At 39.3% G+C, this 66251-nt stretch overlaps 1 protein-coding gene across 2 annotated transcripts; it reads right to left on the bottom strand.

Moving 5' to 3' along the window:
- Positions 1–16815: 16815 nt before the first annotated feature.
- Positions 16816–57843, bottom strand: GAN (gigaxonin). Of its 2 annotated transcripts, none has more exons than XM_084645053.1 (11): positions 57549–57843; positions 39520–39634; positions 37758–38108; positions 37027–37244; positions 35039–35160; positions 34448–34560; positions 33079–33228; positions 31808–31944; positions 30795–30923; positions 20678–20787; positions 16816–18670 (listed from the first exon to the last, which is right to left on the bottom strand). In XM_084645053.1, the coding sequence occupies exons 1-11, from the start codon at positions 57713–57715 to the stop codon at positions 18489–18491; spliced, it is 1794 nt and encodes a 597-aa protein (XP_084501179.1). In that variant the 5' UTR covers positions 57716–57843; the 3' UTR covers positions 16816–18488. The 2 variants fall into 2 exon arrangements, with proteins under 2 accessions (XP_084501179.1, XP_084501180.1); XM_084645054.1 differs by having other exon boundaries at positions 34448–34557.
- Positions 57844–66251: the final 8408 nt, after the last annotated feature.

The following is a 66251-nucleotide window of genomic DNA, read 5'->3' as shown; positions in this document are numbered from 1 at the left end:
AGCACTGAAGGAAGGGTCTTTCAGTCATGCATGCAGAACTCTTTCTAACCTATAGAAGAACTTGTGACTCTGATACTAGTTAGGTTTTTGTTACCTAGTACTTCAAATTGCATCCTCTTGCTTCTCCCAAGATCCATCTTTCTGAATTTCATTTATTACCCAAATCTAGTTTTTATGAAAGATGTGTAAGCCCCAATAGTCCAAGAAAGTGCAAAATGTATCTCTATCATATTTTATATTAAGGTACCATTTATACAATGTTAATAATTAATATATGTTGTTATACCCATGTTTCAGAGATGAATATTGAGTGTTATAAATGATTATAACTACATCGATAAGTGGTGTTATATTGACCTGGACTAATAGTTATCTATCAATCATATACTTACCCCTAATAAATGGAACATTAATATAAAGTATGCCTGATAAGGACAGAATGCATATATACCTTTTTGTACTTTATGTGACCTATTTACCCATCTATTTTTCTAAGTTTGTTACTTTGGTTAAAAGTTTCAAAAGTGCCTATGTGACCTATGTGCTTTTGAAAACTTTTATCTATTGTATATTTGACAGCACTTTGTGCATAGTTAAGTTTTCACTGTGTGTGTGTGTGTGTGTATTTTAAAAAGGTTTCCCTCCTTTTCTGCTGCTGCTTGAGACAGGAAAATGTGAGTGTAAAATCATAAAAATTGGCAAAGGGACCCAGGGTAAGGGGGAGCACCTGAAAATACTAATCATTCATTTAAAAAAAGAGACTAGATTTCAAGTTGTGTCCTCTTTTTAACCTTCCATTTAAAGAAGAAAAGGGGAACACTGAAAATTCCACTTGAAATAATCAATTTTGGTGGTTCAGTAATCATGTTTAAAAGAGATCAAAATTCACTTTCAAAGTTATAGGGAACTACATTTCACCATTTAAAAAAAAATCAGAAAAATAAAAAAAAGATGCATTAGGTATAACATGGAGTAATTCATAAGTCTTCAAGCCATTAATGTTTTATTTTGTTAGTTTATTAAACACCTTTAAGACAATTACTTTTGGTCTGCACCCTTCTAAAAATATTTCAAGTTTTGAACGGACCTCCAATACGTAAAGCAAAGGTTACTTTACCATACACAAATTTCAGATCAAAATACAACACACTGTTTTCTGACATTTATAAAACCCGGTCAATACAAACTACATTAAAAAAGATAAAACACTTTCACTGATCCTTGGTACAATATTACAGCACAATTTGCACATTGGCAACTAACTCCCCAGAGCACAATTCATGTGCTTTTAAAAGGGAACCTCCCCTTAGTTACCCACCATTATACTGAACATGTAAACAAAGTAAGTGCTACTTAATCCAGGAAAAAGTTTTTATTATCCCTTTTTGCATCATTAAAACATGTAAACCTTAAAGCAATTCTGCAAGAAAGGTTACTGATAAGACTCAATTAATTGTTCCACAGTGTAACTAAAGTTATGCAGGATTACTCCATGAAAATAAACTGATGGAGGTGGACCAGAGTTTGTTGGGAGATTTTAGACAAAGTACATTCAGCAACATATTATTCCTAATAATGTATTATAAAGCTCTCAAATCACATCCCTACCAAATTATTTGAGGGTACATCTTGAAAAATTACCAATTTCAACACTTGAAAGACATTCAAGTACACACAGTCTTCTTTTAACTGTTTATACAATTTGTTCCATTGCAAACCCCATTTTTTCAGCAGTAGGTCACAAAGTGCCGTTTAAAATTGCACATTTAAAAAAAAATATGAGAATACATGTTTGTTCATAACTATTCCTAAGAGCTTGGACTTTTGCTAACCTATGAAAGATGTGGAATCTCTTATTAAGCAAAACACACCAACAAATCAGAAAATATATACAACTATGATGAAAATTGAAGTGTGGGTTGACAAACATTCACTTGGAAGTCCCTAAGTAGCAAACATAACCAAAATGTTTTGGAGAAGAGAAACTAAATCAGAGTAATGACAAAATATAAGCGATCTGATTTTTGCAAACTGTATACCTTATGTTGCATAGGCAGTCGAGGCAATTGCTCATGCAAATTAGTTGTGCGATTCATATTTTCTGCCTGCAGTTTTCAAAATCAGTCTTTTTATTTTTCCCTGTAGTAGTTCTCCAGTAGCCTAATTTTGTTTACAATTTAATTGAAAGTTCACTTACTTTATTGTTTCCACTAATGCTAAAAGAATCTTGTGGATCAGTTAAGGGAAAATATATAAACCAATCCAATTACATGTATATTTAATTTTTTTCAACACATCTCATCTGGTTCTGATTCAGAGCCCATTAACTGGGATACCATAAGAACTCTGGAACTTTTCAGGTTGGTGACCATTAATGTCACAATGATATAATGAAGGAAAGTTGCATACTGCACAAGTAGTACATATTCTGTAATTAGCACTCAAATGTAAAAACTATAGGATGGAAAGAAATTACAATAACTATAAATTTGGTAACTTAATTGGTCAAGTACGACTGAATTACTGCACACTGCTCTTCTCAAAAGATAAAATGTTCCAGCATTCTGCCCACACTGCTAGGATTATTCCCTTAAAGCTACAAGTCCATTCTATAACTCACTATACTGATACTACGAAAAAACTTGGGGGGGGGGGGGGATTAATGTACAGGGTTAGCTAACAGCTTTGTAGTAACTGAATGGAATGGAAGGAGGAACCATGGGAAAATTTCATGATGTAGTTTAAAAAATATTACAAATAATTTCTAACACAAAACAGTAAGTATATTTGAAAAATGCATAAAAACCCTGTCAATACAAAAATCCCCACTAAAATTACATAGCTAATGAATTTTAATCTAAATATTGTATGTGCTTTTCCTATAAAGGCCACTTTGACATCAAAGTACAAAAATTGTACATTTCCCAAAATAATGTTTCTCAATTAAAAATATTGAATATGGAAGCATAAGAAACTTCTAATCTGCTAACAATGTGGACTGGCTACTTCTAAGGAAGAAAAACATTTCCTAGAATCTAACATTTTCAGTAAACAAAAACAAAACACTTTCAGACTTTGTTCTGATTGCATTGTTCTATAGAAGAATTGGGGTCTAGGACTGAAGTGAAACCAACAAGACATTTAATTTCAGCCAAGCAGAGTTGATTTCAGACACTTCACAGTGCGATATGTCAGGTCGGAGGGATATGTACAAGTAAACAAAGGCTAACCTGAATTACAAAGGGCAAAAAATAGTAATGGGGATTAAGAAAGAGGCATGGGGTAAGGTAAAAATATGTCCAGTAAACCAAAAAGTCCACCTAGAGGTTAATATAGAGGCGGCAAGTGAATGCAGGCAAGAGGTGGTAATTGAAAATTATTCCACTGATAATTTACCAGTAGAATGTACAATTAGAGGCAAACGTTTTCCATTTTTAATCGTGTTAACAAGGGGATGAGTCAAAGGGGATAGAAACACCATAAGACAAAACAAACTTTACTGGAAGACAAAATAGTGAGAGAACTCAGGATCTCTAGCAAGACTCCGGAGCACACAGGATCCATCTCTGAATTCTAATGTAAGTGGCAAAACCAAAAGAGTGGCAGAAATTAAACAGATTTAGGCTGGGTTTTTGGTATCTAACTTCTTTAGGCTCTTTTGAAAAGTCCAAGCTACAAGTATTTCTGAAAATATCAGCGGCACCAGTGGATGACATAGGGACACATGCAAGATCTACATTTACCTGGAAGGATCCAGTAAGCTACAATGACCCAATAAACCACTGGCATAAAGGAGTACAAATGCTATGAAGTTAATGGGATGATACTCACTCCAACTGCTGGTTGATCTGGCTCCATGTCTAGAAGCTCTGCTTCAACAGGAAGAGGTTATTGGCAATAGTAATAAGAGACTGCCTAGTGGGAGACACCGGGAAGTATATTATTTAGAGAGAGTCAGAATGCTTAACAAATCAGAGAAAAATCTGGCAGGAAATGGTGGATGTAGTTTATTTGGATGTAAGATTCTTGGGCATCAGTCCATCCAAAGCTTTCCGAAGCTAAGATCAGCATAGTATAAAGTGACAAGTATTTGAGTGGATAAGTAATTGGTTTTATTTTAAAGAAAAAATATCATAGCCAAAACATGCTGATATTAAAAACTAAGCACTTCAATAAGTTTCATCTTCAAAAAGCTTTAACCATTAACACCCCCATTTTGCAGAGGGAGTCAGAATAACCTGGGGAGACATTAAGGTGAGAAATCCAACCTCACCTCCATGACCATGGCAGGCCTCTCATGCAATAGAGCTATTGTGGTAGGGCTGATGGGGGAGGGGAAAGAGGACTGCATTTGGAAAAGCCACACAACACATGCACCCCTGTGTTGCAAAAGGATTGGCTCCATGGTGATCCTTGTGTGACTGCACAGGGTCCCCAGTTGCACAGATCCTCCAGTCCTTCCCCTATGGAAGAGGCAGGGTGAGGCTAAAGAGGATTCCTACGATCATGAGTCAAGGCTCTTCCAGACCCCCATCTCTCAAGCAGATACACTCAACCTCAGCCTGATTCCCCGATTTGGCCCCGAGTGACTTATACTATTCAGTTTTAAGTCAATTAATGAAGATCCAGAGTGGGGAATAAGATGGAAATAAAAGATCAGTTTCCATAAATTACAAAAAAAAAAAAAATCCAAGTTAAAACCTTCAACAACCAGCAAGTTTACAGAATGACAGTCTATGAACAATTCAGCGATGTATTAACCTTGTTCCTAAACTGCGTATATGGGACCGACCAGATAAGCACGTCTCCAGAAAAACCTATACTTGGAGGCTTTCTTATGGAAAAGTGACAATATATTTTCCTTGACCCAGTCAGACAGGGTTTTACAGGAAAGTCCTCATAAGATAGTGCTGTCATAGAAGATATTGATGTAGGATACCGCAGGCGTAGCACTATGCAAAGGCTAGACATTATGGGGATGTCAGCATTCTGACTTTTCTAACACTAGTTTCACTGAATGACTAATGCAATTACAAATGCTCTATTGGGATTGTTATTGCATTGTCTAGTGCTAAAACATAGGAAGGAAACAAGGTGTGTGAGGTAGTATCTTTTACTGGACCAACATCTGTTGCTGAAAGAGACAAGCTTTTGAGCTACAGAGAGCTCTTCTTCAGGACACCTGAAGAAGAGTTATGTGCACCTCAAAAGCTTGTCTCTTTCAACAATGGAAGTTTGTCCAGTAACTTCACCCACTTTCTGTGTCTCATACCCTGGGACCAACATGGCTACAACTACATTGCAAAAAAACATTAAGGGCCCAGTAGGGATTGCATATGATTCAGCAGCAAGACTGGACCTAATAAAAAGCATGAGTGTTTTATTATTCTTTAGCCCAACTCAACAGGATCCACGATATTGTATATACCTGGTTTAAAGAACGCAAATCCTGAAGTCAGCGTAAGAAGGAAAACGGTGACTTTTCTTTTGAAGGAAAGATTAGAAGAATCTCAAATAGGCAGACTCCAAAAGAAAAAATCGTGAAAAGTGTTCAAACAATTAATCTAAGTGTACACATCCCTATAGTTCTTTTCTATATGCTTGTAAAGAATTTAACTGTCAAATTCTTCCTAATATTTATTACAATACTTGCTATACTGCCTTGTAGTAAGACTTCCACATTCTTCACTCCCAAATTTCCATGATCTTCCACCAACATGGCAATACTGCGTAAGAGGACAATTAGTTCCTCTGCCACAGGTATTAGCAGGGCTGAATTAATCACAGAACCACTGCTTGCAGGCCCACAAACCAAAGGGAGCCCTATTCTAGCCTTGTTCAGAACAAAAATGTTTTACGTTGTTGAGATTTGCATTTTGTTGCAATGTCACAAAAAACATTCCATTTTCATAAAAGGTCTGTGAAATTTTACTATTTCTCATTTTCACTCAAAACATCCTTTTTTGAGCAAAAATTCTAGCCTTTTTTAATGTCACTATTTTGAGTTTAAACTGTCTGATTTGGAACATTATCAACCTTCCCAATGAAGAACATGAAAAAATTGACTTTTTATAGCCATGCAAAAATCACGTTTTACAAGATTTCAGAGGATGGACATTGGACAAGCATGGAGTTAATTGCAATGAAATTGGGAGAACTGAAACAAAACACTTTCAGTTTCCTAAAGCCCTACCAGTATCACAGCAAAGTAGAATCACAAACTTCAACCATGATGTAGTGACATGTAATGCCACCTACATCTCTCATCCCAGGGCTTGTATAACCCATTTTTTCTTGCCCTGCTACATAGGAAATGATGTGGACCCATCCTTACCAAAACTCTCAGAGAGCTGCAGAGGCCACGTCTACACTGCAGCAGGGAAACGTTATTCCCAGTTTGGGCAGATATATACATACTAACTCTGCCATTTTTAGCATGCTCGCTCAAGCAATGTGGCCACACAGGCAGTAGTTCAGGCTAGCCACCGAAGCACAACCCTGTCTGAGATCTTGGGTATCTACTGGGGCAGCAAACCAGAGCCACCAGGGCCACATTGCTCTTTACAGCATGACACCTTGAGCAGAGCTAGCTTGTGTATGTCCACCTGAGCTAGGAATTACACCTCCCAGTTGTAGCGCAGACGTATCCAGAGACGATCTGTCAGTGGGTTTGGCTCTGGTGCCCCCTCCTTCAGCTTTCCTAAAAAAGGGGGAAGAGTCTATAATGAAGTATGGGGATGCTTTAGGTTCCATTACTTTTTGGTGAATTCCCCAACAGGCAAGTGGACAATGCATATAACTCCCATCCCCCCTTCACTTATGGATTCCCTGCATGGAGGATTCTTAGTAAGTTTGTAATGCTTGCCATGGGGGTAGCTGACCCCATTTTATGTTTGGAGGAGTGACATAGGCTCATAAATGGCTATAATCCCATGATTCTTCCCCCTCCCCCAACTGGTGCAGGAGCAAGAGCTTCTATGTTCTCCATGGCATCAAAAATGTTTTATAATTGTCAGTTACCAATTCCCCAAACTAAGCTGATGATCTTGATTAAAAGAAAACAGGATTAAAACACAGCTTTTTATCCCTTAGCCGGCGTTTAAGGAACTTGATCATCAGACCCACTAAGACTGTTTTGTGCTGCTCTGCAAAGCAAATAAAGCTATACCACTTCAAGCTGGCACACCACGTAAGTGGCAAGGCTGAGGGAAAAAAAGTGGGGGTAGAGGGAGGCCATATCCAGAGCTCCACTGTGGTGCAGTGGTCCCTAGCTGCGATAGTGGCCCTTTGTAGGCCACTGCACCAAATGCAACTTGGATCAGCCCTGAAGACTGTGCCTCAGGACTGGCCCAACAACCAGAAAAATCAGGGAGCCACATGGGTGGGAATGCTCCCCACAGGCAGGATGCATGGGGCAACCTTGAGCCAGATCCTCAGAACTGGCTGAAGAACTATGAATAAAAAGAATGTAATGGGTATCCCCTATGTTCCCAATGAAACGTTCCCCAATTCATAACTTATCAGTATACTCCACTGGCAGTGTACAGAGCTCCTTGTTTCGTACTCATTAAGGGTATATCTACGCTGCAATCAGTAGATACAATCTAGCTAGATCAAAGCTTGCCCACCTAACAATAGCAGTGAAGCCGGGGCAGCTGATCAAGTATGTACCAGGGGGGTCCTGGGTGGATGAGGCTAAATCATTCGGCCAGGGCTTCGCTGCTATCATTAATCTACCTAAATCGAAGCTAGCTGCAGTCACACCTCCCAAGTGCAAAGTAGATGACTATGCATGTTCCAGCAAATGGTACATTACAATTTTAGTTTAACTGGGTTAAATTTATCTGAACTGCAATTTAATATGAATATTCTGAGGAAAGCTTTCGTTGTGAAATGTTTCATATTTTGATTTTACAGAAAGATCTGACGGGTATTTCTTAAAATTTTCATTTGTATCTTTAAGGCCCTTACAAGTTAAGGAGCTGTACAAAACTAAAGGTAATTGCATATAAGCACTGAATATTCAAGAAAAAGAGCACTAACAGTTATCAATTTACTAGTGTCATTTTAACAAGTCAAACACAGTGTTTAAGAAATCAGAAGTGTGTCAAAACAGTACATTTAGGAAAGAAAGAATGAATTGGTCCCTTTTTATTCAACTGAACAGAAGCTGGATACCTGAAGGTTCCAAGGTAGGTGGAAAAATCATGCTCTCAAATCTGGAAGATGGAAATCATCGTAGATATTCTGCTCTCCCTAGATGGGCAGGTTGGGAATTCCACACAAAAAGGGCCTGATCCAACATCAATCAAGTCAATAGGAGTTTTTCCATTTACTTCAAAGGAGATGTAATCAAGTCCACACAAAGAGCAGAATATACAGTAGGAATAGAGAGAAGCTTGTCCAACTGGTCTAGTTCACAAGTACAAAAAATTTTAATATATTAAAATACTTTCCTATTTAAAGCCATAAGAACATATGCCTTTGACTGCTTCTTACATTTACGGTTTTTACCCACGAAAGCTTATGCTCAAATAAACCAGTTAGTCTTTAAGGTGCCACTGGACTTCTTGTTTTTGTGGATACAGACTAACACGGCTACCTCATGATACTTATAAAAGTTTAGTTACTTTCAAGCAATTGTCTTGCAGCAGCTGCAGGAGAACCCCTATACCTGCTAGTGAAGACAAACATTGTTAAAGGAAACTAGGGAAAACCATCCTTGGACAATGGCAATATTCCACCCTGCTTCCCATTTGCTTCTAGCCTTTCGTTAAAGGCTAGAATGCAATCTAAAAAAAAAAATCCCACAATTTGGCAAAGTGCAAAAAATAAAATAAACCACTGAGGTAGCTGGGTATAAGGGTTTATCCCCAATCAAAAAAAAATCAAAGGACAAATTATTAAAAAGAAATACTTCCTGCTACAAATACAACAGATACGTGGAAGCGTGCTACACATGGTCTATCCATAGACCAATCATAGGTATTCAGGTGAATTATAACCCATACATATTGTAATTCTAGATGTTTGATGGAAAGCAAGTCTTAACTGAAAATGCACAACTGAATTATTAAAGATAAATAATGCAATGCGTAGCATAGAAGAGAGTACAAAGCCAACATAACATAAGAATGGCCATTGCCATTGGTTCTTATGTTCTTAACACAAGAATGGCCATACTGGGTCAGACCAAAGGTCCATCCAGCCCAGTATCCTGTCTACCGACAGTGGCCAATGCCAGGTGTCCCAGAGGGAGTGAACCTAACAGGTAATGATCAGGTGATCTTTCTCCTGCCATCCATCTCCACCCTCTGACAAACAGAGGCTAGGGACACCATTCCTTACCCATCCTGGCTCATAGCCATTAATGGACTGAAACTCCATGAATTTATCTAGTTCTCTTTTAAACCCTGTTATAGTCCTAGCCTTCACAACCTCCTCAGGCAAGGAGTTCCACAGGTTGACTGAGCTGAGTGAAGAAGAACTTCCTTTTATTTGTTTTAAACCTGCTGACCATTAATTTCATTTAGTGGCCCCTAGTTCTTATATTATGGGAACAAGTAAATAACTTTTCCTTATTCACTTTCTCCACACCACTCATGATTTTATATACCTCTATCATATTCCCTCTTAGTCTCCTCTTTTCCAAGCTGAAAAGTCCTAGCCTCTTTAATCTCCCCTCATATGGGGCCCGTTCCAAACCCCTAATCATTTTAGTTGCCCTTTTCTGAACCTTTTCTAATGCCAGTATATCATTTTTGAGATGAGGGGACCACATCTGTACACAGTATTCAAGATGTGGGCGTACCATGGATTTATATAAAGGCAATAAGATATTCTCCGTCTTATTTTCTATCCCTTTTTAAATGATCCCTAACATCCTGTTTGCTTTTCTGACTGCCGCTGCACACTGCGTGGATGTCTCCAGAGAACTCTTCACGATGACTCCAAGATCTTTCTCCTGATTCATTGTAGCTAAATTAGCCCCCATCATATTGTATGTATATTTGGGGTTATTTTTTCCAATGTGCATTACTTTACATTTATCCACATTAAATTTGCCATTTTGTTGCCCAATCACTTAGTTTTGTGAGATCTTTTTGAAGTTCTTCACAGTCTGCTTTGGTCTTAACTATCTTGAGCAGTTTAGTAGCATCTGCAAACTTTGCCACCTCACTGTTTACCCCTTTCTCCAGATAATTTATGAATAAGTTGAATAAGATTTGTCCTAGGACTGACCCTGGGGGAACACCACTAGTTACCCCTCTCCATTCTGAAAATTTACCATTTATTCCTACCCTTTTTCCTTGTCTTTTAACCAGTTCTCAATCCATGAAAGGATCTTCCCTCTTATCCCATAACAACTTAATTTACATAAGAGCCTTTGGTGAGGGACCTTGTCAAAGGCTTTCTGGAAATCTAAGTATACTATGTCCGCTGGATCCCCTTGCCCACATGTTTGTTGACCCCTTCAAAGAACTCTAATGGATCAGTAAGACATGATTTCCCTTTACAGAAACCATGTTGACTTTTGCCCAACAATTTATGTTCTTCTATGTGTCTGACAATTTTATTCTTTACTATTGTTTCAACTAAGTTGCCTGGTACTGATGCTAGCCAGTAGCAAAATGCCAGTGTATACAAAAGTAGAGTTGTTTGTGACATATTCCGTGCAGTTCCATGCAAATTTAGGGATCAAAACTGGGCTGGAGCAGTAACAGAGCCATGGTGCTAGCAAGGAAGAAAATGGAGAGGGCAGGAAGTAGTTAAACAGCAGGCCCTCCACAAGAATGGCGGGAGACCTGTGACCCTCTGATTCCATAAGGATTTGAAAGCTGCCCCTCTGGATTTCCAACAGAGGTCTGCAAATCCTCTGCCCCTTGATTAGGCAATTGGTCGTTAACACTGCAGAGTGAGCTCTAGGCCCAAATTACTAGCTGTGTCAAATACGTGATGGATGCAGTTGAGGAGAGGGTCAGAAAAGAAGCCAGTTGCAGCCAGATTTCTACAAGGTCAGGCCCCTAGAGGCCATTCTGGCAGTTTAGGATTACTGGGGCACTGGATCATTCTAGCCATGGTTTCAATGCCAGGAGCTGCAAAGGAGGCAGCACGTGTGCCAGAATTTATGGGCCCTTTGCCTGGCATGCCACAAGACTCTAAGCGTGCGTGTCTGTCTCTTGGAGCTTGATATTTCCCTCCTCACTCTCATGTTTAATATTAATGACATTTTAAAAGCCCGCTATTAGTACTATGTAAGGTCTGAATCAAATGCACTTAAGTATCAATACAATATTGCACTACTCAGTATAATACTATCCAGTCTCAATGAGAAATATATTTCTCTAGTGTTAAAAAAAACAAAAAACAAAAAAACAAAAAACTCCAGGTCTGAGGAGAAAAACTACTAGGTTTTGGAACCTCAGGAAAAAAATTAAACTCAAATGGGGCTGAAGATTAGCCCTTTTTTTGCCCCAAAATAAGGATAAACTGTATTTTAGCAGATCATCCACAAATTATTCTGTGTGTGTGTTAGAGCCACCAACTAAAAAGTTTAACACTAATTCTTAAAACATTTGTTCATGTGACTGCATCTCTTGATTTCTACTGAAAATGATCTGAAACCGTAACAAGTGCTTTAATGAATGCTACCTTAGTACAGTACAACTTGATTACTGTACCAGACATCCTTCTTTGTACTCCTGCTGGCTCTTAGTCAATATACAACCTTAACGGAAGTTAGTAAATTTCTTGTTCCAAGTTTTGGGGAACAAAGTCTTATATGTCTGTAAAGCATTTATCATTTACCAGCTCTTATTCTAACCACAAAAGGTTGAAAAGGTATTTTTCTGCTACTCTAGTGCTACATTTTTTTAAACTCAAACCATTAATACAAGCAATAAGTGACACAGCTTACTTCTTACCTTTAAGCTAGAATCTATGTTTTCCTATTGTGCTCCATGAATAAATTAATCAAAACAAACAGATGCTGCCTAGCCGGAGCTCTCAAACATGAATTCACTAAAGAGAGAGAAACTCAGGAACAGCGAATGATAAATATGTTGTAGCCTACTTCCTATTGCACATTAAGACCCAGATTTTCAGCAATGGTCTTTGATTTTAAAGGTGCAATTTTGTGCAAAAAAATTGTTTTTAGCGTGCCATTAAACAAACACAGGTATTCATGTGCATGCACAAGATTACATCAATAAAAACAGTGACAGAGCTGGGACCTGGTTGAAAAATCAGGCCCCCAAACTGGATTTAAATTAAATACAGCTTTAAAAAAATACATTAACATTAGCACTGATTTGGAGAGGGAAGGGAAATCAGATTTAGAAGTACTTACTATGTATAATTAAAACCCCCTCCTCACATATTTACATTTTCATAACTGATCATTGAAGAAATAATTTAGGTAAGAATTTCTTCTAGAGATAAGAAGAAAGCTTCCCTTCACCAAAAAGGTCTCAATATGATCTCATTTAATTATTAAATGAGAAGGCCATACCTAGCTGATGGCATAATTCATCTACAGTCTGAGCAACTCTGTGACAGACGTATTTGGTATTCACATGCTCGTCCTGGTTGGAATTGAATATAAAAGATACCATGCAACAAGATATAAGCTATTATGCTGAAAAGTTCCAGCCTTCCAGTTGTTTTAAGGCATTACAACATGGTCTTTCAGCTGATCTCCAAATATTATTGGGTACAATTTCCCCTTAGTTTTAAACATGTATGGTAATTTAATTTTTATAAGTAGCATGCAAGCTACCTATTTTAGGTTTGCCAAGAAAATTTAAGGGATTCAAATCACAGAGAAAGTTAAAGTACCTCACCTGTTGGTAATGCCTTATGGTTTAATGCATTTATTACCATAGTCCCTATTTTACATAACAGAGAAAGCTTTGTGTCGGTTTAATTAGGCACTTGGAAAGGTCTTAAAGCATATATTAATCTAGATTTTATTTAAAAACTGGTAACTAGTCCAACTATTAAGTTACAGAAATGTCATCTGCCATTTTGCCAAACTCAGTAGGGCTGCCATGTTATTATAGCATTTAGTAAGTACTGTCTGTAAACAAGTGGTTCTTCCTAGAGTGATGAAATTTAACATCACACCCTACAGAGGTTTTGGAGATAGGTTGTGTATTCAAAAGGCCCAACCTACCAACAGACCTTAGAACATTTGCTTGTGCATTCTGAAGTAAAGCATATTTATATTTATACACCCCCTGGACTAAATCCTACAGGGAGCCAAGTGCTATCTTCAAGTCAATGGACACTGAAAGCAATCAGGTCCCAAATCTTATTAGATGAATGATGTAAGTGTGGTTGCCAACCCTCCAGAATTGTCCTGGAGTCTCCAGGAATTAAAGATTAATCTGTAATGTGATGAAACCTCCAGGAATATGTCCTACCAAAATTGGCAACCCCAGATGCAAGGCTTACAAAAGTAAACACTGTGCCTCAAAATATATGTATATTTTCCTTTATGATGTAGCATGCTCCTGAAACATGGACCCTACCTGGTAAAGAAAGCTTTTAATCACACTAATAAAGCAAGAGGATGGCAAACATTAAAAAAGTTACAGTACTAATGTCTGTCTAGAGCTGAACACTTGCCACCAGTTTAACATCAACAGCACCAAAAATCCTGCAAATTAACCAAGAATCAGTACATTCTAATTGAAAATAAATTTATATCTAATGAACCCTGGAGTCAGAATTTATACACGCAGCTCAGGAACAAAATAAAGTTAAGAGAAATCCAGACAGAATGCTTAATATGTCAAGAACAGAAAATATCCTGATCCTAAATTCAATTAAACAACACAAAACTCCTTGAAAAGTGTCATTGAGAGTGGCACAAAAATACACATTGGTTACAATATAAGGAACTGTAGCCTATGAGTACTTCTGTGTCCCTGTTAAAACTCACATTTGCTGTGACTTAACCTGAGACACAACCTTCTTTCTGCGGGCGAGATTAGTTAAAATGAATTGCACTTTATCTAAATATTATTATTGTCAGCTGCCATTTTTTATTTACATGCATGTAACTAGTGCCCTAATAAAGAGCAGAGTGACCATACGCATCACGTGGAGTGATGTTTCAAGGCAGCAACGTACAGTAACAAAAACCTGCAGAACAGTATTAAAAATAATAAAGAGATTTACAGTGTTTAAAAGAAGCATTATTTTACAAAAAAAATCACTTTTTTTTAACACAGTGAATTTTAAATATCCCTGTACCGCAACAGAAGAGTAGTGTATTATCTGTATATACAGAGAAAACCAAAAGTTTGGCACTTATAACAGCTTTCCTTTTGTTATTGCATACCACACCGTGTATGGCAAATACATAATACCATGAACAATCATCCTGTACAGACTGTATATTTATGGAACTACCAAATCAAGAAACTGCACTTAAAACGTAAAAATTCACTTTTGTACCATTGTGCAATTACCAAGACATGCAAGCACAAGAAATATTGCAAAAAAATTAAATACTACTACTACTGAACTCTTTTGAAAAAATTACTGTACTAACATCTCTACTGGAAATGAAACTGTCTGGGATTTTTTGGAAGGGGAACCCAATGCATAAAGGTAAAAGTCAAGTGCTGCTGTAGCTTTGATGAATATCCACCTTTTATATTTTCAGTGGTAACTCCAACTCATAAGACAGTGTATGAACACACTTTTGAGTATTAGGATTCCACAGGCACACAGGACAAAGTTTGTCTGCAGTGATTAATAAATAAGCCTTTAAAAATTGGGATTAATTTCCAGATTCATCTTTTCTTGTTAGTTTTAAAGAGAGCTTCAGGGCTACTGCAAGTCACTTGATTGAGGACAGCAAAGTTGACATGGCATTGTCAGGATAAATCATGTGCTGTTGCTGGTAAAATATTAAAAGGAAAAATGACCTGTTTTGCTATAGTTAAGCAGAGGACTCTTAACTAGAGCTGTACAAAGGGTAAACAAGCAAAGAGGTGGTGAATTTGAAATCCAATCTAGCATTGGATGTTCAGCAGCACAAATTTCCCATATGATTATCCAATGTGTAGAAATAGACTTGGATTCCCAGGCTTAAAAGACCAGAGACTGGTTACTATACTGAAGCCACATTGGTTGGCTGGGGAGGAAAAGGTGCCAGGTGGATCTTTCCTTAGCCTTTGCCAGAGTCCTCAAAGCAAAACTTTACCAGAAACCATGCACTATACTAGTTATTTCTGTTTTTGAACATGCCCTCTACCCCTCTGGCAAAGAAGCCACAGGCTTACACTCTTAAAACAGGAATAGGACAGTGCCCACTATGGTTAAGGTTGCAGAACCATTAACCCCTATTTATTTTATTTATTTATTTTAATAACTTTCCAAAACATTCACATTTTATTCTGAAGTTCTCAACTCTAGCCTCCACCTTAAGGTGCATTTTTTTGGTAAAGTGAACAAAATTCTCTTTTCATTTATTTATTGTAAAGTTCAACCTAAGGGAAAGCAACGCAAACCACCACTATTACCATTTTCAATTTTTTTTTTAAAGATAGGGCTAATACAAAAATGGCTGAAGTTTGAAACTTGACCCAAACAATTCTCACTGAGGCCTTTGAGTTTACAATAAATACTTTTCATTAAGACACGACCATTTAAAAACTGCATACTAAGCATGCGTGATGAATGTTTTCCTTAACGCATGCACTGTGTACACAGGAAGTTAGTTAGCTGTACACTTAAATGTACACTTATTGGTTCAAAAAATTTAGGCCCCAGTCCTGCAGTAGTTAATAGAACTATTCACATGCTTAAAGTGTGTAGGTGTTTCAGAATAAGTTGCTTACACTCCTCTGTCAAATCCAACAGAGTATTTTAGCTACACAAGACAATTATTTTAATTTTCCTTTTTTAGAAAATCCAAAAATAACCCTAATGTTAATCCTACTTTACCTTGTTAAATGTAAACTAACTTTTACTTATTAACTTTTACCATAAAACATGGCCAGAGCACACAGAATTTGTGATTTATTTAAATTTATTTTGTGTATTTACTACCCAGTCTTGCTGGGTGATGAATACCATTTGCTCTCACTAACTTCAGTTCTCAGGAGGTATTTCTTGCAAGATATTAGCTAAAGTTTTCAAAAGCATCTAAATTATTTAGGAGCCAAAGTTCATTTTCAAAGTGACTTGGGTACTTAGGCTCTTTAGACTTAGAGCATGTCTATACACAGCCGCTATAGTGCCATAGTATGGATGCTTCCCATATCAACAAAAGGGATTTTTCAGTCAATGTAGCTAATCTACCTCTTTGAGAAGCACGAGGCAAGTCACCAGAAAGCTCTTCTGTTGACCTAGCTGCATCTACACCTGGGGTTAGGTCAACCTCTAACTATGTTGTACCATGTATACAATTTTTCACAGCACTATGCAATATAGCGAGGTTGATCTAATTTTAAATGTAGACCAGGCCTTAGGCTCCTAAATGCCTAAATCATTTTTGAAAACAGAACTTATGTGATTTTGAACATTTTACCATAAGCCTTTAATTTATAAAAAGTGGAAATCTTTACAAAACTTTTTCAACAAAAAAATCTGAAGATGGAAACAGAGGTTTATATTTTTGTAATAAAGAATATAACAAATTTAAAGACAAATACTAAGTCAAGTAAATTTCTACCGCAATGTGTACAAAACCATTAAAAATATAGTGATTAAAAATAGGTTACTACATACTGTTCAGATTCTGCAGCACTTCAGCATTACAAAAAAAAAAAAAATCAATGGACTAAATTCTGCCTGCAGTTATTGATTTAATTGGATTATTCTGTTAACATTACAGAATGATGATGAAAATTAGTAAGCCTTGGAATGTTTCATTAAGGAAAATTTAGATAGTTGAACACTAGCTATTTTGTTCTATTTGTGGCCTGTATTTGAGAAGATTATTTTGGATGGATCAAAGGAGTTAATCTGGATTTGTGTGTGTGAATAACTGAGGGCAAAACCTGGCCCACTGATTTTTGATTGAGGTCCTTCAAAGTTTCCGAGTGGAAAGAACAGTGTCTTGTAATAGAACCGGCAACACTACAAAGTATTAGAAGAGTCTTTTTAGGGTGGAGATAGGGATAAGTTTCAACTGCATTTCCAGCTCAATTTCTTCCCCTCCCCCCTTTTCTTCTTTCTTTCTTTTGTTTTTCAGTAGTGTTGTGTGTCACCCATCACAAGTAACAAAAATGAAATTAAGTAATGAGGTAAAGTGTGTTCTACCAGCAGATCTTTCGTACTAACATAACTCAATTAAATATTACTCGCAGTGGTAACAAGACTTAAAAGGAAAAAGCCATAAGACAAATTCTTCACTACAACTGAATTCTAAAACAAGCTTTCAAAGCCAAAAACCTTAGCACAGAAATGATAAGTAAACCAGCTTCTGATCCCAATATAAGTTGCCTGTACAATTTCCTTTAAAACAGGAACCTGAAATCAAGTTTTCCACAATACATATATATCCCTTTTAATGCCCCACCTTTCCTTCTCCCCTTTTGCACAAATACACATCCTCAACACTGCAAACGTGCAGTGATTTTTAAGTGATCTGAAGGGAAAAGGAGTCCTATTTGTCTCAGAAAAGCGACTCGTGCTGCATTCCTTTACCAGCCACAGTAAAGGTGTGACATATTCTACGCCTCAGTCCTTCCCTTTACTTCACTCATTGCAGCTTCCAAAATCCACACAAAGAATGCATGCTGGCCCACCCCCAATACACGGAATCTTCAGAGCATTTGAATGACACAGTGTAGAAAAACAGTTTACACATCTACAATATATTGTAACTCTTAGTTCAATTTTAAATATATTTAAAAGATCCTTAGGAATGAAAACATCGGAAATGAATGAAAAACATATGTACACCTCCACCCTTGTAGGCACAGACCTTGACTAGTGAGGAAGGGCTAGAAATAAAGGTGCAATGACCAACATCTCCCTTGAACCGATTCAGATGAAGAACAGTCTTGCAGTATACCAGAGAGGTTGATTTTCATACAGCATATCTGTATTAAAGCTATCCAGTCGAAGACAGCATGCTAATTCTTATCAATTCCCCTCAGGGGAAATGCACCTTAAATTTTTTTTTTTACTTTTCGATACAATTTGTTATATTACCCATTCCTTCCTGCTTCAGACGCAAGGAACTCCCTCATTAGTGTAGTTTACTTTTTTAGATAGTTAGGACTGAAGGTGTTCCCTTTGTCATGGTATTTTTTTTGTTTAATATAGAGCTATTTATCCCCCAAACAAGAGCTGAGACTCAAGTTTTTAAGCATTTTAAAACAAAAACAAAAACAGATACCATACCAAAGCACAGCATATAATGTAAGTTTCAGTTGCAATAGCTTTGTTTTTCCTTATATAAAGCTATGTTACGGTGGACTGTGTTAGGTTTCTTCCCATCTCCTCCATTTTTGCAGGACTAATCATGGGGAAGGAACACGAATACGGAACAATCCTTGCTGAAGCTGCAGTCGGAAAAGCTTGCAGTTTGCAATCCGCAAGGCTGCGCAGCCAGTGCGGCGAAGGTCTGATGGAAATAATGGTTTAGTATGGTGCCATGTTCCTGTGCTCCTTTTAAACTCTCTAACGTAGTCATAATTGGTACCTAAAGTTAAATAAAAAACAGAAATTCATTGTACACTCAGTTACAAAGTATCAAGCAATTTAAATCTAATGATGCCAATATATTTCCAGACCAAATGGAAGAACAAAAACTGTTCTGATCAATTTCTGAATATGTTGGCAGACAAGTTTTCAAAAGAAAAGCTGAGAAAAACTTGTTTTAGAAGAACAAAACAAAGGAAAGAGCAACAACAAATTTGGGACCCATTTTACCTAATTTTCACAGTTACACATAGGTAGCTATGAAAGTAAATTAAAAATCTTTCAAGAGCCAGTAGAGAGGTAGGTGACATCGAGAGTAATTAGTTCCAAACATTGGTACAGGCAATGCCAATTTTAGAAGCTACAATGTTTGAGGATTTCAAAACACCAGTGGGATGGGTTCTTTGCTGGAAGATGGAGCACTCCATGTGAAAGAGAACATCTGGGAAAAAGAGGTTTAGCAATTATGAATAAAATATGTATGTCGTGTTCATATGACACCTAGTTTCTGTTGTGACAGATCATCATTTTGGGCAAGTTCCAAAGCAAAGAATTATAATACAGGCCTTTGAAAAAACATGTAGAAAACAAAGTCAGACATTCACCACAAGTAAGGAATAGGTCCATATATTTCAGAAGCTAAAGAGATGTTCTGTGGATGTACAAATCAATATCCTATATGGATGTAATGAACTAATTCTTTAATGTTTCAAAGACCAGTATCCCACTCTAATCATTACTGGAAGTGCCATGGGTACCTGCTCTTCTTTCTTTAAACTACTATAAAGATTTCTTAGTATTTGCTTGGCAACTATGCCAGCTCTGTGTGTCAGAGCCATTTCCAGCACAAATCCAGGGTTTAACAAGAACGTCGGGGGGGGGCGGGGAGCGGTAGGAAAACAAAGGGAAATAGGCTACCTTGCATAATGACTTAGCCACTCCCAGTCTCTATTCAAGCCTAAGTTAATGCTATCCAGTTTGCAAATTAATTCCAATTCAGCAGTCTCTCACTGGAGTCTGGGTAGGGAGAAAACCTGGATTTGTGCTGGAAATGGCCCACCTTGATCATCATACACATTGTAAGGAGAGTGATCACTTTACATAAGCTATTACCAGCAGGAGAGTGGGGTGGGGGGAGAGAAAACCTTTTGTAGTGATAAACACCCATTTTTTCATGATTTGTGTGTATAAAAACATCTTCTGTATTTTCCACAGTATGCATCCAATGAAGTGAGCTGTAGCTCACAAAAGCTTATGCTCAAATAAATGTGTTAGTCTCTAAGGTGCCACAAGTACTCCTTTTCTTTTTGCGAATACAGACTAACACGGCTGTTACTCTGAAACCTATCTTGAAGAGGTAAACTTGTAACACTAGTTTCTAAAATGTTTCCTACATAACTTCATTGCTCTCCTTTCTTTCAAATGTGCGGTGATTGTCCTTGGTATATATTCTCTTAGCAACATTTACTAGTGCAAAGAAGCAATGACATCGTTGCAGAAATCTCCACAGCATAATCTTGCTATGAGTTATTATTGTTACTCAATTTGTAGGCTAAGCAGATGCACCAAATTGCTGACATACCAATGACAATGATTTTGAGGAACAGTTATGAGGTTCCTTCTCTATTGTACACACAAATCCAAGAACTTGCTGTTAGCCTTGGTCTATTTTCCTAACCTTAGCAGCAGTAATCAACCAAAATATCCTAAAAGAATTCTGAAATCTTCTGGGGCATTTTAAATCGTGTTGGTGCTCAGAAACACAAACATAGGATTCCCAGTCAAAAGGCTAAATTCTGCTGTTCGTTATCTGTCAATTTAATATAACAACTCCCCCACCCCCAAGGTCAATGGCAACTAAGAGCACAATGTGACTCAAAATCTTGAAACTTGGACCAAAATACAAAAATCTTACTCTTTTATTCTAAGAAGTCAATTTAAATAATTTTAAAACGTAAGAAAATTAGAAGAAAACAAGCAACCTGAAGTTACTAGTTCTGATTCTAACCTGTATCAAGATCTCCAATGACATAAATACTGGCCCCAATAGGTACAGCTCCATACACAAAGGAAGAACTGGCTGGGATGCATAAATTCTGATCATTTAGATAAATCCATCTGTAAGAAAAAGCAAAAATTTTGTACATGATTATTGACAAGATCTGTGCGCTAAAAACTCAGACGCTTTTCGACAAAACAGTTTTGCCAATTATAAACGAAAGCAAAATCATGCAAACTGACATTTTAGAAAGAGGCTCTCACTGGGAACTGGGCATCCAAGTTCCTTAGTCCTTGTCGATCAGCAAAGATATTGTGGAATAAGCTATTTAGTTATTCCACAATAGCTCCCTGTGTGGACGTTATTCCAGAATTCCACATGGAGAGTTATTCTGAAATAGCTTATTCCACAACAGCTATGCCGGTCAATTTCCCTGGGTAGACAAGACTTTAGCAAGCTTTGAAAAGTCTCAGTCTTTAATACTTGCTTTTACATCTATGCTGATTTTAGGACACAGTACAGGAAATAGTAAGCTCTTATACTATGTTTTTGTTACCAGTATCTCCCCCCCTAAAATTCTCATGCCAAACTTGTAGTCCTACTCAGTCATCGTCAGAGGTAAATTATTACTTAAGAAGTATGCAGCAGTTGATGAGTTTTATTTTCAAACCAGGAACAGGAGAGTAGACACTCAGAGTGCTTGAGGATTTTTGGTAAGTGAATGAAATGTCTAGCCTTTTCGGAGAGGAAGACAGTTTTTCCAATTTTATATCATGCTCTGTTTGGTTTCCACCCCTGTTGAAATACTAGGAATCACAGCTGTTTTCTCATTAAAAGGATCCTCCATCTTCAACACCATGGCAGTCTGACTTTCTTACTGACTGAAGAAGACCAATTGTTCCTACAAATACCCTTGCAAGCCAGAAAACTAATGTGCATTCACAACAAATATGCTGACAAGACTGGTTTATACAGTTGTCTGATTGTAAATACTTGAAGTACAGAGCTGCCAATTTAATTGCCTCTTCCATGGTTTTGAAGCAAATATCTACAGATTCCTGCCACATTTCTACAGATGCTGATATACTTTTATTTACAGTTCAGTGCAGAATAATCAAGACTACTTAAAAGTAACCTTACAAGGGCCATAAAGGACAATATGGGTAAGGACAAGAACTTTTGGGGAAAAAAATTTACAGGAGTCCTGAAGATTTTGGATAAAATGCCTGGAGATTTAAGGAAAAATATCCCCACAGATGTTGCCGACTTTTTTGTATTCCTGTTCCATCCCCATTCATTACTCAAAAGTAAATTCTTTCTTGATTCAACTCAGTCAATTTGATGGGAAGCTGATATACAAATAAGTTATTTTAGAAAGAAACCGAAAGATTTGTAAGGGCTGATTAAAACTAAGAATTAGACGCCTACATTTCTACTTTGCTCTGAGCTTTCTGTATTGTATGACAGAAGCTCACTCCAGTCTCACGGTTCAGTACATTCAGATTTATATCTTTAAAACAAGCAAATAGCATCATACTTTGTTTAAAACAAGGAGAAAGGATGGTCTTGTGCTCAGGTACAAGACTAAAAGTCAGGAGACTTGGGCTGTATTCTTTTGGACAAGTCACTTAATCTCTCCAAAATATCTTTTCTAAATCACCACTGGTCTGCAACACCTTGGTAAACATACCAGTGCATTACCAGGGTCAGTGCTAATGCTGTAAATAATTTGTTTTAAAATCCATCCTTTTATAGAAGCCCAACCTTCAAACCGGGGTGGGGGGGGAGAAGGAGGGGGAAAGTAAACAAGTTAGTTTGCTAAAAAACTGTAGTATCTTTCTCTGTGTTGAGACTGTTCAATGGGCTCAAACTACTTTGGAAATATCTTTAGAAAAGTGCTTCTGGGACACTACGCTGCATTCCAAGTTTCATCCAGAGTAAATTTTTATAGAACAGTTATAAATCCCTGAAAACAATGGGTTTGTAATGGAAACAGCTGTTCAAACTTAAGAGCTGTGTAGCGGCACAATTGAGAAACCTCAGAATTTATCATCATCAACAGTTGTTGCATCACTTCACCTTGAATAATGCACCCTTTTAAAACTCATAATTTTAGTTCTAAACTGCCATGTATATATTACATTGATTTCATCAGCAAGGCAGTCATGCAATACTGAGGTTTGTCTATAGAAGGTTCATTGATAGAGTAATAACTACATTATTGTTCCCCTAGTTGATTTGAAACATTTGAATTATTACAGGATGGATGGTAGTTGTCTTTCCACTGTTTACAGGCAACATAGGTAATACACATTGTAATTGCTACCTTTTCCAGGGATCTGGTGGTGATATGTATAAAATGTGTTTTTATGTATATAAATAATATGTGTTTTTATGTATATAAACCCCCCCACCAGCATGTCCAACTACAGTTGAGACTAATGTTAGTGAAGGACTTCTTTCCTCCAGCTTGCATTCCCACTCCCCACCACATCAGCCTTCCTCAAGTGTTGTCTTAAGATGATGAGCTTTCGAGCATGCCTTGAAAGTTTACAATTTACTTATCCATCCATGTTAAGTCATGGGGCCCGCCCTTACAGAGAACAGCCTGCCAACAGCTCCCTCCTACGGACCAGGCGAAGCTCCAGCTTGAGTGCTTCCACTGATCTCAGCTGTGGTAGTATGGTATAGAGAGAGAGGCAGGGTTTTTTAGTTGGTTCCCATGCCCTAGTCCCCCTCACACAAAACTTTTATGAAAGGTGGGTACAAATATCTGCTCTGCCTGATTCTTTCCATCCCCCAAGTTAACTTGATACAACCTATCGGGTCCCTTCAAGTCTACAAGTATAGGTTTCAAGATCAGCTGAAATTTACGAAAGATCCAATTACTCTGCTTGTGGCTGCTCACTCTAGTTCCCATAGAAACTCACAGTGAATCACTATAACCTGGAAAAAGGACTTTTCAGTCTAATTCACCACTGCAGTCTTACTTTAAGATGGTGGGGTTTTATTCATTTATCTAGCACCAACTGGTACAACATCTGGGCATCTCGCATTATTTAACAAACCACATACACAATGTAACTTGTGTATAGGGAGAAAACCACTGCCAGTTCTGCAGGAGCCCAAGGACAACATTCACAATGAAAGGCAACATGAGACAACTTCTTCTATCACAGCACTCTAGAAAAGTTCAACTGTGAAGCCTACCAGAATAGTTGTGTTCACGCTGCCCTGCGGGTTACAATCTCGTGAATCAGAGGAAGAGAGAGTTTTACAGACAAACACCCCCTGCTGCAAACACACTGCTTCCCTTCTGTACCCCCGTGGGAGCTGTATGGAAACAACCCCTTACTGTTTTTGGCAATTTTACTTCTCTTTGCCTGAATGAAGGGGATTCTGCAGAAAGTACCAGATCTTGTTATAGCTGTCATTTATGGCTGCAGCTGAAGAGATGTGGGGCAGGAGAGCAACCGTCTACCATCAGCTAACCCCTTACAGAGCAGACACTTTAGGAGGGCCGCTTCATTGGGTCTCTTCCATCTCCCTTACTAAAGGACAGTCATGAAGGCATAGATTCTAAGATTTCATTTTTGCTTCCACCTACTGCAAGGAATGCACGTACCAATATTTTCACTACATCCGAGAATCTCATTCTGGATTAGATCTAGATAAACTGACAAAAATTTTAATGTGAATAAAAGGCAAATGGGGGGGGGGAAGGGGAATTTAATTTGATTTACAATAAAAAATAATGAGTGGCTAAGTCATTATGCAAGGTAGCCTATTTCCTCTTGTTTTTTCCTAGCCCCCCCGCAGATGTTCTGGTTTAACTTGGATTTAAACTTGGAGAGTGGTCAGTTTTGAAGGGGTTTTACCAGCAGGAGAGTGAGTTTGTGTGTGTATGGGGGTGGGGGGATGTGAGAAAACCTGGATTTGTGCTGGAAATGGCCCACCTTAATTATGCACATTGTAGGGAGAATGGTCACTTTGGATGAGCTATTACCAGCAGGATAGTGAGTTTGTGTGTGTGGTTTTTGGGAGGGGGGTGAGGGGGTGAGAGAACCTGGATTTGTGCAGGAAATGGCCCAACTTGATTATCATGCACATTGTGTAAAGAGTTGTCACTTTGGATGGGCTATCACCAGCAGGAGAGTGAATCTGTGGGGGGTGGGGGGGGTGGAGGGTGAGAAAACCTGGATTTGTGCTGGAAATGGCCCACCTGATGATCACTTTAGATAAGCTATTACCAGCTGGACAGTGGGGTGGGAGGAGGTATTTTTTCATATTCTCTGTGTATATATAAAGTCTGCTACAGTTTCCACAGCATGCATCCGATGAAGTGAGCTGTAGCTCACGAAAGCTCATGCTCAAATAAATTGGTTAGTCTCTAAGGTGCCACAAGTACTCCTTTTCTTTTTAATAAAAAATAAGACTACTTTGAGTAGGAGGAAGTTCTGAGGTTGTCAACCCTCCAGGATTGGCCTGGAGTCTCCAGGAATTAAAGATTACGTTGTGATGAAATCTTCAGGAATTCGTCCAACCAAAGTTGGCAACCCTAGGAAGTATACCAATACAGAAAGGTACGCTGAATATGCAGAAGCGTGAGAACTTTTCACAACTCCACTGGAAACATGTTCTTTCTTAATGGACCTGACGTCAGTTTGTGCTGGGAAATCACGTGAATCAATTCAGCTTTTGGGTTCATTTACACAAGGAACTCACGGATTATGAGCCTATGTGATCCTAAAACTAGCTGAGAGCCCAACAGCTTTTCTAGTGTGGACTGGAACCAAAAACAGAAATAATCGAAGTTGTAATTGCTCATGAAAACTATGTATTTAAAAAATAGCCAAACTTTTCAGAAATGATTACAGCAGTTCTAACAGTTAAGCAAGGAAGCAACAAAAACAGGAAGGGCAAGAGGTCATTTTTCATCAGAGTTTGATTCAATTCCAGCTTATTGTAGGTTGCTTATTTGCCTGCTGTTTGCATAGTATGCAACTATACTGTACTGAGAAGTTCACAATACGCAAGAGCTACGAAGTACTCTTTTGTAAGGCTACTCTTTTGTGCACTTATTTTCTGTAAATCGTTCTGCTGAAATCAAACTGAAGGAAGAGGCGGCGACAGCTTCCTTTGTAACTGTAGACAGAGCTGATAGATAAGGCATGTAAGACTAACAACATATGTTTGTATATCTCCATTGAAGATGACGGGGGAGGGAGAGGGACACTTGAGCTTTTCATTTTTTTTAAAGCAATAAGTGAATACAACTAAGACATGGCCCAAACAGCTGGAATTCATAATAAGAATTGGTAAGCGTTCTAATTCTGAATTAAAAGTGAAGTACAGAGACAGAATACAGCAGTTTACATGAAAAATACACTGTCTAAAGTGTGTACCTACTGTGAACACAATCCTTACAAATAAAAAAAAGTGTCTATTTTCAATTTTACTTTATACATTTGACAGCACTTCATGCATCGTCCATATCTCCTTTACTGATACTGAAGGTATCCTGGTACATTTCATGGGAGCATTTTTCTGTTTCTGGTTATAAATTTTGTTGCAAATTAAAAAAAAATAAAATAAAAAAAAATCTGGACATCCTATTTAAAGGCTTCTCTCTCTATCAAATACTGGAATATTATAGAAATTAGTCAGTCATTTTAAAAAATTCAGTTTAACAAGGCATCACTTCTAAAACAGCCAAAAAAAAATGCATACAAATTTTAATAGTGCCTCTCAACCCCAAGACTATCAAAGCATCTCAAATCCAGTGTACAGAGCACCAGTGCTATGCAGCAGTTTATGGGGTTGAGGGCAGAGCCAGGAAGTCAGTTTTCTCACAGAATGTGGCACTATATGTTGGAGGAATGCAGAATTCTTATGGGCCACTCTGTACGTTTTTGAATGGAGTCATAGGATCCCCAATACTGACATTAAACAGGCAAAATCTTTGCTTAAAGTCATCATCCAAATTCTTCCATCCCCACACCTGATACACCAGGGTGAGCTGGATGTCGCTCATCAGATAAAACTTTGGAGGCATGAAAGACTGAGTTGCCTTGACCTGTGGGTCTTCAGAGTTCAGACACAAAGTCTGGTGCTACATCTTAAAGCCACCTCCACCCCATCTTTTCCAAACTTCCTTTAAAGCTATCTAAATATATCCAAACTGTTTTAACTAGGACATACAGTTCACAACCGAACTCAAACAACGTGGATTATAGAACGATCTCAAGAGGCCTGGAGAGCAAAATACATTACCGACATATTGTCAGTCAAATTCATACGCCTAGATGCAAGATCATTCCAAAACCAAACTGATGCAGAATTTTAAAAAGTGAGATTATCAGATAGAGCAACACTTAAGACGTCATGAGGACTACTAAAACTATTTAATCTTGTCCACATCATATTATAGTGTATGCTGACACTCCACCTTGTTTCCCTTTACAAGCTCTGACAGCTATTTTATTAATGGTCCTTATAATTAAGTTTTGTACAGGTCTCAACATTTAGACGTTTGTTTCTAAAAATGCCTCATCTGGTATGAAGAGATGTAGGCAAACTGCTAGGCATTATAAGAGTTTGTAATAACAGAAAAAGATAGTAATTTAGGTGGGGGCAGAGGGAAAACTATGAACACTAAAACCATATGTGGCAGCCTATTGTCAGAGTGAGATAAAGGCATTAACAAATTAAGGCCTCGCTCCTGCAATTCAGTTCATACCTTCTGCTTCCATACCAATGCACCCTTGAGCCTGTGCAGATCAGATAACCAAAATGAGGCCCAAGTTCTCAAGTAACAAGATCCAGGAGTTGGAATGCTACTGAAGGGGTGAGGGATATAAGAAGGGGATTGGATAATCGGCACATATATGTTGCTATATAAGTAATAAATATTAATATCAAATGGCTGAGTTGACAGCTGGGGATTTATTAAGAAAAATTTGTTTCCATTCACAAAGGAGATGTACTTCATGACAATGTACAGACTATTCCAGCATCTGCTACCTGTAACTAACCTCAAATCTCCACGATCTGCAAGTATGCAGCAGCTGTCGTTTTTCTGCTTCTCTCAGAGCTGTTGGGCCAAAACAGGCAAAGTTTTTGTTGTTGTTGTTGTTTTAATTCATTTTTGGGGCCCACTTACAATTTGATTTCCTGCTATGAACATATCAATGAGAACGTGAGAATCTTCCAGTCAATAGTCTAAAGATGTTTATTCATGCAGCAAACTGTAGAAGGGGATGTTGCTATCATCACAAGTGAAAGCCAGAGAACAGAAAACATTTAGTTGCTGTCTACACAACAGTAATTGGCTCTCTGTGGTACAATACACAAAAATCAACAGATAAAGGAAAAGTCCAAAAGGTTTTTTGTAAGTATCCTCCCAAAGTATGTATATTATGCACTAATCTCATTTCTGCTCCTCCATTTAACACAGAGGCAAAATCCCAATTATATTTCCTTAAACTTAACACTCTGGATAGCTGTGAGTCACATGCATACACACCAACACCACTGCAGCTTTAGTCAGAAAATAAGTGGTTCCAATATCATCCATGCATTTTAACTAGACACAAATTTTGAAGTGCACTGCCTTTCTAATGGTATTGGGATCCGAGATGTGTTTTCTCTTCCTTTATATAAGGGAAGCCTTTTTGAAGGGACATCTTCAAAGCATGCAGTTTCCTTCACAATTCCCCTACTATGGGAACAAGTAAATTGTCCAGTGACAAACTACTATGCAGTTAAGAGAAGACGGATTAATTAGCGGCAAACAGGTAAAGATTTAATATTTGTGTATATCATAGTAATGACATACTGTTGAATCATTCTGTAATATGAGGAGCAAATGTTACTCATTTAATTCAAAACTCATGCTCAGCAGAGTGTTAATGAAGTTATAATGATGTATATAACAAAGCATATCTTTTATAGGACATAAGTAGAAGATTCTGTACTCCAAGCAAAGCAGTACAGATATTTTTTATTATTATTAGAATACATTATCCACAGATTTGAACAATTATTTAAATTTCAGCCTTCCACTCAAATTCAAGTAATGAAAAGTAGGAAATGACAAGGCTGAATTAGATGAGAAAAATGAGTTTTACATGTTTTTCCAGTGACAGCCAACTTACCCTCATTTTGTTTCATTTTGAAACTTAACACACACTGTATTATATCAGTAACAAGATCACTTCATTATACCAGCAATCTTTCTTCAGAGAATATGAGCACTATTGAGACACTATAAAAAGTGTTTTGTTTCTTAAAATGCAGCCTCTTTGTATACAGTCTTTTTGAAATAGATGTGACTGCAATAGTTACAACTTCACTGGACTCTAAAATGCTTTTAATGACTAAGATGAACTATATTCAAGTTATGCAGCATTCTGAATGTATTTGAAATACTCAATGACTGCTAATCTTCATTACCAAGATTTATTCAACTAAAATATTACATGGTAATATAGCACCCTCTTCTGGTAAACAGCATTTAAAAAAAAATACTATCCCTTCTAGCTCTGGTTACTGAAGCTACCATACCATCCAAGACAGGAAGCAAGTGTTACAAAGCTGGAATATTACCATCATTTACTTCTGGACTATGGGCCAAATTTTTATCTTGGTCTTCATCACTTCTCCATTTTTGCAGGCACCAATAAACCTAGCATAATTTTACACTTGTGCTTCAAGATGCTTAGAAGTCCAGGTCCCTAAATGCACTCTTAGTTATTGGCATCTGCAAGACACGGAGGCTATTGTCTGAAATCCTGGCCCAGATGATGACTAAAATGGAAGTGAAGGTTAAATTTTTTCTGCGGGGAGGGAAAGAGACCTTATAGTCTTGAGAGATATTCTTTAAAAATTTGACAAGTTCAATTAACATTGACAGTTACAGTATTACTAATTTGCCTTTTCCTTTACTAGTTTTACAAGAGTCAATACCAAAACTTACTATAAAGAAACCCATCATTGTAACTGCTGAATAGTTGTAGCTTTACTCAGTTGAATAGAATCTACTGTGGTTCCTCATCTAACGTCTCTGCCCAAAAGTGGCATCCTTGGAAGAATTTTTAAACCATTGCCAGTTATCAACATTTGTACTAAACCCACTAAGAAGCAATGACAACAACTCACCTGTCATCCCATCCATATCCAAAACTTTTTAGAAACTTTAACATGAATCAATCAGCATTGCTGGAAGTTTTAAAATTATCATGTTAACATGGGATCTGGAGTCCTACTCCAAACAACTTTTGAAAAACAGATGCAACCTGGAAGCATTTCAGTACAAAAGAGTGGCAGTCAGTGGGGGTGGGTGTTTAACACAATTTCAGAAGCTAGATCTTTCTTTTCTGAGCCCCCAACCCTCTTGCCATTTTTGTTGGTTTATAGTTACATTTTCCCCAAAGCCTCTCTCCCCTCTATTGCTATATGAAGGGACCATGGAAGCAACAGGAGACACCAATGACAGCTGGACTATACACAAAGTAAACAAACTGGAAAAAATATAGAAAAAGCTATTTTTCTTTTAGGTTATTTCAGTTATAGTCATCTTCGGTTTTACTTGTAACAATAGATAAAATATTTTCACACCAAAGTTGACGATGTCACTTTAAATCTCCATCTTCAGAGATAAAAATCAACCTCGATCCCACTATTTTATTTTCGTTCAATGGAAAGCCCACAAGTCTTTATATATAAAGACAAGGTCTTGAGACATGAACATTTTTATCCCCTCTATCCACTCCAGGTCACTCCTTGAAACTCTTAGAATTTTTGACAATTATAAAAACTAGAGCACATTCCTGATTTATAGTGAAATAAGGAGGGAAAGAAACACAGCAGATATTAGACCTTGTAAGTTATGAACAACCAGGAATTATGCATAGCCATTACCTTGCTAACAGCCACTTCCTTTGATAAAATTGATACCACAGTTAGAAATATCTAGGTCAGTTTGTTTGAGGTAAGAGGAAAAAGAATAATTGGCATTTGTTGAGAAATTACATGAACTGCAATGCTCTATTATACCACAAGGAGAGAAAAAAAAGAGTAGGAGCGGAGTTAGAGATTTTCTAGGTCTACTCCTAGAACTACTTACCTTTTAAACTCATCATGATAGAATTCAGATTTGCATGTCACCATCTCACTGGCCTGATTATCATCACGACTTCTGACTCCACCAAACACGTAAAGCTCTGAGGCAACTCCACATGCCACTGCCCCAAATCTGAGAGCCAAAAGGAGAAGGAAACAAAGAATATTTAACATATATACACCCATCACCCTGTCCATGCCCTAGCACAATTCTCTAGCTCTTCCATATTCAGCAGAATTAGATCAAGTATGAAGTAATATTTAAAACCGCTCATAAGTCATTGTACAAAATAATAGAGCAGCAGAGTATCTCTTTGGAGACAAAGATCTAAGTTCAAATTCAGTATGAATTGTAAATACTGACACAATACCATTTATGTTTTTCATCCTGTATAATAGCAGTAATTCTTGCAACATAGGGAGTCTACATGAAACAACTATCTTTGGCCACAGATCCTCAGCTGCAACTGAGAAGTATCCAATGCTTCTCGGAGCAAAGGGGGTCAAAGGTGGCTTTGACCATGGAGTTGTCTGAGAATACTGCTCTAAATTGCAGTAGCAATAGGAGAACCAAAGGACTGTGTCAGCAGCCAGAAATCACTGGGGCCTACACAATGGTGCCCTGGCTATCCCCTTTCCCATCCCACCTCTCCAGCACTCCATCTGAGGCAGCAGCTACTATGACAGCTTCACACCACCCGACAATTAAGTGAGACACACGGAATCCACCTTCAGGCCACTTTTGCCAACTTCAGGGCTGCTTTGCATTACCAGAATGGCACAAAACAGCCTCAACTTACCAAATGACCCGGGCCTTAGTGTTAAAACAGCTGTTAACTAGTAAACATATACTAATGTCAGACACGCACACAGCCACACTGAAATTAACATTAACAATTGATTAGTTTTTTTAAAAATAAGTGGGTTTGGACCATGTTTTTAAATCCATATAATTTTTGGTTTTAAATGATAAACAAGTGTCCTTGTAACCTGGATGTGCATGTGCATCTTATTCACCTTCTCTCTTTTAGTGGACAGATGGCTGTCCATTGCTGAATCCGAGGATCGTAACATTCAACAGATTCGAACAGTTTTCCATAGGAGCCTCCGCCCATGGCATAGATTTTCTTCTTCATAGCTGCATAGCAGCCAATCTTTAAAAAAAAGAAAAATCAGAAGTTGAAATCTATAGTACCTTAAACAGACAATGTTCTGTGTTCTAAAAGTGGCAATAAATTCGTTGTTCAGTAGTCAGCCAGTCTCATTAATACAACACAGTCTGAGCAGTAAGGAAGCAATTTCTAACAATAAATAAATAAATACTGAATTTCTAGTTTTCAGCAAAAGAACATTTGTATTTGCTTGGAAAAGAAAAGAAAACAAGTTCACATTGAGTTACACACCCCATTTTCACTTAGAATTACTCTGTAGAAACAGTAGAACAAGTATCCCCTAAAACTGCCCCTTATAATTAGCTAAAAAATATAAGACTTATTATGGATAGATAACCATAAATAACAGTCCGTTAGCTTATTAATCTCTGTCCAAAGGGAAAAAAAGTACAGCAAGAGTGAAGGTAAAGCAATTTTCACATTGGGCTGCAGTTCAGTTTGTACAGTGATGCCTAAATTTTAAACTCATTTATTTCCATTTATTATACCTTCTTACAATGATTCCTGAGGTTCTCTTCAACAAAATGTATTGACTGTACAAAAATGCATTACCAACATTTTGCTTACAAAATAAAGCCAATGAATTAGCTGTAGGATATATTAGCTTTCAAATTTTCATTAGTCAGACTGATGTAGTTGCACTAGTTTTTCTTCAAGTTTATTCATTTTTAGTAATAACATAAAAGAGATCAGACCAAATGAAATAAGATTTTACATTATTTTGAAAGGGCAGTATCATTAAACAAGTAAACAACATGCATAAAAAAGCCCAGCACAGGTTCCTTCTTTCATTTTAAAATTAATCACCATTGATGAATTTTGCATCTAAGGGAACGATGAAAGCTATGGAAAGAAAAGGACATTTGGTTTACCCAAACTGCATCTCAAACAGCAAAGTCTATAAAAATTTGGTCTAGAAAAACATTTTGCTTTGATATATAAATTAAGAGAAGAGAGACTCCTTTGCTCCCCCCACTCCACCCCCATATTATTTTCATTGAGAAATATTCACTTCAAGTAAAAGCTGTAACATAAACAGTGCAAGTATTTGAATAGGGACTTTAAAAAGAGAGTTTAACAATAATGCTTTTCTAAATTATGATAAAGTTCTCTTACCTTTCTAACCATGGTCAGATCTGGCTGCTTGGTCCAGGTCTTGTTATAAATGTCATAACACTCCATAGAGCATAGCTCCCTTTCTCCATCCTCACCTCCCAGAATATACAGAATTCCATCAATCTCTACCAAACCAAAATTATGTCGTGCCTATAGGAGACACCAATAAACACTGTAGTAGCATATTTACAACAGTAATGGTTGTGTAATCATTTTTAACACTTGCCCTACCTGCAGAAGTTTGTAACTCAGATCACCTCTGTTTAAAAAAAAAAAGTCATGATGCAAAATATCAATCTCCAGAGCAAGCTTTTAATTCTCTAATTTAATATAAGAACATGTACAAGTACAAGTATTTTTAAACACGTTTTCTCTAACCTTATTCAAAGTAGGCTGTAAAAACACTGCTACAGATTCCACCATCATCACCAGAAGAGCTATGCTAAGATCTTCTCAGGTGCAAGGATAAGTTATTTAATAGGAGGCCTATGGTGAAGAAAATTCTGCAGCACAATCAACTTCTTAAATAAAATAAAATCCCATACCTGCTTAAAAAAATCAACACCCCATAAATGTGACTTTCAGGACCTAAATTCATAAAAATTGGAATAGTCACTTTTTGATGGCAGCTAAAACATGAAAAAAGAACCCCCCCATCCCCACCCACGAAGCCAAGCTGGCAAGTCTATGATAAGGTTCTAGACACTATCTATGTGTTGCTCTGCCCCCATTTCCTGCCCATCCTTCTGCATGGTCCAATCCTCTCATCATGTTAGATTCTCAATACTATTTTTATATATACACATTTTTTTTTAAAAGGCCAATAAACTCTAATGGGTTACTTCATGAACAGAACCAACCACCAGAGTTCATAAGGAATTCTACAGCTCAGCTCCATAGCTAGTTCTTCAGTAACAACCAATGTTTTCCAGCAGCTGCAGTTATTACTAATCCAAGCTTGGCATCTAGGAAATATACAAGAAAAAAAATCTGCACCATGGCTTTGGTTGGATCAGGTGCAAGCAGCTGGAAAATCAAATTGGTCTGACCTATATACTTCATCCTATAAGTACCATCTGTCCATGGTACTTATATGAACCTCATCAACATAGCATCTGAGTGCCTCCAAATCTTTTAATGTATTTATCCTTACAACATTCCTGTTAGGTAGGGAATTACTATCATCATCATTTTACAGACCGGGAACTGAGGTACAGAGAGGCCAAGAGACTTGCCCAAGGTCACAGTAGAAGTTTCTGGCAGAGCAGGGATCTTCCAAGTCCTAAGCTAGTGGTCTAACTACTACGCCATCCATCCTGTATTTTTCAAAGGAAAAATAAACCCCCATACAGTTGGATAGTGATCTTGCCTCGTTCATTGCTGGCAAGGAACTCCATGAATTGGTATCAGGATCATATTTTTCTCCAGAGCTCAGAGTTTCCTTATTTTCATCTTGACCTCCAAGTACAAACAAAAATCCTTCTGTAAAACAAAGTGCATGTGAAGATTTTAAAATGGAAGTCACACCAATACTTGTCACAGGGCATTGAGCTACATCTTGGAAATCACGGGTTCCTAAAAATGCCTTATTGAACTCCAGACTGGCAAAGGATAAAGAATGTACTTTTCCCTGTGGTTTAACCCACCAGTGCAGACTCTACAGGCAAATTCAGCACTGCTGTATCCAGTGCAACACTACTGAAGTTATAGTGTGGTTACTTGAGTAAAACATTCCCATAGCGACAGATTCAGCAGACTCCAACAAAATATCAAATTATGATTCCATCAGAGGGAATCCTCACAAAACAAAGCAGCAAACTGGGGGAAGGCGGGTGGGGGAAACGAACAGGTTTGAGTGCAGCTTGCTCTAAGAAAGCAAACTACATTACAAACTATACCCCATTTTGACAATCTGGTGAGTTTACACTCCATTGGCTTGAAGTAACATGCTGTCATTTACCTGCTGAGAGTACTCCATGGTTGATTCTTGGAATACTCATAGGGGCAAGTTCAATCCAGAGTTGCCTATTAGGATCATAAAGAGGGCACATGCATCGCATCACAGCTGTTGGTTTCCGTGACCTGAAAAAGGAGGAAATACAGATGTTCTATTTTATATATGTATGAATGAATACTTACAATGCAGGGTCACTAAAATTGCTTGCTCAATCAAGTATTTTAAGTATAGATTCATAAACATGTGCATCTGGAAAATACCGCAAAGACACGGTCCCAGCACAAAAGAGCTTACAATCTAAGTTTGTAAGCATACAAGCAAGAGGGAGGGAGGTGGGGAGAATATGTGATGCAAGGTAATTAGATATGGCCCTAGCCAATGAGGAATTTTATATAAAAAGCAGAGTATACTATCATAGAACATTAGTATTTCTTCTCCCAGTAGAATGAGTTTTAAATGTAACTGAACAGGATGTGTTACTGAGTTTTTATCAATAGTGAGTTAAGGTCAGAGCAGGGTCAGCAAAGAACAATTCCCTCCTCCCAACCCCACAAAATACTTGAAAAAGGAAAGGAGAATGGACATTGTCACCTTAAATTGCAATGTAACAAACAAAGAATCTACTTTGGCACTGCAGGTAGGTCCTGATGCTAAAGCAGAGATTTGATATTTTATTAAAATGTAACACTGATCTGAAAAAAAAACCCTGTAAAGTAAGTGTTACTTTTGGTGTTCCATATTTATTCTTATTCAGGACTTTCACATCAAACCCACTCAGTTTACAAGTCTGAACAAAATTTTTCTGACACCAGCATATGGCACCACAAAAAGTGAGGCAGAAAGCCGAAGACACAACAACTATCAACACTGTTTTAATCCGAAGTTTGCTATGGAACCACACTGCTATTATAAGGACTCTCAGAAACCTCACTCAGCCAATCAGTGGACTTATGATTAAATTTGATTAGAATAGTTTTTGTTTGTATGGTGTCTAAGGACTATGATAATGCTAAATATTTAACAAGTATTAAAATACAAATAAAGATGGATTTTCAGAGGTTTAAGTTAAGTAGCTCATTCACTGAAGAAATTTGACATTCTAAAATGGATCAAACATCAGGGTGTTCTAGGCACATCTAACCATGATAAAAAACAAGTTTTGTAAATGTGCCCAATTAATTCAGCACTAAATGGGCTAATATTAACTTCACTTCTTTATCATTAGTAAGAACATAAGACTGGCCATACTGGGTCAGAGTAAAGGTCCATCTAGCCCAGCATCCTGTCTTCTGACAGTGGCCAATGAATGCCAGGTGCCCCAGAGGGAATGAACAGAACAAGTAATCATCAAGTGATCCATCTCCTGTCACCCATTCCAAGCTTCTCGCAAACAGAGGCTAGGGACATCATCCCTTCCCATCCTGGCTAATAGCCATTGATGGACCTATCCTCCATGAACTTATCTAGTTCTTTTTTGAACCCTGTTAATAGTCTTGGCCTTCACAACATCCTCTGGCAAGGAGTTGCATAGACTGACTGTGTGTCGTGTGAAAAAATACTTCCTTTTGTTTGTTTTAAACCTGCTGCCTATTAATTTCATTTGGTGACCCCTAGTTCGTGAGTTAGGAGGAGTAGCAAATAAAAAATTCCTTACTTTCTCCACACCAGTCATGATTTTATAGACCTCTATTATATCCCCCCCTTAGTCATCTCTTTTCCAAGCTGACAAGTCCCAGTCTTCTTCATCTCTTCTCATATGAAAGCTGTTACACATTCCTAATAATTTTTGTTGCCCTTTTCTGAACCTTTTCCAATTCCAGTATATCTTTTTTGAGATGTGGCAACCACATCTGCATGCAGAATTCAAGATGTGTGTGTACCATGGATTTATATAGAGGCAATATGATATAATTTTTATGAAAGTTACCATCGTCCCACTAATTGCTTAAATAGTGCAAGTCATTTCTGTCAGTAACATACTGAATACTTACACTCTTTCTTCACCACCAACAGTCACTATACACTCAGAATAACCTCTGGGCTTGAAAGAGGCTAACATTGCCTCCCCCTGCTGTGGTGGAGTAAGTGGAATGTTGTTACATTCTTTGACAATCTCCCGTACCAGTGGTTCGCTCATCATCTGCTCACGCAAATAAGTTGAATCTAATCCTGAAACCCACACTGCTGACATGACATCCTTCAGGTGAACCTAGAGAACCAGAAAAATTCAATATTTCCAGAACAGTTTAAAAAACAGAATTTTGTTCACCATACTTTAGAATATAGCTTCAAGAGAATTCTAATGTGATGTATTTATTTTATACACAGAAAATACTGAAAAATATTTTATGGATAAAACAACTTTCTAAATAAAACTATTTTAGTAAGCACAGTTTAAGTCTCTAGGTCTTGTGGCAAACAATGGTTACTTCCCCTCACCCAACAATAAGCTCATACATCAAACACACAAAGACTAACAACTTCTTTCAGTGTTTTTATCTGCAATAAGAAGGGATGCAGCTACAGTATAAGCAAGAATTCAGCTCAACAGCCCCAATCTACTTTCCATCTATATACACAGTGTAATATCTAAATCCTAGAAATGCAAGAATACAGGAAAAAGAAAATTTATCTACACTGTATTCCCATCAGGGAACTTTAAACAAGCATAGAATGTGGGCCCAATTTACTAAACAGACTACTTAATTTAGTGCATCCTAACCTTTCTTAATTCTGAATCATGGGAGATCCATCTAATTACTGCTTCAAATACATATCTTTCATTTCCAACATTCAGCTTTTCCAGGGATAGCACTTCTTTCAGTTTTTGGGGACTCAGTTCCAGGAACTCCTCTGTGCTGCTGACATCTCGGAAGTGAGTTTCCAGATACTCCGAGGCAAGGTAGTAAACGTGATGCAAACAATAGTGCAGTGCAAAGTCTCGAATACCAATACAGTTCTCAGCAGCTATACAACCTTCTAAAAACTCACAGCAGAGAGTTTTAAGATCTGTAAGAAGCAGGAGATCAGCTGCCTGCAGAACATCTTGGATAGTGTCTTCATTTAGCCTGATCTGCAAGAGTTTGTTGTAAAAAGTTACAACTACAATTCACAATTCTGTCTGATATAACTTTATAACTGGTTTCAGAGTAGCAGCCGTGTTAGTTTGTATTCGCAAAAAGAAAAGGAGTATTTGTGGCACCGCAGAGACTAACAAATTTATTTGAGCATAAGCTTTCATGATGAAGTGAGCTGTAGCTCACAAAAGTTTATGCTCAAACTTTATAACTGATTCTTAGGGCTGGTCTACACTATCACTTACGTTGATGTTCACACTTACCCAGGGTATGAAAAAGACAGCCCCCTAAGTGACGTAAATTACATCCATGTAAGCGCTGTCCACACCTTATGGAGGTGCAGTAATTATGCCAACAGAAGAGTGCTCTCCTGTCAGCATACCTTGTCTTCACCAGATGCGCTGCAGCTGCGCCAATGTAGGCTTCAGTGCAGACTTGCCCTTAGTGGCTGAATAATGGAATATAACACAGGTGTAGAGGATGATTCGAAACTACCATGCAGAAGGATAAAGCCACTGCTGGTGGGCAACTTAACTGGGGAGAGGGAGGGTGAAAGCTGGGTAGAGGACATCTGAAGGGGTGTTTTGTCTGAAGGAACCATGAAATTGGTAAACTCATCTGGGAAAATGAACTATATTTTGCTGGTAAGACAAATCAGTACACGCAGAAAAGAGACATTACAGCCCCAAATGCACTTTTTTCTTCTTTATTGTGGCCTTGATGAAGAAACTATTTTTAAAAAAATGGTTTCAGCTAACCAAGAGCCGATGCCACCTGATGCCTGTCTGGAGACCTATTTGAAATTAATTTGGCAATGTCAGTCTTGTTCCTGATGGACAAAACAAAAGTGGATTTTAATCTGAATTTTGCTGGGAGTCTTAGTAGGGATTAGGAAGGACTGAACGGCTGTGGAGACAAATAGAACTTTGCCAGCCTTAAATGGCTGGAGTTGATGGATATCGGCAAGGCAATGAGGTGGGAAGCGTGGACTGCCCAGATAGAAACTGTTCTGTGGGAAGGTCTTCAGTCTCCCAATCCAGACACCTTTCACAAGTATCAAATCACACATGCTTTAAAACCAACTCAGTGAAGAAACTAGTAGGGTTTTTCTTTTTTGTGGGTTTTTTTAAGTTTAACGTTTATTGTTTAAAGTTTGTTTCTTGGGATACATGACATTAAGCAGAGCAAGAGAAGCACATCTGAAGTGCTTACAATCTATTTTTGGTTCATACCAGAAGCCTGCATTCTGGCGTACAGAAGTCATTTCATAGCAAAGACTTAAAGCACAAAGTTCACTATTACTGCCTTTTTTGGATGACAGGATAAGACAAAAAGCAGGGGTTTATCTCTAAATGGTCCTACTGAATTAGACAGTGAGAGATGCAATAATTCTGTTAAGCACCGTACCTGCCCACTGAAGATGTAATCCAGTATCTCTCTCATGATTTCGACAGAGATCCCTTCGAGTTCAATCTTATATGTAGATCCATCATCCTTTGGAGGATTATAGTTCAATTTTGTTCTGGGGGGAAAAACAATAACCAATGAGTCTGCAGTATCTGATTACCAAAACATCATGGGTAGTACTTCCTTGCAGAAGCTCTCAAAGCAAGGTACCAGGATATTGTTAGAAGAAAGGTATTTTTGTGATATCCTACACAGATACCTGAGCATTCCAACAGGGTGAGGGGATCTGAATCTAGATGTAATGTATATAACAAACAGACTTTATACCAGCTATGTTGGAGAAATTAGGTTAATATAATTTAAGAGGCTAGTCCGATTAACCAGTAATCATGATTATGGCTACATTTTAGTCACGGGTATTTTTAATAAAAGTAATGGACAGGTCACAGGCTGTAAACAAAAATTCACAGCCTGTGACCTGTCCATGGCTTGTACTATATACCCCTGACTAAAACCTGGGTGCTCAGGGCGGCGGGGCACGCCTAGGGTCTCCACTAGTGCTGATCTTAGCATCAGAACCCACCCTCCTTAGATCACTTCATTGTATGGACTTAAAACAGAAACCCTCCTATTAATGAGACAATTCTGTTTAGAGGTTTCAGATCTAACCAAATGTACGACTGTCTTAAACAGTGTCCTGTTTCAGGCCATAATAATGGTTAACCTGAAATCACTTACTTCAGCCCAAATCCAAAAAACAAGAACAGAAAAAAAAAAAAATCTTGAGAACATTGTACTTTTACAGAATGGGCGATTATGTTTTGGAGAAAAAGTACAAATATAAGAAGCCCAGAAACATATATCTATTCAGAACCATGCAAATGCACACTGAATATACCCCTTTCAACCTTAACTCTATCCCCATATTCTACCCTGAGGACAACTGGAAACAATTAGACCACATTATCCATTAGACAGGTTAACTTTATCAGTGAGCACAAAAATGTTAATAGCTTACTTTTAATCTTAATTAATTTATGTGATAGATAAAGTGGTCTTAGAATTTCTATTTGTTCTCAGTGTGTGAAAAAAAGGTAGGTATAGGTATGGAGGCTGGGCTGTGCTTAACTGTGAATTTCTGTAATTTAATTTTAAAAGATTTTGAAATTGTTTAAATAGAGATGTTTCAGCCAGTAAGTACACACGGATGGTAGAATAGCAGATATTTAATTAAAATTCCCAGGACACTGATTTATTCCGAGTGTCTGAGTTGCATACCTGCTGCATAGTCACATATCTAAGTGACTGGGGAGGCTGACAGCTGTTATTAGCAAACCCGCATGTATTGATTTACATAATTGCAGTTTGGTTGTTTCAGTCTCTAATTTGGGAATAGGCAAAGGTCTTTTCTCTGATTGGCTCCTATACAATTCTCCGAACTTTGGAGTTGTTTGGCATCAACAGATAAGGCTGCTTCAGCTTTTCTTATGTTAACTTAAGGAAATACAACACTAAGATTTACATGCAAGGCAAAAAAAAAACAAAACAAAAAAAACAAAACAAAACACCCCAACATATCAAAACAGCAAAGAAAACATTGTATCAACCAGTAAAAAGGGAAATTAGGGTAAGGAAGAAGGGGTAAAGTGGAGTTTTTGTTTGTCCACTTCTCAACTCGGCCCTCCCCTTCCAGAGCATCAATCTTTTTCCCTACCAGAATAGCTGCAATATTTGTTATTACATTGTATGCCCTGGGAGTAAGTACAGCCTCTTGCTCCAAATTCACCTTTGAAAACAATGTAAGCAAAAGTATATTGTTATCCTGGGGAGAAGAGCCCTGCTGACTGAAGTGGAGAGAGAGATTTCTATAAGAGGAAGAAGAAAAATAAGGGAGAAAGGTTAAGAGGATTTTTTTTAACTATTTTCTTAAACCATTTAATTTGCAACAGGTTGAGAGCATATTTTATTAGGGTATTTTGAGAATTTGTTTTCCCTACTTTCACTTAAAATTTGAATACAGTGCTTAATTTCTAATATCAGTATAATACCATGAAGCTGCTTCCTATTTATTCAGTAATAAATACAAAATGTTGTGTGCGCAATTATATATAGATACCCATAAATAAATAAAATTATGAAATCCCGTCTTCCTGTTACGAAGCCACAGTGCATGTAGGATATCTGAAAAAATGAGCCAAAAAAAGTGTGTGATATCAGATGTGCAAATCCAGAATCTGCTCTTGAAAAACAATATGAAAAAGACAATATGAAAAAACAGAATGACAGCTGTTTAGTAAACATATAACAATTCACATATATAAAGGAGTACTTCAGATGAAAAGAAAAGGCCCACGTTTAAGGACAAAGTCTGAAGTTGACCAGAACCACACATTCACAACCAAGGGTATACAATGAGTTCAGCAGATTCATACAATTTCAAATCAGTAAAACTCAAAGTGACATTACTCTTGGTCAATTTAAGTTTGATCCTTTTAGGCACATCTAGAAATAAACATTTTACTTAATGACATATCCACCTTCCATTGTGCTGTGACACTGGGAATACCTTTCCCAGACCTAAAGAAGAGTGTTGTGTGGCTCCAAAGCCTGTCTCTCTCACCAACAGAAGTTGGTCCAATAAAAGATATTACGTCACTCACCTTGTGTCTCCAATATCCAACCAAGTCAGACACATTTGTGAAAGGGGAAAAAAATATGAATAAAATGCAATGCTTACTTATTGTGAACTGACAGTAAGAAGATAGCAGTATATATTTCTATACTAGTAACACCAGTTATAATACAGTTTTAACCTTCAGAATGCTGGCATGTTCCTCAATGACACACACACACACAAAAAAAGCAGCCTAAGTGGAGGACATAGATATTATGTCTGCAAAGACTCCACACTCTCAAAAAAGAGATGCAATTTCAGCCTTTTTGAAGAGTACTGCCCTATTCTTGTGTACCTCCACTGATTACAATAAGGAAGTCTGGGGCACAGTCTTCATGGCGAGTTATTTTACCTTCAATAGGTTACAATAAGAAATAAATCTTGTCTTTGAAACTGAACAGTAAATAAATAAGTTTGCTAGTCTCTAAGGTGCCACAAGTACTCCTTTTCTTTGAACAGTGAAAAATTCTCAGCTACTTTATCTCACATTGAAAACCACCCAGCTTCATAAAAATGCCTACAAAGCTATTGTAGGATGGCAAAAAACAAAAATCAAGAAATAAATACCTACAATTTCTCACTTTAAAAACAAACAAACAAACACACACACACCTTCCTTCCCGGATTATCACTTTGCACCAGAAAGACTAAGCTATAACTAAACTATAGGTAGACCAGCAAACCCTCCTAGCATAGACACATCTTAGATCAACAAAAGAGATTTGTTTTGCCGGTATAGTTTATACCAGTTCCTTGGGAAAAAAAAAAAAAACTGTATCAGCAAAAGCACTTTTTTGTTGGTATAACTGCATCTACACTTGGACTTTGGGCAGTTCAGAAGTGCCAAAAAAAGGAATATCCTTTACCAACACTGCTATTCTGACAAGTTTCTAGTGTAGACCTAGCCTAAGGCTAAAACATGTTTGTTGTAGTGACTCAATCCCAAATTTTAGAAAGTGAGCTCTACTCAATACTAGTTAGAGAGATTTGACATGTCAAGGCAATACTCCAGACTCCCCATCAATAATAAGCATTGAAACCTCCTCTGCAGATTTAGGTACAAACCTGCTCCACGCCAAGACACAATTAAGGCTAACTTGGTCTCCTCCCAATTCAGGTCCCACATATGGGTTTGAGACACATCAGAGCACCATCTCCCCACATTAACACTAAGTCTTGTTTAATTTTACCATTAAAAAAGCTAGACATCTGATAATGCGTTTGGGTTTATACCTGTAACACTCTCCTCTCATTAGGCTTGAATTTTGCGCGTGCAAAATTTTTTAGATCATATTATAAAATAGGTCAGACATAGAAACATGATGAAGCAGTTTAATACCACCCACTTCCTCCTCCAAAATACATGTTACAATGAAAGAAGTAGGATTTCTTTTTCAGGTCACACCCCGGCCCTTTGGCAGCACACATGAAAGATATCTGTCTTCACCACACCCTGTAAAGAGTGCCAGCTTTCCAAATATTTTGCCTACGTACTTGGTTTTTAGGTGCTCTGTAACGAATGAGCAATGTCAGATCCCAAGGCAAATAATCCACACAACAGCTCAGTGTAAAAAATAAAAAAGGGGAGGGGGAAGGGAAAAGGAGAATTTTTGTTTTAATTATTTTTTATTTTTTGTTTTGTAAGGAGGAGGAGGAGAGGATTGCATATAGTTTAAAGCTTTTCAGAGTATAGAAAAATTAAGTTTGGCTAAAAATTAGATAATTAAGTGTTTGCATATTAGAGGAGGAACAAGACAATTCCTTCAACAGCAGCCACAGAGACAGTTAATACATAGCATTCAGCATGTTTTTCTAGCACTATCAGCATTTCCAAGTTAGGGCCCCACTTCTATAACGTCACTGGAATTTTTGATTCATTTTACTGTGTTTTAAAGGCATTGTGCTGGATCATGATTTCATTTGCCCCACTAGAAATCTGATAGTATTCTGCTGCAGCCAATGGATTTAAGATTTACAGCCAGTGTGGATTGGAATCTGGCCGTCAAGCCTGAGGCCTTCTCTATAGTTGGGATTTAGCCATCAGTGGCAAGATGGATTGATTTAAATCATCATTTTAGTCAACTTTTCTATTTGTTCTTCAGTTATTTTCTAAAAAAAGATACATCAACCAGTGAGAATGTAACTACTAAAATATGTTGATTTACAACTAAACAGAGCCTTTCTATTCGATTTAGTACATCTTCTTTGCTACCTAGGAGGGTAAGCTGTAACTATATACATTTATTTAAGCAATTACATAGCTTACTATTTTCAGATTCTTATTAGCTGTACATTGTTAGAAAATGGTGAATGATGGGTGGAATCAAATATTCATAACTTGAGAACTGAGCCAAGCAAAGCTTAGGGAAAGAGACTATAAAATAGGTGCATGAGACCACTGGGGAGAGCTCAATGGATGATCCTGATGATGGTGTATCCTGGAGTCAGAGGCTGGCTCCCAATGCCTGTGATGATTTTTCCAGTCTCTTGCACCCAGTAGGATAGCCTCTAGCTCCCCCACAGGATCAAGCCCTTAATATAGTACATGACCTATTGAGACATATTTATAAAGCTTGATCTCAAAAGTTAGATGTTTTCCCCTGATTTTTCTTTATATAACAGAGAAGTAGCCTTTAACTAAAGTTTTTCATAAAGGTTTATGCGGATTCAGCATATTTTTTTAAAAAGAAAAATTATAATTTAAATAAAAACATGAAAAATATCCAATATAAATTAAAAAAATTACATTTTGATTCCCCCCCCAGAAAATCACTTCTTTTTATCCACCCTTATCAGTGGGCAGAAACTACATAGCTATGCCAGTGCAAAACCCAAGCACAGACAAAGAAGCTACAATTTGCAACAGTTGAGTTCATCTTGGTTCTAAAGTTAGATAATCTCAACTGGTACAAATTGCAGTTTTCCTTGTCTACGTTTGTGATTTGTACTCATGTAGCTGCACAAGTTTCTGGCCACTGATGGAGAAAATCACAACTAATCCCAACTAGAAAATCTTGTCCACCACAAACACACTCATTAGTGACAACAGGCATATCTGAAAGTGTCGATCACAGCTTGTGTTCGTTTGAACTGTGATCAGAACCAATTCAGCTATGGGTACATTCTGCACATAGACAATCCTTAACCTTTTTGTGTCAACGCATTTGGAAAGTGAACTGAACTATTCTAAAGTAATCTTTAAAAAACTACAAAAACCCATACAATATTATTCAACAGGTAACAGCTTAGCTAGTATTAAAAAAAAGCTAGTCGTCATTATCTCTCTTTGATTAACTTTAACTTAGAGTTTCAATTATAAAGCTTCAAGCCATCATTCTGCTGCAGGTGCCACCTAAATTTGGCCATTATATAGCTCATGTTTTCTAACTTCCACTTCATAACAACTTGAAATTGAAAATAGCTTGCAGATTCTTACTAAAACATTTCCATATGTATTAGGCATCATTTTGAAACTATTACTTGTCTACTTTGTCGTCTCCACTTCTGTTCAAAGGATGCCATGCCTGGAGTTTGGCTCTTAACCACATGAGCTGGGCCTTTGCCTTGCTTAGAAATACAAACTGTCTGCCAATTTGTTCACTCTGCTCTCAAACATCTTACCAACATGTACTAGAAAGGAACAAGACCAACTGCAGATTAGGGTTGCTAAATGTACACATTATAAAAAATAAGATATATATATTAAAAATATGAGATGGCAGGTCCCTGCTAATAATTTAGAACTTGCAACCTTATGAGATCATCATAATTGGAAAACATTGGCCTTAATGAGTTACCAGAGAGAAATCTATTTTTTCAGGTCTTTATACATGCCCATCACCATGGTACCTGAAAGAAGAAAGCAGCAAAATGCAGCCAAGCTTTATAGCAACTGGAGGATGAAGCAGTGTGAATGAAAATAAATTATAAAAAAACCCAATAAAACAGTGTGAAGATAGGGGTGTCATGATCATGCTACTTTGTAGATGTGAGAAGGCAGTCAGCTGGACAACTGAGATCTTGGGAGGCTATGAGGAAGGAACATGAGACAGTCAAGGAGAAAAAGAGATCAGATGAGGATTTCAGCAAAGGCAATGATGCACACAGCCAGTATTGCAGAGTGCAAACTCGCTGGCACAAGATATTGGGTAGGTCTACACAGCAAAGAAAAACCTTTGCCAGCTTACTCGGGCTCCAGCCCAAGCCCAGAAGCCTACACAGCAATGAAAGAGCCCCGCAGCCAGAGTCAGCCAGCACCGGGTTTTTCTTTGCTGTGTAGACATAGCCACTGAAGCCAAGACTTAGGAGGATTAAAAAAAAAAAAAGGGGTAAATATTTGCAAAGATAGCTACAGTCGCACTAGATAGAATAAAACTGTAAAAAGGTATAAACCCACATGCCTCAGGATTTAACCTATCATTAAGTATTTGGGATTAGGAATGATTTCCCTTTTATTATTCCATAATGTACACTATAGAGTTTCTTGCATTTTCCTCTACGGCATCTGGTACTTCCGAAGACAGGCTACCAGACACTATAAACTGATGGTCTGGTCCAGGATGACAATTCCTAGGTAGTGACAGGCTGATTTACATAAATAGAAGTGTGGTAGAAAGAGAGTTTGAGATCAAGGAGAACATACGTGGAGGAAACAATTGGTCTGAACTGACAAGGGAGCTAGAAGAGAGCGCTATTTGATTCCCAATTGGTTTCTCAAATTTGAATTCTCTTGTCCAAATAAAAGAAAATACAGTAACTACAACGTTAAGTGAGGAGTTACGATCCTGAAAAATGCAACTTTAAGCGAAACGATGACAAGTGAATCCAATTTCCCCATAAGAATTCATGTAAATGGGGGGGGGGGAGGGGAGAGGGTTAGGCTCCAGGGAAATTTTTTCACCAGACAAAAGACTTATTTATATATATACACACACATACATACACATACACAGTATAAATTTTAAACAAACAATTTAATACTGTACACAGTGATGATGACTGTGAAGCTTGGTTGAGGTGGTGAAGTCAGAGGGTGGGATATTTCCTAGGGAATGCCTTACTGCTAAATGATGAACTAGCAATTGGCTGAGCCCTCAAGGGTTAACTCATTGTTGTTAATGTAGCCTCACACTCTACAAGGCAGCACGAATGGAGGGAGGAGAGCCAGGGCTGCCAGTTCACCCTGGTTCCAAGCCCCCACCAGCTAGCTGCAACGGGCTGCTCTTCCTGCAAGCAGTGGACAAAGCAGGCAGCTGCCAATGACTTTATAAGGCAGCATTGCACAGCTTTAAATGAGCATGTTCCCTAATTGATAAGCAACCTAACGATGAAACAACATTAACTGGGATGACTTTAAATGAGGAGTTACTGTAGTCTCTTTGTGTAGAACAGGCCACTGAAAACAAAATCAAGTTTATCAATTCAATAAACTGTGCATCTAGGGTATTGCACAGACCTTCACCAGTTCCATGGCTCTACATTCTTAAGGACTCGAGCAGTAAATATACATTTTTGGATTGATTGTGTTTAGTATGAAAGATAACAGATTAGTAGACATTCATATCGTAGCGACCTCTGTCTCTTTAGTATTACAACTTTTTGTGTAAAATCAAAATGGGTTAGAGGCACAAAGGGATTTAGGCACTTAAATCCAAAATTTAGATTCTTAAAACCCTGCTTAGCTGATGTCCAAATGTCTAGGCACCTAAAATCCCTTAGGTACCTAAATTTCTGCCAGTGAGACCTTCTTTGTATAGTCCTGCTTTAACAAGCCCTAATTAACATCTTCCTTATCAACCTTAGCATGAGCATTGTATACTGCATTACAACCTCATTTTATATACAGTATATCATTATGCTCCACCATGCCCCCATCCAAATAAACACACTCTTAAAAAGCACTTCTCAGGAAGGCCAGACACATTGAGTTTCTCGGCCAAGCTATTTTTTGGGATATGGTAAACCAAATGAAAGTTAGAGAAAGTTTTTCAGAAAGCCAACAACTCAGATAAATTTTCAAGCATGGCGTTTAAGAAGTAACTCCATTTAAGTCAATAGGAGTTTTTACACTGACTTCAGTGGGGCCAGGATTTCTCCCCATTACTTTTAAAACTACTTTTGTGATTTATTCCAAATGTCCTAGAAAAATTCTACCTTAAGACGCAGGGAGACTGGTAAAGAAGATTAAAGCTAAGGTGAAAACTAGCTTCCCATAACATCCCTGGACTACAGAATGGCTTCAAACCCAGCACATTGAAGAATGTATTACCATTGTATATCATGATTTGTGTGTATGTAATTAAAAAGTAGCTGAGCTGAAAGGAAGGGTGAGAGTTGAACTTTGGACTGTGGGTAACTATAGGAAATTTCAATCCCTAAAGTTAGTTTTATCAGTACATGTCGGAAAAAAACAAGGCCTTGTATCAAGAGTGCTTCTGCAACTTTAACTACAGCAGAATTTTGCATTAAATTATTTCATTGTTAATGTCACAATCTCATTCAGTTAAGGAGACTGTTTTCAAATAGAAATGTTTATGAAACATCTATAGAAACCTTTTGTAACTGCAGAGAGCAACTGAACAAATGAACAAATAAAAAGCAAAGAGAAGATTCCAGCACTCATGAGGAAAAAGACAACATTTATATTAGCCAATAAATGATGTAACACAAGTGATACTGTGGCTGCTATATTATTTTCCTAATTAAAATCTTACATAAATTCTCAGACTGATTTTGAATAGCACTTGTTTATTAAGTCCAGTGTTAAGCAATGCTTAGAACTAAATGTATACAATGAGTAAGACATTTTAGTCATCTGGCTTCTCAGACTTCACAACAACAAATCAAAATGCTGTAAATCAACAGTACTTAGGATAGAGGGAAACACGGGATTAATAATGTGACACAAAGCCTTTCGCAGTTGGGTCTCCAATTCAAATCCAGTTCAGTTAAAAGTTGACAGAGACAGGTTAACATCCTAAGGTTGTTTATTGTTAATAATGTACATTATAGTAGTGCCTACAGGCCAACTGAGAACAGGGCCCCATTGCACTAGGCACTGCACAAACAGAATAGTAATCAGTCCCTGCTCCTCAGAGCTTACAGTCTAAATAGACCAGACTGACACAGGATAAGGGAAGGAGTACAACACAGGCAGAGTGAATTGTGTAAAGGCAGCAAACATCTTGTTAGTTTCAAGGCTTGTTTTATTTAAGAACCTCCATGAGATGAGTTGGTCTCAAGTTTTGAATGGAGAAGTTTGCACATGACCAAAAATACATAAATAAACTACAGTATTTGTTTGCCTGAAAGATATTTCCATGAGACTGGGGTTAGAGTTAATTTTAAATAAATTGAAAAATACTGTGTGCTTATTTTTACATATACCAGATTATTGTACTGGAGACAAACCAAATTAGATTACTAGAGAAAAAGTAAGATGTGGTAATAGATATATTACTAAATTAGGAGATTATTTAGTAATAGCACCATGTGCATACGTCAGCTGCAGCTAAGCATAGCGACAGTTTGAAAACGAAGGACAAAAACATGTCCATGTAGCTGAAAGTCTAAATTTCATTTCAAATACAATACTTAACCCTTCAAAGCACTGACTCTATAATAAAGTTTATTTTATCTATAAATATAACCTCAGAAAATTTTTCTTTGTTAACAATAATCCTCACAGGCATATCTACAGCAAGGTCTACCATAAAATAAATGAACTGATTTGATCCTATTAGAGGATCATTTTAAGTCTCCTAGGCTATGTCTTCACTGCAGTCAATTCAGGTGCTTAGCACCCAAGTCAACCTAGATCGGGAGTGAACAGCCATAATGCACATCCCAAATCAAGTTCCTGCATCCTCAGTGCTGCAATCACATGTGTGTTGCTAGGAGTCTTAGTCCTATTCCATGTGCTGCATGCAGTAAGCTGAGCTGCTGTATAATCTTTTCCCCAGTGAATTGTGGAAGAACTTGTTTGTCCTTCTGGGTACATGGGAGCAACTGTGGGAAGGCACTGGAGGATTGTCAGCACTCGAGTAATTTATTCTTTGTCCTCAGTGCAAAGTGGGTCAGCTACTAGCCTGAGCACTAACCTACACCCCCCACCCCCCAGCCAGATCAGCTAGCCTGGAATTTAAAGCATCACTAAACTCAGGTGAGAGGGTTTTCGTGTGTGTGGACAAGTGGGGGGGATCAAGGGGCAACACCCAAGTAACAACCCGAGTTAACTGCCGTGGAGATGTACCCAACTGTCCAGCTCAGTGTAAATAGTGTTCTCTTTAATACGCTATTACCCAGGTTAGGACAGATAATCTTTGCATGTTACCTACTGAATGTCACTTTTTTAAAAAAAGGCAAGAGAGAAATAACTTTGTAAAGTGCTTTAAGATCCTGTGAGGAAAGATACTATAGAAGTGCAAATTAATTTAAACAGCCCCAACAGTATTGTGAAGTAGAAAAGCATTATTATAGCAATTATACAGATGGAGAAAATGTGGCACAGAGGGCGTAAGGGTTACGTTTTCAATGAGTCTCATGCAAGCGCACAGCACTGTTTGTAGGCCTTTGCAGGCCCTTGCTGTTCTGCACATGTAAGACAGTTAAGATTTTCAAAGGTTTAGGTATGCACATTGAAAATTATGGTAAAAATACCAGCCAAGAACCTTAGTACAGATGCAGCTTATTCCAGTAAAAGAATGCTTTTGCTGGTATAAAGCTTATACCAGTTCCCTGATGGGAGGCAGGGGATCCGAGAGGTTAGAGTATTGATTGGGCCTCAGGTGACCTGGACTCTATTCCTGGCTCTGTCACTGGCCTACCGGGTGACCTTGGACAAGTCACTTCACCTCCCTGTGCTTCAGTTTCTCCCATCTGTAAAATGGAGATAATGACTCTGTTTCATTTGGTACAGCACTTTAAGACGTAATGATGAAAAACCCTAGGAAAGGGGTAGGTATTATTATTACTCTAGAGCTTTTACCAGTATAAAAATGTTGTAAGAAGCCATCATCAGCAGTACAGACCTAGCTCTATTCACCTTCCCTGGGTTGTGTAACAAAGTCCCTTTGGACATGTCAAGATATCAAAAGGGCCATTTCTAGAGGCTGCAAAATGGTATGCTGTAATTCTCCTCTGCTCAAGCCTAGTGATGTACAAGATTCAGGTGCCAGAGATGCAGGTGAAGTCTTCTGCCTCTTGTGGGTGAGAAACTTTGCCCTGGTTACACATTGTGGCATCAGATAAATATGTACATCTATAAAGTGCCTTTGGAAGCACTCACCCAGCCTCCCTGGATCTCACTGCCCTCATAGTATTACAAATGTGATTGGACGGAAGATCATGACAAGCCCGCAGGACAACTCAGCAGTGAAGACCTTACTGCCACTTCAGCCAATGAACATTCACAGATTAAGCAGATTTCCTTTACTTGCATCCCAGCTAATGCAATATGGGTGTCCACAGGGAAGCAAAGGCAGATAGGAACTAGCATATGTAGACCTTCTGTATGGTAAGCCCGTGGAGGTTCAGAATTGCTGAGTATTTGCCAGACCCTTCTTTCCTTTCCTTTAGCAGCTGCTATTTTTAACTGCAGTGGGTAATCCGTCTGTCAGAGGACCAGTGGGAAACCACCGCATCTTTGCCTCCTAACATACATGTGCCTAAGTCACAACTATCAGTCTAAGCAATCCTCATGCAAATCTAAAAACAGGCCATGCACCTCTCTCTGTAGCCATGCCAAGCAGAGCCTCTCTCTCTGACACACCCTAAACTAAGTATTTACATGTTGATTTGGGCAGACAGTACACAGATTTGGAAAATCTGACCAACGACTTGCCCAAGGTTTCAGTGCATGTGACACAGCAAGAAATAGAAACCAGAACTCCAGTCTTGACTCCTGTGCTCTAAGGATTATCTCTACTTCCTCCCAATTTGGTTACATTTAAAATACCACCTCACATACTGGGTACATACAAATCTGATTTCCCAAGCATAACTACCCACTTCTTCCAGGCTAAGGAAAGCTGCTAGGACTGTTTCATTAATTCTAAACCTTAAACTGGGACCTATACATTGAAGTGAAGTGAACCCATATTGTGTTGAGACCTAGGAGATGGTGTCTCGCACTGAGTTCACAAGACAGACACACAAGGTCTCATTTAGAATCCTTAGTCTAGGCTTAAATTGGATGACTGGCGAAGCAGCAGTTCTGCAGAAAAGGACCTGGGGATTACAGTGAACAAGAAGCTGGATATGAGTCAGCAGTGTGCCCTTGTTGCCAAGAAGGCCAATGGCATATTGGGCTGTATTAGCAGGAGCATTGCCAGCAGATGGAGGGAAGTGATTATTCCCCTCTATTGGGCACTGGTGAGGCCCCACCTGGAGTACTGAGTCCAGTTTTGGTCCCTCCACTACAGAAGGGATGTGGACAAATTGGAGAGAGTCAAGCGGAGGGCAACAAAAACTATCAGGGAGCTGGGGCACATGACTTACAAGGAGAGGCTGAGGGAACTGGGCTTGTTTAGTCTGCAAAAGGGAAGAGTAAGGGGCGATTTGATAGCAGCCTTCAACTACCTGAAGGGGGATTCCAAAGAGGATGGAGCTTGGCTGTTCTCAGTGATAGCAGATGACAGAACAAGAAGCAATGGTGTCAAGTTGCAGTGGGGGCGGTCTAGATTGGATATTAGGAAACGCTATTTCACCAGGTGGGTGGTGAAGCACTGGAATGGGTTACCTAGGGAGGTGGTGGAACCTCCATCCTTAGAAGTTTTTAAGGCCCGGCTTGACAAAGCCTTGTCTGGGATGATTTAGTTGGTGTTGGTCCTGCTTTCAGCAGGGGATTGGACTAGGTGACCTCCTGATGTCTCTTCCAAACCTAATACTCTATGCTTCTATGACTTCAAGCTCCAGAATATCTTACAGTGACACCAAATATAGCAACGATCAAGCAGATCTCAGAAATGCAGTACCATTTAAAAATTAGTATGGTTTGTACAACAATAAATGGGACTAATGTTCACAGCACCTACATAAAAGTTAAAGATGAGTTACAGAGCAAAGTAATAAAATCATTTTAACTTTACCACTCCTTTATGATGCATAAAACTGACCTCATATTATTTTTAAGCTGGTTTTTGCCTTGTTTTTAGACTTTCTACATTTCACACACACATTCCCATAACATCTCAGTCACAGGCTACTTCCTAAATTTTACGTTTAGATGTGAAGAGATAATTCCCTTATTTGCCATGACCTATTTCATTTGAAAGGGAAAAACTATTGAACTGTCAAGTTCTGCTCGACACTTCTGTTCTCCAATGCCAGTACCCTGTCTTACCAGTTTTGCTAAACTAAAGACCCTGAGAAGTCAGGGAGTCAGGCTAGACAGCTGCGATAAGAAAAGGAGAAGAGTATAGGAGGCAGGGAGAAGGGTAGAAGTAGGGAAGATGAGCAGCCTTGGTAAAAAGTGGTTGGGGGGTGGGGAGGGGCAAAATTACAGTTGTATCTCAGAGTTTGGTTTGGAAGAACCTGGTTATATGTTGGAAGCTCAAGGGAATTCACTGAAGAGATGAGGAAACTGAGAGAAACATGATCTTTGAGTGTTAAGATATGTCAATGAAGGTTACTTTTAATTAGCAAGTTCCTTGTGAAGGTGGGATTTGTGCCTGAGTAACCTTAACTCTTCTAGCACATTATCAAGGGGTGCAGTGCATGTACTCTCAAAATGCATGATATTTTTCTTCTTCTTCCATAGAGAGCATCTCAAATTTATCTTATGGTATCAATCAATAACTCTAGTCTTTTAGTTAAAAAAATGTATAGGCTTTTCAATTGCGAAAGTAGCCTACTTAATGTAAATAGATACACTGTTACCCTGGTTAAACCAGCCTTGCAAGAATATGATCTCTCTAAACCCCTCTCGGCAGCCTAGTAACCTCAAAAAGACATTAACTTCAAATCCTACTGGGGACTAACAAAAATGAGTAATTCAAAGAAATATTCAGTTGGCAACAAGGCATTTAAAATATTGGGCCAAATCCTACCCACATTACTCTCACTGATTTCAAACTCATGTATTTGATTAGCCTATCACTGACTTCCCTCCCTTAATGTTGATAGTTTTAAAAAAATATGGATAAAATGCTTGTTGTTACTTATACATCTCATTTTATTTCACTGTCACCTGTTTTCTATACCCTCTCTCTTCTTATCCCACCGTGTCATGTCTTACTTTAGGCCCCAATCCTGAAAGCCAATCTACAGAGCAAATCCTTGTGCTCTTGCAGAGAGTAGGGCCCTAGCACTTAAGTTGAATGGGTAGGGAGTAGTTCTTTTTTGGTCTCTCTACTATCATGCAGAAGTAAAAGTACTACAGAAATAATCATGAAGTCAAATTTAAAATTTATAAAGTTCGTGGCTGTTTCATTCTGTATATTTTTATTTAGTTTTAATTGCTAAGCATGTTGAAGCTATAGTACTGTATGTTCAAATATCACATTATCTGAAGTGTGTGTAGAGTTGCCATAAATACAATAATACTGAAGGGAAACAATTTCTAGAATGCATTTTTCCTTAACCCAAATAAAACAATGTATCTCTGGGTGTGTCTACACTGCCCCACAGTTTGGGCAACAGGGGTGTAAATAGCAGTCAGCAACAAAGTGCTGCACTGTAACTCCCCCATGTGGATGCAGCAGGCACGCATCAAAAGGTTCCTAGTTCACATTAACATAGTCCTGTTTGAAGAGGACCATGTTAATGTGCAGCACATTGGGGTGCACACTGCTATTCACATCTCTGTAGTCCAAACTGTGGGGCAGCAAAGACACGCCCTTAATTCTGACAGGGCTGATGCACGTAGTCAGAACTTTACTAAATACCTTAGGGAAACATGTTCAATATGTGATGCACAGCATTGTTCCAAGATGCTGATCTTCAGTGAGTGTGGGTTCATTTATGTTAAAAACTTCAAACAGTTTGTGAACTTGGACTAAATTAAACTGAAGTAGTATTGCCTGACAGATTACTGTTCAAACAACCATCACACATGTACTTCCCAGAAAGTAGTCAACTACACACGTCATCTACATCTAGCCCAATCTATGCAGATTATCATAACATTTTCTACAGGCAAATGCAACTGGCGTGGATCTGAGCAAGTACCCAAGTATTAACAGAGGCCTGCCATCATTTGGGATTTACTGTACTTTAATAATAGTCAGCCGTATACTGCCTCTTCAGATACAAGAGAATTAGACATTTGTCACCTGCTAACAGTGGTACAATCCTTTAAAATGTTTAAAAAATAATCATTTTTAGTTCATGTACTCTGAGTCACACACTGCCACGTACTATAAATATCCTGCCATCAAAGGCAAAATTGTCACATCATTGGATTCTTAAGCTTTGACTACACTAGGAAAGTTTCCCACTGCTAGCAATGGCTGCACCTGAACTCAGTGTAATTATGGTTTAATTGTGAGCACAGTCCAGAACAAATTGTTCAGCACCAATTCAGAAACCAGGATTGTGTTGACTATTGTCTGTTCTGTCCTACACTTGCAGTTAAACTGTGACCCCCTTGCCAATAACAGCCAGTTTTCGCAGTGCAGACTCCGCTATGGTATGTTTGGTGAGATCCAAAGAACATTTCATTATATTGTTAGGGTAAGAGAACTGCAAAATTTTGTACAAAGAAAGAAGCAGCCCATTCATGTTGTGTTTAAAGTTAAAATAGGTGTATTTCAGAACCAATAAGTGTCTGCTGGAAGCTTACATATTGCCAGAAATAAAACATCTGACACCATCTGTGACACAGGCAATATATTTAATACTAAACCAAGCTTTAAAACAAACAAACAAAAAACAACTTTAAACCAACAGTGAAGCAGGATAATGACTAGTTTACAAACCCTGGAAGAGCCAAACTGTCACATGAATTTACAAAAAGCAAATACCCAAGTCTAGAGTGCTGACTTTGTTTAGAGCATCTGACAGACCATAAACCCAGCATTTATAAAGATGAAATTACTTAGCATATGTGCATTGCTCTGAGAGCACTATACAAAGTACATACTATTGAGAACAACAAACCATACTGAAACACTGCCCTTTACTTTCATAATCTCCCTACCACTCAGAATTAACTTTTGTTTTCCTGGTTTGTTGGTTTAAATCATGCCCTTAATATTCCCTAAGTAGTTTGGAAAAGACAAAGTGGGTGAGGTACTATCTTTTATTGGTATGAGAGGCAAGATCTCCAGCTTACACAGAGCTCTTCTTCGGGTCTGGGAAATGTAATAGTTTAGGACATATTCTGTTTAACAAACAAATAACCTCATAATAAAGGCATGAGTTAATGCAACAGAATGTCACTTTTCCTCCAAAGGCATTTCAGACCATTCTACACTCAGTTATATAATTTTAATCAACTTGAATTGCAGCATTGGTCAAGTTAAACTTTTCTTTTATAAAGCGTTTTTTGGTGTGTTTTAATCACTAAACTGTAGCAGCTCTTTCTTTAGAATGGTAAAATACTCAGGAAAGTATTAAAAGCCTTAGATTTAATTGACAGCATATCTATATAGCAGATTGTGAAACTTCCATCTCAGCTGTTTACAACTTGTCTCCAAAATGCCAAGGGCAATTAGATTTCCTCCTTAAAAACAAAAGCTTTTTTTCTTTTAAAGTTATAGGACCACAAGTACACACACAAAAACCCACCCACTTTCCAATTATTTCCCCTAGGAGAATGTCAAAAAGCTAAATGCAGGAGGTCTCTCCCCTTAATTTTCAAAACTAAACAGGTCTCTCCCCAGCTGAGATTGTGTTTGCCAGGTTGTAATGGAAACAAGTGGATAAGCACTTAAATAAATAATGTTGGTAAACAAAACAAAAATCAGACTTCCTGTATCAATTTACTGGCAGCCTCCTAGGAAGAGATGGGCTGGGCGGGGAATTGGCAGAGCCATCCCACACACACACAGCAAGTGCCCAGGCACTGCAAGGCTGGCGCCCGGGGCTGAACTTACTTTCGGGGGCGGGGGGGAAGAACCCGCGCTCTGCTGGGCCCCTGTGCCCGCTGCCCTTCCCGCAGGGCAATGGGCTCGCCCGGGGCTCACCTGCCGATGGGGGCCGCGGGCCGGGGCCTCCGAGGGAGCGGAGGGTCTCGAGGCGGAGTCAGGGCCCGAGCAGCGGCCTCAGCGCGGGCCGGGGCCCGCTGCCCCCTTTCCCTCGCGGACACGCCAGGGCCCTGCGCCCCTCCACCTCCGAAGGCGCCGTCCCTGGGCTCCGGCCCGTGCCCCAGGACCCCGCTCCCGGCCTTGTCAACATGCCCCCGCCGCCCCCTCACCTGATGTAGGGGCTGGCGGCCGCCAGGATGTTCTTCTGCACGGGGATCTCCGCGCCCTCCAGCACCAGGTGGGCGTCGCAGAAGCGGCTCTCCTCGCGGAAGGAGCTGAGGGCCCGCAGCAGGCGGGCGGCGTGCTGGGGGTCGCTCACCGCGCTCGGTCCCGACATGCCGCCGCCCGCCAGGGCCGCCGCTGAGACCGGGGCCGGCTCCGTCTCGCCCGGCTGCCGCGTCCCGCTCCTCCGTCCCCCGCCTGCTCGGCGACCGGCTTCCTCCCTCACTGCCCCGGCACCATCGCGCCCGGCCCGGCTCGGAGCTGACATCATCTCCCTGCGCTCGCCGGCCCCGCCTGGCGGGGAGGAGCCGGGGAGCCGCGCGGGGCGGCGGCGGCGGCTGCGAGGGCGGCTCCGGCCTCGGGGCTGAGGGGAGGCTGCCGCCCGGTCCTCCCAGCGCGCCGCCCTGCCGCAGCGCCCGCGGGGCTTCCCGCCAGCGGCTCCGCTCCCGGCCCAACTCCCCTCCTCCCGCGCTGGGGGGCTGGCCACACCGCGCCCCTCCGCCTCAGGGCTGAGCCCCAGCCCCCCTCAGTTGACACAGGTCAGGCTGACTCGGGTCAGCCGGCGCTCAGGCCCTGGCTGTGGGGCTGCGCTGTGGGGTGGGGCGGGGCCGAGGCGTGTTGTGATTTAGGTACGAGCCCTGTTGGTTTGCTGTGTGGGAGCCGCGCGAGCCATGGGCCCGAGTTAGAAGGGCTGCATAGTGCAGTGTGGATGTGTTAGCACCTCCGACTCAGGTGTAAACACAGGATTACAGGGCAGCGTGGGTGCTCCAGCATGGGCTTGGAAACCGTGACTCTGCAAGCCCAGGTCCCATAGACCTGGCATTACAATGTAGTGCAGTGTAGACATGCCCTCTGAGGCCTCCTGAGCCCCACTGTAGGGCCTAGGAAGCAGGGACCTTCCCGCTGGCACAGGCCCTTGTAACTGCTCTGACATGGGAAGGAAAGTGATTCCCGAGGCTAGGGACTGACCATCTTACAGATCTCTGTAGCTGGTCTCATGGCCTTCCGGATGTTTGGGTGTAAGGTGCCTTGGCCTGGACAAACTGGAGAACCGTTTATTTTTGAAAATTTAGGGGGGAAACATCATCACTTTTGCTTTTTTGACATTATCAAAGGGATGGGACTGGATGCAAAGCATTATCCATGTGAGTTTGGTCTTCCCGGAAGATTGGAAAAGGGCTAATGTAATACCCACCTTTAAAAAAGGAAAGGAGGAGGATCCAGGGAACTACAGGCCAGTCAGCCTCACCTCAGTCCCTGTAAAAATTATGGAGCAGGTCCTCAAGGAATCCATTCTGAAGCACTTAGAGGAGAGGAAAGTGATCAGGAACAGTCAGCATGGATTCACCAAGGGCAAGTCATGCCTGACTAACCTAATTGATTTCTATGACAAGATTACTGGCTCTGTGGATGCAGGGAAAGCAGTGGATGTGTTATTCCTTGACTTTACAAAGCTTTTGATACAGTCTCCCACAGTATTCTTGCCAGCAAGTTAAAGTAATATGGGCTGGATGAATGGACTATAAGGTGGATAGAAAGTTGGCGAGATCATCGGGCTCAAGGGGTAGGGATCAATGGCTCCATGTCTAGTTAGCAGCCGGTATCAAGCGGAGTACCCCAAGGGTCGGTCCTGGGGCCGGTTTTGTTCAATATCTTCATTAATGATCTGGAGGATGGCATGGACTGCACCCTCAGCAAGTTTGCAGATGACACTAAACTGGGAGGATTGGTAGATACGCTGGAAGGTAGGGATAGGATACAGAGGGCCCTAGACAAATTAGAGGATTGGGCCAAAAGAAATCTGATGGAATTCAACAAGGACAAGTGCAGAGTCCTGCACTTAGGACAGAAGAATCCCATGCACTGCTACAGACTAGGGACCAAATGGCTAGGCAGCACTTCTGCAGAAAAGGCCCGAGGGCTCAAAGTGGAGGAGAAGCTGGATATGAGTCAACAGTGTGCCGTTGTTACCAAGAAGGCCAAGGGCATTTTGGGATGTATAAGTAGGGGCATTGCCAGCAGCTCGAGGGACTTGATCGTTCCCCTCTATTTGACATTGGTGAGGCCTCTTCTGGAGTACTGTGTCCAGTTTTGGGCCCCACACTACAAGAAGGATGTGGAAAAATTGGAAAGAGTCCAGCAGAGGGCAACAAAAATTATTAGGGGGCTGGAGCACATGACTTATGAGGAGAGGTTGAGGGAACTGGGATTGCTTAGGCTGTAGAAGAAAAGAATGAGGGGTGATTTCATAGCTGCTTTCAACTACCTGAAGGACGGTTCCAAAGAGGATGGATCTAGACTGTTCTCAGTGGTAGCAGATGACAGAACAAGGAGTAATGGTCTCAAGTTGCAGTAGGGGAGGTTTAGGTTGGATGTTAGGAAAAACTTTTTCTCTAGGTGGGTGGTGAAGCTCTGGAATGGTTACCTAGGGAGGTGGTGGAATCTTCTTCTTTAGAGGTTTTCAAGGTCAGGCTTGACAAAGCCCTGGCTGAGATGATTTAGTTGGGGATTGGTCCTGCTTTGAGCAGGGGGTTGGAGTAGATGACCTGAGGTCCCTTCCAACCCTGATATTTTATGATTCTCTGAAATGAAAAGTTGTACTTGTTTAACTAAAGATGTGATATTGCACTGATGGGAGAGACCAGGGGAAGCCTACATACCAAATTGTGGCCCCAATTTAAGGTGTGAGAGGGACATAGATGACTATCTCACTGCCTTTGAGAAGGCTTGCAGTTTGAACTAGGTTGATCCTGTGGACCGGCACCACTGTTGTCACCCCCGTACTTGCTCCCAAGGTGATAGAGGCATATAGCCAGATGGATGGAGGTGATATTGGGGACTATGAACAGTTCAAAAAGGCTCTACTGACTAAGCTTGAATTGACACCTGAGGCTCAAAGGAAAAGGTTTCTGGGTCTGCAAAACACCAAAGGTGTGACACCCTGCAGGGATCAGTTCTGGGTCTGGTTCTGTTCAATATCTTCCTTAGTGATTTAGATAATGGCTTAGAGAGTATACTTATAAAATTTGCATATGATACCAAGCTGGGAGGGATTGTAAGTGCTTTGGAGGATAGGTGATAGTTAATGGGGAGATATTCATGTGGTAGAGAGATTCTGGGGGAGAGAACTCTTGGCAAACCCTGTGTGGTAAAACTCCATCAAACGCTGAAGGGATGTACAACTCCGAGTAAGGTTCCAAATGTGAAGCCATGTGCCCTGCCTACAGCTTGCATCCCTGTACAGACACAGGAGTGATTGGTAGCAGGGTTCTTCATGATCTCGCCTTTGACATCCTTCTTAGGAATGACTGTATCACTTTAAGACAAAACACAGTGACTCTTCTTGTAACAGCCAAGGGCTTGAACCAGGCGCTGACACGGAGCCAGAGAGCTGCACAGAAGGTGTTAGCCAAAATGCAAATAGAGTGGCTGGCAGGGAGCAGGAGGGGTTTTCCCCCTTTATGGTAACACAAGGGAAAGGCTTTTAAGCTCAGGATACCTTCCTGTCTGTAAGCACACACCTGAAATTGAGTGGGGTGGTGGGAGGAAGAGTTCCCATGCATCTCCACACTGGAGGTGTGAGTCACCATGGAGCTAAGGAGTGACCCCCCTGGAGCCCAATGCTATGACCAAAGGAGCAAGCTCACTGCCTATCCTTACACAGAAGCAGAGGAAGAGCTGAGCCCTGGGTGGCTGAGACCCCAGCTGAGTACAAGGAGAGACATGCAGGGAAGGAGGACTGCCAAACATGTTTGCCCTGTCTTGGCATGAGAGAAGCCCCAGAGAAAAGTAAAGCAACCAGAATACTACTGCTAGTAAAAGAAGCATAGTCATGTGGTGGCTATAGACATGGTGGGTTCTCTTAACCAAGAGATCCCCAAATCACTTCCTACCGGGAGGGGGCAACAGGTTGATTTCCAAAAGGGGAAATGTGTTCCTCCCATATGCACAGTCCTGGGGTGAAGACACAACTCGGGGGGGGGGGGGGGATCTGTCAGTGCTGGGGAGCGCCATGCTATCCAATTTCCAGAGTCCCAGAAATACAGCTAGGTTAAGATGAGCTTTCCAGGTGAATAAACCTACCTAGATCCCCCCAAATGCTCAAGAGGGGGGTCATTTCCTACCCCCACTAGAGCTAAGGACACCCCAGGCTGCAGCCAAGATGGCTGACACATGGAGGAATGTGGGATCACTGCCCTCCTCACCCCCTGGAAGGCGAGTGGGCAGAGGTGATGGCAAGATCCCATTCCAGTTTCAATGCTAAAGGTGTTGGGATGGCAAAAGAGCAGAGGGATACATAAAACTCCCCATGTGCACACTACTAGTGTCATCTCAGACAAGTCCTAGGGGGAGGATGTGGAACTGCTCCGTACTGTGCTATGAAAACTGTGCTGTACATAAGAATCTTGAAAGTGCCCCATAGGATAGCTACCAGGTGGATGGGAACTATGGTGGTAACATCTATGAATAATGACTGGAGGTTCAAACTTCCCTAGGTTACTGGTTAAAGTGACCCCACTCCGTTTGCTCTCAAAGGGGGAAGAGATGTGACACAGTGGGAATTTTTAATAATATTTTAAAGAATAATATGCATGCCAGTAGTAATTTGACTGGAGATTGCTATCCATTGGGTGCCGAAGGCAGAGCTGGAGACCTGAGGGAGGGTGTGTTTCACAGAATCATCTGGGGTGATAAGAAAGGGTCATTAGAGGACTGGCTGAAACTGACCCATATCAGTGGAGGATCAGGAAAGACAATGGAGCCCCAAGGACTGAACAGTTTGCACCTAACAACAGGAAACTCCATCAAGCAGGTGAACCCACTGTGGTCCTGCAGAAGGACAATGGGCTGAAAGGCATCAGGTGGCTTTTGGAAAAACTCAGCAGCTCTCACCTTGGACTGACAAAGAGCAATCTGGAGAGAGCCAAAATGGATTGTATAGCAGCTTGGCTACACTAGGGGCAGTTATACCACTTCAATCATACCATTACAACTTTTGTGTATAGACAAGGCCTTACATTGGTTTAGTTTGCCCCAGGACACTATCACACCTCTAGCTAAAGCATCCCCCAGAACATGTATACCTTCAATAATAGAATGTAGGGTTTGAAAGATATGCACTCAGCCCTTTCCAAACTCTGCATTCTATTATTGAAGGTATACATGTCCTGGGGGATGCTTTAGCTAGCTAGAAGCACACCACTTCTGTATATGGCTCTGGCGTGCAATGCCATGAAGGCAAATTCTATAGATCACAAACTGCTTTAAAGGGTTATCATCAGGTCACTTTCAGCCCAATGTTCAATTTGGGGAGTTGTGGGGGGAAGGATTGTGTATGTGTGTCTTGTTGTGTGTTGTTTTCCAGTATACAAACATTTCTATTGGTCTTTAGGGTTGTAAAAGTTTAAAAAAAAAAAAAAAGTTAAAATGGCCAAAGTTCCCCTCGCAGAATCTCCAACCAAACAATGCCACATCCTATCTAGTGCATGAGTCCCAAAGAAGAAACTGACTCACTTACCTTGCTGAAGCAGAAAAGAATGGAAAGCAGAGTGAAGAAAATTTAGATATAAGTACTCTTCCAGGTCTAATCAAAGTGTTGTTTGCAACACAGGTGAGGAAATAGTTCTGTAAAATAAAAATAATTTTGGCCTGTATTCCTTTAAAGTGAATTTGGCTTTGAAAAAAGGTGACAGTCTGTTTGACCATCATTGAGAGACACAGGAGAAACGTGGCAGCATGACTGGGTTAGAGATCGAAGAATTCAGCTTCAGAACAGCTACAGCACAGGCACTGCTGGGCAAGCTTCACTAAATGTTCCTGCCAATGTGCCTCAACTTTGAGCTGGATCTGTCTGTTCTGTCTCTTTGCTCATACCATTCAATTCTTGCTCTTAATGCTGAAATTTGCCAAAAATGGGGAAGGGATGGAGCATTATGGTAGTTTTTGTGCTGAGGGCGAAGTCTTAAACCACCAGTGAATTTCACACCATCCAATGCCCAATGTGAAATATATTGGTGGTTTTAGTCTAGCTTAATTTTTATTTGGGAAATGAAATGGTGGGTTTAGTCCAGCTTCAATGGACTTGTGTTCTCAGCTCAAAAGTTAAAATATAATTCCACCTCTTCCTCCTCATTGAGAATCTCAGGAGAACCCCCAGGGTTTGATGTCAATGAGAATTTATAGCAACATGTGAGATTGGACCTTCAATTCTTTTCTATCAGAGCTATTGGATAGTGGAAATCCCTGAAGGCAGTATTGCTAGGGTACTTTTAAAATGGAGGGGCAATAAGCTGAGGCAAAAATAAAATAAGGCTGGTGAGTCAGTTTTTCCTTTTGGGGGGGTTCAGGAAATCAGTCGCCCAAATTCAGGTTCACATCTTCAGTCTTTTTTATTCTGCTTTTTACAATATTTATGTTTTTTCCTATAAAATCTGACACTTGTTAGAAAGACATCTTTTCACATTAAGAGAAACTAAAGACTAACCATTAACAAGAAAAAAATTAAGAAAATAAATAAATAAAGCGAGATTTATTTGGATTCATTCATTCTTTTCAGAGCCACAGCTGCCAGCTAAAGTAACATTCCCAGAAGGGAACCAGAAGCTGGCCCTTTTCCAGTTATAGAGACTTTATTTAAAAAAGGACTCTACACAAGATTTTTAGGCCATATATTTAACATGCCTTCATTGCACATTAGGAAATGGCCTGATTCCAGCTGATTCTCCTTTCCTTAATAGCATTCAGTGTTTAAGTGATATCAAAATTACAATTTGGCACTGAATAAAAATGTCTTAACAACTGTGATGCTACTCTATCAAAGTTACAGTGTGTCTGATCCCCTTATATACCAGCTCAGATGCATATTTTTGTTACTCGCTTTTCTTTAAAGCGGAGATATCAGAAATTATTTTAACAACAAAAATATACTTGAAATCAGGAGGACATATAAATTTATACTATCTTTTATCATATGTTAAATGTATGGCTTAAACAGCTTGATGGCGTCTTGTTCAATAGTCCTGCTACCGGAAGAATCAAAATGTAATAGCCTTAAATAAAATTTTAACATGAGAAATAATGAGTGGTTTTGCAAAGGCAACTTTCTCTTCTCCGAGCAACACAGCATCCCTAGACTATGATATTTTGCTCTTCATGAAGGCAGATCTAATGATGGCGCTGGGAGATCTGCACCATAGGCCCTGATACAGCAAGGCACTGAAGCAAGTACTTAGCTTTTAAATATGTGAATAGGCTCATTGAAGCCAAAACTTACAGTTAGACACTTGTTCATGTGCTTTGCTGAATGGGTGTCACAGAACAAAAATATCATGCTCCAGGTTTGTTGTGCACATCTGAAAAAGAATGTTGACAGACATTGAGTATGTGCTTAATGTCCTTGTACAACATAAAAGAAAGAAAGCACAAAAATAGAGGGGACTATGTGACTTAGAACCCCAGCAGTGAAATACTTTCCACTACATGGTCAGTGTGATATAAAACATGGATAAATATATATTTTTAAATATCAGCAGGCTAAATCTTCTGCTTTGGGTGCAAGTTACTGGGTGGGGCTGGGCTGGGGAGACCCCAGAAGGTGCCAATGCCCCTCAACTGTTGAGGTGGGTGGGAGTTGCAAGCACTCTGCACCTTGCAGTATATATTGAAAGGGACATTATTACTCATACTTTGGGGCTTGCGCAACCAAGGGAGTAGTGCTTTGAATAAATTAGTTTGAAAGCTGTCATTAAGTGGCCTGATTTATTCAAAAACAAGTAAGTTGTTATGTTTCTACTGCCACCGGCGTGGGTTATTATGTAGGGAAAACATGGTTGTGTGTCTGGTTTTCCCTCAAATTAGTAAACCATGACTTGGTTCCTCATATAGTATATGTAGGTCAATAAGGGAAGGTGTAACAAATAATACACAGTTTTAGTAGGACAAAATAATTGTCCTGCTTTGCTATTTGGGCCATTTAATGAAATGTTTGGATTAGTTGATAAAGATCACATGAGTACTGGTACCAGTTAGAGGGCCAATGGTCACATCTTTGGAGTAATTATATCCTGACTGGCCTGATTCTGCTGCACGATAATTTCTTGTTTTCTAAATTCAATTGGGGCCAGTTAAACTACATTACTACAGTTCAAAGGCACCAGGCTAGATTCTCTCTGACTTACACTGGTAGTCTCTTGATCTATATTGGTGCAAGAGGAGAATGAAGCCTTTCAGTTTTGTTCATAGTGAAGAATGGCAGGAGTCCAAGTCATTGTGATATACATCTGATTACCACATATCCTTTCCACAGGCATAGATTTATGCCAAGTTGCCACACCAGAGTAATCAGTGAGCCCTGTCCCAGTCTGCAAAAACACACACCCCTTGATATTTTCAGCCTAAAAGTGACAGTATTGTCATAATCAGCCACAAATTACATCTTAAAAGAAGAAACTTCTTCCAAAATTCTGCTGGAGCAACTTTTTGGGTTATTTTATTCTTGATTCCAAAGGAATCAATTTGGATGGGTAGGCTAGGAATTTAAAGAGTTGTGGCCTGTCAAGTTTCCTCCCCCACTCTGAACTCTAGGGTACAGATGTGGGGACCTGCATGAAAACCTCCTAAGCTTACTTTTACCAGCTTAGGTTAAAACTTCC

Source organism: Lepidochelys olivacea (genome assembly GCF_965140295.1).
Source record: "Lepidochelys olivacea isolate rLepOli2 genome assembly, chromosome: 12".
Classification (NCBI taxonomy): domain Eukaryota; kingdom Metazoa; phylum Chordata; order Testudines; family Cheloniidae; genus Lepidochelys; species Lepidochelys olivacea.
The sequence above is the reverse complement of the archived record's forward strand: the minus strand, read 5'-3'. Positions and strand labels throughout refer to the sequence as shown.

Excerpts from the sequence above, each read along its gene's own strand:
- GAN (XM_084645053.1), bottom strand. The coding sequence starts at position 57,715 with ATGTCGGGACCGAGCGCGGTGAGCGACCCCCAGCACGCCGCCCGCCTG. Across the intron at positions 39,635-57,548 it reads GCCGCCAGCCCCTACATCAG|AACAAAATTGAACTATAATC; the intron begins GTGAGGGGGCGG and ends TTTTCCCCCCAG. Across the intron at positions 30,924-31,807 it reads TGTCCACTAAAAGAGAGAAG|ATTTGGGGCAGTGGCATGTG; the intron begins GTGAATAAGATG and ends TTTGGCTCTCAG.